The sequence below is a fragment of the Paralichthys olivaceus genome, chromosome 19 (assembly GCF_024713975.1).
Source record: "Paralichthys olivaceus isolate ysfri-2021 chromosome 19, ASM2471397v2, whole genome shotgun sequence".
Taxonomy (NCBI): Eukaryota; Metazoa; Chordata; class Actinopteri; order Pleuronectiformes; family Paralichthyidae; genus Paralichthys; species Paralichthys olivaceus.
In genome coordinates, this window is record NC_091111.1 from 921,686 (window position 1) to 989,045 (window position 67,360).

Sequence of the window (67,360 nt, forward strand, 5' to 3'; positions counted from 1 at the left end):
AGTAGGCTAAAATTAAGCAAGTCACCAGGATCTGATGGTTACACGGCTGAGTGGTACAAGGAATTTAAAAAAGAACTAATACCTGTTTTACTTCCTGCACTGAACTGGGCTTTAAAAAAGGCACAAACGCCACCCAGCTGGAAGGAGGCAATAATTTCAGCCATACCAAAAGAGGGCAAGGATAAAATGGAGTGCGGATCTTTTAGACCAATTTCTGTTCTTAACATAGACTATAAACTATTTACCTCTATCATGGCCAGACGATTGGAAGAGTTCCTACCAATGTTGATACATAATGTTTAAACAGGCTTCATACATCAACGCCAAACACAAGACAATATACGAAAGATGCTACACATAATGGACCATATGCAAAAACTATTTAGTGCTTGTATAAGGGACCATCGAACTTGAAACCAAATTCAACTTCATATATTATTATTATTATTATTATTAATTTCCCTTTGGGAATGAATAAAGTAATCTATCTATTAAAATAAAATGGGAGAAGGAAGGAGGGATAACTATATCTGAGGAAGAATGGACAACAATATGGAGGTATCAATGGAGGTGTACTAGCTCACAGAAGTGGAGAGAATTTGGCTGACATCTACTTTACTCAGTGAATTTAGCAGTGGAAAAACGAGTCAAGACGTTTCTGGTGAGTTTTCTTTTGTTTTTCTGTCGAGTTTAGATATGTTTTGTGGTGGTTTAACAAGGTAACGTTACGACATGCTCGCCGTTACACCCATATTCACACACGGATTGAAAGGAACATGCATATGAGGTGCATGAAAATACATTTTGTTGAGTAATTATATGCAGGTGTGTATTTTTTCGGCGGGGGGCGGAGACACTGATCATTATGGAGCTGAGAAGAAGAAAAGTATACAACGGAGGGCTGATCATATTTTTATTCATGTATATGTGTTTTTGTGTGTCAAGTAATGGTATATGGGTTTGTAAATAGATGTTTATATTGTATTTATGGATGTATGTGCATATTGATGATTTATTAATATTTATGTATATATGTGAACCTACCTGTTAATGGGTGTTTTTCCACACCTGCAGTGGAAATTTTTTTAATGTCTAGTCAACTAGTCTAAAAGTAAAAAAAAATAAAATCAAGCAAAATTAGCACAATTTATTTAACAGTATTTAAAACATCTGGCAAAAAAAACACATCCCTTGTAAATGCCAGACGTTTGTGCTGCTTTGGATGTACGGGAAATGGGAAAAAATGGAAGAAAAAAAAAGCGGTCAGGTGAGAAGTTGTTTCATGATATTTTACTGTTGTGAACATGTTGAATTTGATCTATATTTATTTTATTTATGTTCATCTTTTTTTGTTTAATTAAAACTTAATCTCTTTATATGTTAAATACATTTTATTACTGACTGTCCACAGCAGTACATTGCGGAGCTTCCTGCACTGGTACTCCTGCTGCTTCTCCATATGGGCCCTGCTGAACGCCATCTATTGACTATAGATAAGTACCTAGTACAACCACACTTCAGATAATCTGAATTCTCTGAGTAGTAATAAAGTGCTCTTGAAACTTGCATGCGAGTTTCATCAATGAAATTTTAAGATATGCAAACAACAAATTATTAATTGAGATGTTTATGTCAGTGCATTATACTAGCGGTTCTTACCCTGGGGGTCAGAATATCACGGGTTGTTGTGAGGGGATCACAGGAGATCATAGAAAGGGTGCTAGAACAAGTAATATGAAATGAAAGCTCAGAAAAATATTGTTTAAAGTCGAAACAGGAAATGTGAAAGAAAAAAAGGCTTAGGATTGTAATAGCGTTCATAACTGAGTGTTTTTGTTTTTTTTGTATAATCTTTTTCCATAGGTCTACATGATGACAACTGTGGCTTTCTTCTGCCCTTTGTCCCTTCTTTGTTTTTTTTAATGTTGAATGAAGTGGACTTGTAAACTTTGTACTTTCTTTTGTGGAAATCGTAAGAGAATCATTGAACATTACCAAAGTAGCCACAGACATTACGGAAGAAATTGTCCACTACCCTGCATATACAAAGAATGTGCACAGTATTTCAGATCTAAAAAATCCTTGCAGGTCCACTTGAGAGATCATGGGCTCATAGAACGGAGTAGTGGACTTGTTGGCTTTAAAGTGAAATGCTTGTTGTGTGACTTTGAAGACGCAGTCAGCCTAAAACAATATATTGCTCATCTTGGGAAGCACCCGAGGAATAGGGAGACTGTTACCTCCCCTTTTAATCACTGTCTTTTCAAATCAAATCTTTACTCTAGTTTTACGTCACATAAATCTCGTTGTCACCCACATTGTACTTCAAAAGACAGACAGAGATCACTGTCCAAGAACGTGAATTGGCAGAATGTGAAACAGCTGAATCACAGTCACATGTTGCTGACAGTGATTTTCATGTGCCACTTGAGGATAATTCTGATCATAACCAGAGTACCATGATGCCACTGAAAAAATTCAGGAAAGGCTTGCATCGTTACTTCTGCGAATGCAAGCAGTCCTGCATGTTTCCAAATTAGCCACTCAAGAAATAGTCAGTGAATTTTATGACATTGGTGTTTTGATTGGTGAACTAAATGAGTATACAGTAAAAAAGGTATTAAGGCAGCACAGTTGTAACGTTGATGAAAACACTGTAACTTTGGTAACAGACGCCTTACACAGCCTCAATCCACTCAGCTCCATTTCCCAGAGTGGGTGTCTGGGATCAGATCAAAAAAGGTCCTATTTCAAAGAAAAATTTGGTGTCATAGACCCAGTTGAGTATGTTTTAGACTTGCGGTTAAAGAAAACCTTTGTTTATGTCCCAGTTCTAAAAACGCTGCAAAGATTGTTAAATAGGGGTGATGTTATTGACAAGGTTTTAGAAGAAGCCAATACAGAATCACTACCAGGACATTACAAGACCACATTTGATGGATCATACTTTAAAGAGAACCCACTTCTGTCTAGGGAAGATCAGACAATTTCTTTAGGTCTGTATATCGACGATTTCGAGGTCTGTAACCCTTTAGGGCACATCAAGAAAAAAACACAAATTGTGTGCAATATACTGGGTAATAGCAAATTTACCTGTTAAATACAGATCATCATTGTCTAGCATATATCTTGCTCTCTTGTGTAAAAGTGTTGATGCTAAAACATTTGGATATGACAGGATTGTAGAACCACTTTTGAGAGATCTCCAACTGCTTGAAAACCAAGGGATTTACATTAGCAGGTTGAGAACCAGTGTTAGGGGTACAGTGTTGTATGTATCATCTGATAATTTGGGAGCACATTCATTTGCTGGTTTTCAGGAGTCCTTTAATGTTGACAAGTTTTGTCGTTTTTGTTTAGCCGTCGTCGTGATATTCAGACGTGTTCTGTGCAAAGTAAGTCATTTTCATTGAGAACCAAAGAGTCCTACAATGAGAACGTTTCAAGGCTGAGGGAGAATGAGTGCTTGAAAAGTGTTGACGGAGTGAAAAGAGACTGCGTATTGAACAAATTATCTTACTTTCATTGTATAACAGGTTTTCCTCCTGACTTTTTACATGACCTTCTAGAAGGTATTGTTCCTTTTGAGCTCTGTTTGTGTTTTGAAAAAATTCATTGTACAGAAGTACTTCACAGAGTTAACCGTCCACAGAAAATTCCAGAAAAAGTACTTGTGAGTGAAACTATTGGAGACAACGGCCATGAGAATTTGACTCTTTTGAGGTTGCTGCCTCTGCTCATAGGTGATGTTGTTCCTGAAGATGATGATGCATGGCCTGTAATTCTGGAACTTAAAGACATTGTGGAACTTTTGGCATCCTCCAGTTTTACAGATGAAAGCTTGTGTTACCATGATGTCAAAATAAGTGAGCACAGAAATCTGTTACTGATTGTGTTTCCAGGGCAGAAACTCAAACCTAAACACCATTTTCTTGAACACTATGCTCATTTAATCCGCTGCTTTGGACCACTGGTTGACTTTTGGACATTACGTTTTGAAGCTAAGCATAGCTTTTTCAAGAAAGTGGTTCGTGATGTCAACAATTTCAAAAACATTCTATTGACTCTGTCCCTCAGACACAAGCTTATGTTAGTGTAGCCGGAGGCTTTCTTCCTCCCGGCCATGGTGTGACACTAGGTTAATTGCTGGGCGGCGCCGGTCGACCGCTTATAACTGGGTGAGCGGCCACACCACGCCCTTTCCTTTCGACCCTTTGACCCCTTGGGTGGTGGCTGCGGTGTGGCTGTGGCGTGGCTGCAGCGTGGTGTGGTAAGCTTCTGGGCACATCCCCCATACATACAGGTACGGTAGCGCACTTCCTCTTTTATCCATGACCAGCGCAATGTACACAGTGGTGACACCAACTTCCAACTCTTGCAGCACGACAAGTGGCCGGCTATATCGGCGGATGGGCGGTCCCGCTTGAAGCTCTGTTGGGGTTTTAGTTCGTGTCCGCAGGTAGGCTGGCGTTATCTGCCTGTTTGGTTTTGTCTGTCGCTGGGTCCTCTGCTGACAGTCGTTGGTGCGCTTTCTGTCCGCAGCGTCTCCGTGTCGTGGGCGCAACACTTTTGCCCTTCGGCGCACTGAAAAAGGATGCAGGCAGGGGTGTGGCGTGTCTCGTGCCACCGCCCCCTGGAATCAGTCCTGCTGTTTTGGCTCTGGGTGTTCTGACGTGATCCTGTTTGCTCCGTCCTGTGCTGGTTCTGGCTGGCCGCCGTACTCACGGCCTCTCCACTTATGGCACTATTTTAACTTTTCCTTTTGTGTTGGACAGGTGCTGTGGGCCCCCAGCGGCAGCCCAAATTCCCTGGTGGTGGTGTTCATCACGATCCTCTTTGTAGTTGGTGTGCAGTGTCACGGGTGTCTAGGTTGTGATCCCCCTTCCCTTTTTGCTCCCCTGCCGCGGTGGTAAGCCCAGCCCTGTCCTTCTTCCTTATTTTCCCCGATAGTTAATGTTTATTGGTTATCTGTGTATTGTTCGATACTAATTTTAATTGTAATAAAAATATTTTTTTATATGGAACGCTCTCTGCCCTCTGTGCATATTTGGACATGTGCGACCTTATTTATTAATTCATTCATTTCCTAGGGGTGAAATTCCCCTAGGTGGCGTTGTTTGCGAAAAACCACAACCCAGTCTGCCACATTCGCATACTACATGGACATGCCCAGCCTGTTTAAACCAACGGTGGAAGTAAAAGGAGTATAAAATGTTTCCCTGGACATTCTGGCCTCTGTCAAGCAAGTGATTGAGAAGAAATGTAGAACTCTGAGCAGTGCATCTCTGGCCACAACTGTATACATTCATGGAACAAGGTACACCAAGGGAATGTTCGTGTCAGTTGGAAGCACAAGTGGACTTCCTGATTTTTGTAAGATTGTCCATGTGTTGCTTGTATGCAACAAGCTATTCTTTCTTCTTGAACCTTTCTCAGCTTGGTATTTGGAGCACCTCAGATGTTATGAAGTATGCAAGAGAGATCCTGCTCAACTGATGGTAGCTGAACCTGAAGACCTGAACCACTACATTCCATTGTCAGCATACACTGTGCAAGGCCGACTCGTGGTTTCACCAAAAGCATTTCTTGTACATTAAAGTATTGTTTTTGCACCCAAGTTTTGTTAAAAAAGTAATTTCTATTTTTTCACAGTTGGAGTTTGGAGCATCAGCTTACAGCTTCTGTCGTGTGTGTGTTTCAGTCAGACGTCAACGACAGAGTACAAGACGGTGCTGATTCATCCTGTGGCTCTGTGTGAGATCAACTCCATTGAGCAGAAGAACACCGGCTTTCGCCTTGAGTTCAGGATGATACTTCCATGCACAAACAAATAATATAATATAATATAATAAATATATAATATTTATTTATAATATAATATATAATAAATATAATAATTTCCTAATATGAATTCTATTTTTAATGTGACCACACTCAATCCGATTGTGAAATTATGTAACTTCTGTGGATTTTTTTTCTTTCAATTTTGAGACAGTTTCATCATGCTGCTCTGCATCATCTTGAGTGAAAATGACATCAGAAAGGTTACCATTAACAACTTGCCTGAGACTTCTGCTCAATCCTGAAGACCAAACTGGGACTGGTGGGGGACCTTGTGATTCAGTATCAAGACCCCGAATTTGATGATGAACTGTGTAATTTAAGTAGCATGTCGGAGTTTCCTAAAGATAAAGCAACTTTGAAAGTGCACACCAAGTCTTCTGAATCATACCACATAGACTCAACTCTAGACACATCAAGCCTATCATCATCTTCCCTCGAGGAGAAGCAAGGAAATGAAGCCTCCATAGAAATGGGACCTTTCTTGACATTTCAAAAGACATGAAATCGGACATCTTAGACAAGTTAGCAGAAGCCATATATTCTTACAATCCCTACCCATCACGTGATGACTATGATCAGGTGGCCCAAGCTCTCATCAACAAGCATCCTTGTCTGAAGGAACCAGGGTCTGTCAGTGGGTGGTATTGCTGGAAGTTCAGTTTGAAGTTCAAAATGGGCAACTTCCGGCAGAAGATGCGAGTGGCTGGATGCTCTGAGCTCAGAGTCAATGCACGTACCTCTGGACTAGTTCAAAAAGACTAAAGAGGGCCAGAAAGTCACAAGTGAACTTCCTGCCAGATTTTCCCGAAGGGAAAGCCCAAAGTGATCTTGAGATAGAGAGATCTGCCATGGTCAGTGAGATGAAGAAAAGAAAGGTTGACTGGAAGCAAATTGGTGAAATGATGAGTAACACATTCCCTTTACGGAGGAAAGAGATTGTTGAAGATGAACCCCTTGTGGCACAAGTCAAGGACAGGTGGCCAGCCTTGAGTGGTTTTCTCAAATCAGATTTTGCTCTTAAAGGGATAGTTTGGGTTATTTGAAGTCTGATCGTATGAAATATTTATCCTTAGTCGTTGTATTGCATACAGTACTGCAGAATTGCTGGTGTCAGAGGCTAAGCAATGTACACCTCATACAATCACGTAGGGGTGGCTGTGGCTGAAGGGGTAGAGTGGTTGTCCTCCAACCAGAAGGTCAGAAGTTCGATCGCCAGTCTTCCCATCTGCATGCCAAAGTGTCCTTGGGCAAGATACTGAACCCCAAAACTGCCCAATAGAACATCAAAAAAAAAAAAATGCTAGCTATAGAAGCACTCTATGAATGCTATAGAAGCACTCTATGAATGTGTGTGTGAATGGGTGAATGGAAAACTGTAGTGTAAAGGGCTTTGAGTGGTCTTCAAGACTAGAAAAGCGCTATATAAATACAACCATTTACCATTTCAAATAATCAAAACTATCTCTATAAACTCAAAGTGTCCAGTTTGAGTACTAATTAAAAGCATACTCTTTGACTGTTTTTGTTTTGTTTATCCACATCCATATATTGAAGCAGAATTTGCTCGCCTTACATCTGTTGACCTGAAGGGCACCTTCTTCGCCGGGCTGGACCAGTATCTGGCAAGGTTCCTTGAGTTTTACAAAGCAAAGAGTGGCATAGCAGACCTGACTAGGCTAATGAGATGTCTCGATGAAGATGTAAGTGTTAAAAATGATTTTTCTTCATCCATGCCTCCCATATTAGTTGTTGCATCTTCTACACCATATTTGTGAAACTTCCTTCCTGATATGCAGTACAGATACATAATAGTGCACACAGCTTCTTCTGTGTTGGATGGCTTTTTTTACCCTCAGACCTGTGCAATCACTGTCAAAGAAATCTTGGATAAATTCAATAGATTAATTAATTTAATTCAAATGACCTGACACTTTTAATTAAGCTAAAGTAGATTTGCATATTCAAATAAGGACCCTAACTAGTTCAATCAATTAACAAACTCAACTGAAACAAAAGGTTTACACAACTGACCATTGTAAGTGAACTGAAATAGATTTGCAAGTTCAAACAACTACCCGAAGGAGTTAAATCAATTATGAAATCTAAATCAACCAAACTAACACAGATGTTTACACAACAAGGAATATTTAATCTAGATAACAATTTTTTTTTTCACTTAATTTAGAATTTTAAGGCAGCCCTTTCACTGTTATTTTTAAGTTAAGACAAATATTATAGTTGGCAAATTTTATAAGTAATATAATTTTAGTAAGTTATTAGTAAGTTCTTTCTAACTTGAATCTTTGGATCAGTTCAATATTGTTTTTAAAAGACAAATCATGCTTCAGTTTTTCTCAAATATTCTAGTCAGGACGTTACTTGAAACAACACAGTGTGTCTCATTGAGATGTTTCATGCTTTTGAGCTTTGTGATCTGTTCCTCTTTTTGTTCTCCAGACTTAAAGGTGCAGTGTGTAGAATTATGTGTTTAAATTGCACGTTGCAGCTGAACACCCCTCACCTCACCCTCCCCTTCCAAACATGAAAAAGAAACTGTGGTAGCTTCAGTTGTCATAAAAACTCAAAAGGTGTTTAGTTTGTCCAGTCTGTACTAATGTGAAACACATGGCAGCCCCGACAGAGAGGGTCCCCTCGATGTGAATATAAAGTATTTAAATATAAAGGGTCTTTTCTGAGGTAAAGAAAACTACAATTCATACAATTTAGATGAAACAAACTATTGAAAACATCATGAGGAATATTCTACATTACATTTCTGCCAATAGTTCCTTTTCACCTAAATCTTACACCCTGGACCTTTATACTCAATATAAGTTACATTATTGCCATAGATTTTAAACCACTGATAAAATAAAATAATTATAGCATTATAGTGCAAGTTCACCTTTTCAAAGAGCAATGACCTTAATTGTAAAGAACATCCAATCTGACATTTACATTTGAATTAGAAATATTTAAAAAAAACCTTGTGGATAGAATATAAATAAAACAATATATAAAATGTACTCTCTAGCTCTGTGAACAAAAATACATACTAAACATTTGGCACAGAATATATGTTATTAGCTCAGTTAGTATTCCAGCTTTTTGTGTGTTTGTGTTTATGAATTGGCTAGCAGGTTTGATCAAACATTTTTGCCCTGCTGTAATTGAATCTTTAAAATCCAAACACTTATTTTGTATGGGACAATTACCAACTGACCCGGAGCTTTAGACCTTCACAACCTTGGGATAAGAACACTAATTAAATCAAATAGGAACACTAAAACTGATTAAAAAACAAAGACAAGCTCAAACATAAAGTCAAACTGAGATTAAATATTTGAATTGAATACAAATTATTATGTATACATAATTAATAATTCATAATAACACAAAAAAAATCTAGGGAGTTAAAGCAACAGAGGCAAACTTATTAGACTCACAATTATATTACTAGAAATCACAATTGTAACAGAAATCATGGAAGGCATTAGGGATTTGTCAGGAAAGGAGGGGGGGAGTGGGACACAGGTGCAGACCCAGGGGTGTCTCTAAGCTATCCCAGGGCGATAACCACAAAAATCGCAGTAGCGATAGACAGGAAATGGGGGAAAAACAAAACAACGAAATTGTATAGAGCCACTACAGGCTTCCTTAAAGAAACAATGCACCACAAATGATTAACAAAACCACCACTGCCAAGCAGCTGACTAAAACCTAAAATTGTCCAGGAGACCCAGAAAACCCTAAATGAACGGCAAAGGCTGGAGTCACAGCAAACTCTTTAGCACCAACTTATTCACTGGGAAAACCACAGGCAAAATTCTTGGCGTGTGTTTTCAGACACACTGACAACGGGGAGAACCTCTCACTGCCTCTGAAGGTGAGACAATGAGTCAGCACAGGGCACTGGAGACTCAGGGTATATGAAGGCTCCCAACACCTGGGCTTAATCACTGCCAATCAGTGCCACACACACCCGATTGCAGTGAGTTGATTCTCTCACCACTCTCAGAGCAAGATTGAGCGCCCTCATAGGATTAGTCTACAGATAGAAACAGACATGACTGGCCAGACCCACAGGGGTGAAGTCATGCTATCTCCATCATCTTCTCAGAGAGATTAAATTAATTTACGTTTACCTTTATCTATGAAGCATCCAATCAGTGTCAGGATTTGGGTCGGGTATCTCATCAGCCACACTGACATATGTACTTGGAGGTTTGTAATAAGCCTTACCAGGAAGGTGGACTGGTAGCTGGAGAGGTGTCAGTTCAGTTTCCTGGGCACTGCTGAGGTGCCTTTGAGCAAGGCACCGTACCCCCAAATTGCTCGCAGGGCGCTTTTCCAGGGCTGGCCATCACTCTACCATCTCTCTCCAAATTTGCATGTCTTTGAGCCCTTTGTGTGTGTGGGGGATTGTGGGTTAAACTCCATGTATAAAAATGAAAATGAGTGTAAAAAGAATTTCCCCTTGAGGGATCAATAAAGTTTCAATTATTATTATTATTATTATGAAAAATTGGATTAAACTTTATATAATGCATCAAACTCAGCATATTCATTTGATCAAGAAACTAAGCTCAGTCTCAGAGAAACACTGATCACTTCAGCTATCAGTAGTGAATTCCTCAAAAGAACACTTACATACAGGAATATCTACACATACACATTCAAACTTTACTGCCTATTTAGCACATTAATCATGTAGGCATTTGAAAAAAATTCATTGCTTATATTATCATCATGTTTTCTTTTGAAACTTTTGAACACTAATTCATCAGCATTTATCAGGAACATTGGATCCCAGATATTTGAGGATCTGGGAGCGTAAGGCTCCATCTGCTCTAGTTTCTTTAATCTCATCTGATTTTAATCAGTCATAACCTTTTTTTACTTTCTAGGGCAAGTGACCCAGCAACTGGTCATTTTCCATCAGTCCACTTATGCATGATAGCATTTAAAGACACAGTCTATCTTTTTATCTGCCCATGACTCCAGCTGGCATTCTGGAGAAAAAAATGCTTCGGACCAGGCACCTTGTTTTGCCTGTTTATCACCGGTGGACTGATTTTATTTACTTTTACTTTGTTTTCCAATTTGACTTATTTAATTTTTGAAACAAATTGTTCACAGTTTAGTTTTGTGAACCTAGGCTGTGGACTGATTGTTTACTTTATTGGCATATTCACATCAATTTGAAAAATAAAAAACATTCACGCATACATTCATTAAACCTGCTGCAGCATCAGAGCTTTCACAGTTACCTTTTGCTTTACTACATCAGCAGTGGCAAACAAACAACAGTCGACCAAAACCAGTGTCAATGAGAACACGTAAAAAGAGCTGCTGTAAGTAGCTGCCGCTAGTACTGCACCATCTTGAAAAGAAAATGTAGGCAGGTGATCCGAAAGTTCAGTTCAGGAAAATGCCTTTCTATCTAAACGACAATATTCAAGCTGATAATCTCTCAGCACTATCACAGCAAATTGAGAAGAGTTGAATTCTTGGTGTTAAAATAGACATACACTAGGAGAGTTAATTATACTCTGGATATAGTTAATCCTTTATAATTAACTCTCAGTCGATAAATAGTTGTTGTCAAAACCGAGTGTAAAAAGGAAGTGTCAGTAAATCAAACCTCTAAGTGTAAATGTGAAAATATTAACTCCGAATTTCTTACTCTTTATTGGGGATACTCTCCAACCTCCCAGACATAGTTAGCAGAAGCCATATATTCTTACAATCCCTACCCATCACGTGATGACTATGGTCAAGTGGCCCAAGCTCTCATCAACAAGCATCCTTGTCTGAAGGAACCAGGGTCTGTCAGTGGGTGGTATTGCTGGAAGTTCAGTTTGAAGTTCAAAATGGGCAACTTCCGGCAGAAGATGCGGGTGGCTGGATGCTCTGAGCTCATCAGAGCCCACCTCTAATATGTCTACCTAGATATGGCTCAATGTCTACCTAGACATATTAGAGGGTTCAACAAATGTTAATTTTCCAGTCAAATCATGCATTATCTAGACACTTTATTTTCAAAATTGCAGACAGCAGGTTTGACCTTATCTTGTGAATGACATATTCTTTAAAGTGACCCCACAATTGCAGTACAAAAAATATTGGTTAAACAAAAAAGAGAGGGAAATGGAAATGCTGGCCTGAAACAAAAGAAAAACTCAATTGGAACTCAAACAAAATTAAAATCTGACCTCAGTAATGTCATCACCTTCCTTTTCTGTAATCCAGTTTTCTCTTTTCAGTTGCCAGGATTTAGTGACTGGGAAAGGTTTCTAAAAGACAGTTGCATTAAAGAAAAATAATAGTAATTAAAAGTATCAATATGGGCTCTTTTCATGAACATGCGTCACTGGTTCCGATTCGGTACAGACCATCCATGCATCCCTTTCCATGCAGTCACACTCCACACATCATTTCATTGCATCGTGTTGGTAGCTTGGTTGTCTCAAATATCACGTTTGTGAGTTCAGAAAGACGTTTTCAACCTTGTGACTATGCGCACCTAATGCAAGGAGAGTTTGCTAAAATGTTTTATAATGTTACATACAAACAAATGCGAACAGTTACTTTACGTTATGCCCTAAAGAGTTAAGAGTCCTTAGGTGTTGATGCTAACCGTTAAAGTTAAAGTTGACTTTGAAGTAATCTAAGTGAGATTCGGTAATTTGCATTATTAATGACTTCAATAACGCTACTATTTTACGGCACCTATATTAACGAAGAACACAAGAAACTATGCATTTACTTTCTGTATATAAAAAAAATCTCCAACTCACAGCTACTCTGGGCACACTTTCACTCACTGGTCTCTCTCGAATTAAAAGGCTGGTGAAAATGTCCCTCTCAAAATGTCCTCCCCACCTCTCCACCCAAAAAAACGTCCTCACTTCCCGTCCTGACAGTGGAGGTGACCTGACAGTGGAGCCTCAGAGGTGAGAAACTTCAAGGTTGGATATCGCCAGTATCCAACAACAGGTAAGGTTATGTTGTCTTGATTTTTTTTAATCATTCACCAATCAATAAATTATTGTTTTTAATTTAAATTGATTCTTCTCTGAAATATTTTTTAGACATTGCTATTACTTTGGATAATCAGATTCATCTGTATTACTAGACCCATCACTATCTCCAGCATCATTGCCAGACCCTCCAGCATCACTAGCTTAGACGCCAGAATCCAAAGCACAATCACCGGCTTCTTCCATTACATCAGATTCTACTATTAATCCTCCCAACCACTAAGAACAGGAAGAGGGCAGAAAAGGGCATGAAAAACCTGGATCGCAATGAAGCAAGACAGGTAAACCTTGAAACCAGCTACACATGTATTAGATCATAAAATTAGTGCTAGATTAGAGGCTGCACTTCAACTATTTATATTGGTTTAATGTAATATGTGAAACTTAACTAAATTTAACCAAATGTGGTCAATTAATTTGAAGGATGAAGCTAAGGGTTAAAACATTAATGTTGTCTTTGCAGAGGGTTGAAACTGCTCTGAGCTCTAAGCCAAAGGGTGAAGAAATCTTCAAAGAGTAAGACAAAACCAAAACACTGTCAGTTGACACATTTGACACACGCAAGCAGATGGTCAACATTCTGGTTGCAGAAATGATAGAAACATACGGGTAAGAAATCATTTTTATTATAATGGCAAAGGAAAACATGACTGGACACATCTAATAAATAATTTGTTTCTAAAGGAGGATTCCACCAATGCATGTCCGGGCCAGTTATGCACTTGGAATTGTGACCCTTTTTCCATATGTCCAAGATCCTTACTCAAAACATGGATATGTAAGTTGTAATGTGTCTTTTAAGTCCAAAAATGTGTTGTGGAACTTTATTAGGCCATGTTTCTGCTTTATATAAGAGATGCACAATATTATTGGCACAACCTTTATCAGCTGATAAATGACTTTAAAATGAAATATCACCATCAGCCCAAAACTAGCATCTCTGCTGATATGACAAACCAATAAAATTATGCTTTATATTATGCCCCACAGCCCCACAAAATGATTAAAGCCATAGTCTAAGTTGAAGTAGTTTCCTTACGTTGTCCAGTGAGTGTTTTGTAAAGCCTTTCATTTATGTCTGTATCTACCAGTGGGCCATCATGGTATGAGTAGGCATAAACAATATTTTTTTTCACTACAGGAAAGACTTGAGATTATCTGAAATTAGGTCAAAAAATAAATGCCCACAATATCAGAATCAGTATCTGCAATCACTACTACTTTATACTTGATGTGTGTGCATGCAGGAACACTACTATGATCCTCAGGCCAATACTGGCTATCTTGCATGGAGACTCAAGACAGTACAACGCAACACCCATGATGGCTTCCGTGAGTGTTCCAGGCCTGATTTCCAGGACAGTCCGACAACCCAACGAGAATCTCTGTTAACTGGTGATCAGCTCTTTGGTGAAGAGTGCAGGCAGGCTCTCTCCATAATGAGACACTCAACGGACAAATCTGTGGTTAAAGAGAAGATGAGAGTCACCTTTGACTACAGACAGAAGCTGGTTCATGACCAGGATGCAACAGCTTCACTGTTGGATGTCTTCCCTCGTTTTCTTGATACAGCCGGACTGGTAGGAATATGTAGAGATTATTATTTTTATTGTAAATTATTTGAAAACTGACTCCTTCTAATGCAAAGTACATTTTAGTAAACTGTATATGGACATTGGGCCTCTGTTTAAAGATTGAACAGGATTTTTCCATTATGTTCGGGGAGCATGTATCTGGAAGGTTTCTTGCGAGGTGGTCTTCAGATTTCAAGCAGAGTCATCACAGAATGCCAGTCTTCCCTCAAGTCCTTATGTTGACGAGCTGCTAATATGCAACAGTGATCCAAAGCTCAATTTGTGGTCCTGAAATAAATTAATTGATCTCTATTGTCATTTTAATAACGATGAATATGAAGTTGAGTTTTGTTATTCAACAAAAACAATCATTTTAGTTAAATGGTAAATGGTATCTGTAGTAAGCAAGAAATAATGTTTCACAATGCTTTTGTTGTCTGTCTCAAATACTTGTCTTCAAGGCTGGGATAGTGATATGTCTGCTCTCATGTTGCTGTTGCATCTCCTGCCCCCTACATCAAAAGGCCAGAAAAAACTCCCAAGATGAGCTCAGCACAGGCAGCCAATCATGTTGTCAGATTCATTACGATCAGCTTTTTGTCCTACTGTGTAAGAAGTTTGAGGTGCAGATTGGACTGTAAGAATAATTCTGGCTGTGTATCTAGTATGTTATGCTAAGTATATGCATAATGTGTCATTCAAACTACAGGAAGGAGCCAGCCTCACTACATTTTCTGGATACAGATGATGCAAGGCAGCCTTTCCTCCTTTGCATCGGAGAGCAAAAAAGAAAATCGCAAGGTTCTTCATGTTGTGGACCAGAAAGCTATCCCATGCAACGCTCAGACATCGGTGGCTGCTTTTGATGTGCTGTTCAAGACTCACTATGTCTTCAGCCTCTCCTATGATGAAGCACTTTCCGCATTCTACACTTTCATCCAAACAACGATATACAACATCGATGTTGGAACCACAAAGGAAACCCCGGAACTGGGAACTGAGGGCCAAACTACTGACAGACCATTAAAATGTCGCCAGTTCACAAAGGTCAGAGCACAGTTGAAAAAACTGTCTAATTATGTTCACATGTTTTGTTTGTAAAAAGCACCACAAATATTGTTCAGTTCTTTGTCAACATTTAAAATTTCAGCATGGACCATATCCAGCTAAAAACTTATGTTTGAAATGTGGAGAGCAAGGATGTCCTTCATCTTTTTGTACATACAGTGGCTTCAGAAAGCACCTAAAGACTGTTCATAAGAATCATGATGAGCTGGTCGATACTAACCAGGAAGTGGCCACACAAAGACATTTTGAGTTTGAATCTGTGAACAGACAACTTCTGCTGCATCCATGTTACAGGTTCCCCCTGTAATTACACACTATCCAAACGATAATTTGTTTGATGGAGGAAGTTATTAGTGATGTTCAAGGTCGAGCACAAGAAGCAGTTCTCCAAACATTTTCCTCTGAAACTAAGGAGTCGGAAATTTATGAGAAAGTAGAGCACAGTGTTTAAATCAATTAGACAATCCCTTTTCAAAATGTAACACACATATGAAGAGACAAAAATATCATGATGAAAAATGGGAAATAGTTGAGCTTAAAGAATTTGTTCTTGGTGTGAGAATGGATACACATAGAAACAGAACTGCCGTTGTTGTCAGGGCGGCCGCCTTAACTATAAAGCGCTGCGGGAAACCCTGTAGTCAGATTCCTGTGACAGACAAGTACATGTACAGTATGTACCCATTTTAGGTACACTGAAATCCATTTTCAAAAATAGTGAGATAAGAGAGTGCTTCTTGCAAGAGAAACACTGTAAAAAGGGGACATACAAAGACATTAATGATGGGTTTTATTTCCAAAACCGAGACATGCTCTACAAATTTTACTTTATTATTACGATTTTGAAATGGCAAATCCGTGTTTATTTTGCTTTAAAAAACCTCCCACCCAAAGTGAACTCTGTACTAATGAACATCTTGCAGCTCTTTTCTACACCCAAGATTTAAAGACGTACGGTTTTGAAGAAATATTAAAGCCTCTAATTGACGATTTGAAAATTTTTGAAACTGAAGGTATCCATTTATTGATGAACCAGTGTTTAGCTCTGTAATTCAAGTCACAGGAGATAATCTTGCTTTAAATAGTTTGCTCGGTTTTGTTGAATCTTTCAGTGCAACATACTTTTGTAGGTTCTGTCTGACAAATTAGGAAGAAATTCAGTCTGTTTTTTTCTGAGGATAATCCAGGACTTACTCTACGCTCCAGAGAGCTTCATATTGAACATTGTAATGCACTAAGTGAAGATCCTGCTGTACCTACTGTTTATGGTTGTTGTTAAAAAAAGTTGTGTGCTTGATTCATTACAGTATTTTCAGTGTACTGATAATTTTGTGGTTGATATTATGCATGATTTGTTGGAGGGTGTTGTACAGTATGATCTTAAGTTGTTTTTTCAGTACCTGCTTAAAAATGGTTACATCTCTATCAACACGTTGTCAGATAGGATACAGACTTTTAATTATGGAAACATGGAACGTAAAAACAAACCGAGTCACTTAAAAATTGAGGACAACAGCAAGCACTTAGGTTTAAATGCAATTCAGTCATGATGTATTCTACGCAATACCCCACTTATTTTTGGTGATGTGGTTGAAAGGGACAATAATCACTGGAACTTATTGCTCCTCTTGATACAGATTGTATAGTATTCTCCCCTATCCTTACTGAAGGTATGATATGTTACCTAAAACATTTGATCTGTGACCATCATAACATGTTCAAAACTTAATGACATTATCCAAGGATTATAAAAAAAATGGCTCTCTTATACATATGTGGTGTATGCAATTTAAAGCAAAACACAATTTTTTAAAGAAGTTTGTAAAAATTTTTAAAAACCTTACTAAATCTCTAGTAAAGCAACACCAGCGTCAACTGGCATTTTACTATAAAAATTATTATTTTAAGCGGTTTGAGATTGGTCCTTTAAAAATAAAAAGCATTGATAGCTTGGAAGGTGGAGAATTACTCTGTCATACATTACAATTAGATCCATGTTCAGATGTTTCAACTACATGTTGGGTCAGAAATTATGGCACAGAATACCAGATTGACTTGTTGGTATGCAGTGGAACATCCCATGATGACCTACCTGTATTTAAGAGAATCTGTAATATCATAATACATGAACAACGTGCTTTCATAATAGGCTCTGCTGTTGACACACTGTACTTCGATGAACATTTTCATGCATACTGTATAGAAGAGCAAAATAATGAACATGTTGTGATTTTCATTGACCAGTTGACGTATTTTAGACCTTTTGATAAGCAATACTTTATGAGAGTGAGAGGACATACATCGTGCCTTACTGTTGCATGTTCTAATATTTGTGGTGCAAGTTTGAAAATAAATGTTTTTAAACTGCCAAACATGACTACGTTTTTATTTCAGGAAAGTTTATTTTCCAAGTATTTTTTTTAGGAATATATATAAGAATCATAGTGACACCTTTTAAGTGTTATGGGGGTAACACTTGTGTAGTTAAGAAATAGTCCTCTGAGAGAGTTAATTGCTAACACTACATAGAAGTGTTCAAAAAAACTAACACTGGTTGGTGTTAAGCAGTGTTAAATTTTAACTCCAAAAAGAGTCAAATTTACACTAACTTAGTGTAAAGGTACCAACACTCGAAAAAGTGTGAAATTAACACTTTGAGATGTGGACCCATATAGACACTTTAAAAGTGTTAAGATCAACTCTTACAGTGTGTCACGGTTATGGTTTTATTTGGTCATGGTTATGGTGTTTTCTGTCACTGGTATCGTATTCTGTCACGTTATGGTGTATTTTGTCACGGTTATGTATTTTTCTACGTTCCTCTCATGTTCCCTCCTGTGTTCCTCTCATGTTCCCTTCTGCCTTCCTCTGTGCTCCACCCTATGCTTCTCCTGTGTTGTTCTCTGTGTCCCTCTCCTGTGTTCCCCTCCTTGTCCCTAGCTATGTTTCACCCTGTGCCTCTCCCGTGTTCATCCCTGTCTTGGTTATTGTATTTTGTTCTTGTTGTTAAGTTTGTTCAGTGTTTCCTATTTTATTTTGTAGTCCTTGCTCCCAGTGTGTTTTCCTCCTTTGACTTCCTGCCCTCATCATGTTCACCTTGTTTGTCTTGTGCCACCTGTCCCCAGTTACTCATTAGTTCAAGTGTGTATTTAAGTCTTTGTGTTCCCCCCATGTGATTGTTGGTACGTCGTCAATTCTTGTCATGTCCTGTTCGTCATCATCTATTCTAGTCATGTTCATGTGTCCCGTAAGCTCTCGTCACGTTTCCCGTCCTTACTTGTTCCACTCCTGTTTTTTGAGTGCCACTTTTGTTTAGTGAAGATTTATTTTGTTTATTTATTTTACCTTTTTAAATAAAAGACACTTTTTGTTAAACAATATTTAGTTTCTGCCTTTGGTCCTTCCCTTCCTTTTTCACCTATCACATTCGTTCCCTCCCCACACCTCCAAGCCTGACACAGTGTTAATTTGGGTATAGCAGTTCATGTCATGTCCCTCAACTGTGTCAATCAGTGTATAAATGTAATATAAATATTAACACTGTTTACAACAGTGGCGTGGAGATTACAATCATAACTAAACTGTCATGTAATTGCTGACCTGTGTAATTTAGTGTAATTCCTTAATAGGCTAAACAATGCTGTGGTAATAGCAATGAAGGTTATAGGAGCACATAGCAAAACGTTTTTGAAGCACTAAATACCTACTATCAGTTATATCTTATACATGCGGCTTATTACCATACACTAAAATCATGTGACAACCAAAATCACTAAACTTGCACACATTGTAAATTATCAAAAGTATAATCATGTTATACTGTCACTGTTGAGGCTGACGTGCTGGGGTATTGCGGTGAGCGTATTGTGTCACTTCCGGTGTCCGTGTATTGAACTACGTGTGTTGAACTCCTCTCTTTCGTCTCTCTATTCTGCTACTCTCTGTCTCACTGAAGCTAACTTTGAGTAGGGTGACCATACGTCCGTATTTCCTGGGACATGTCTGTATTTCACGTCCTGTCCCGGGTGTCCCGGGTTATTTTTAGAAAGTGAGGAGGTTTTTAAAATTACTTAATTTCTTTGGACCATTACATTTACATGCACTAGGGCACTGCCCACGGCGCTGCGTGTGACGTAGCCTAATCCCCGCCCCTATGCTGTCAGCCCTATTAATCAGAACGTAGACAACGTGACTGTCAGTCACAGTCACGCAAGCAACATGCAACATGCAACATGCCGAAGCGCAAGTGCTCGTTTACCGACGAATTACAAAAGAGTTTCCCGGCTTTCAGACCGGGTCGAGACAAATGGGAAGCCTTGTGCACAGTGTGCAAAGCAGGCACATATGTCTCGGTGTCCAATGGAGGTGCAAGAGATCTGAAAATCCACCTGGACACCGAGAAGCACAAAACAGCTGTCCGAGGCGAGGGTAGTGCTAGCTCGATCACACAGTACTTTCTCAGACCAGGGAACGAGGATGCAGTGAATGCAGCGGAGGCTGCATGGTCATTTCACACAGTGAAACACCACAACAGTTACAGATCCATGGACTGCACTAGTGCATTGCTCAAAAAGACCCTCCCCAATTCAGACACTGCTAAAAAGTTTAGTTGTGCCCGAACTAAGACCGAGGCTATTGTTGATAGTGTACTGGCACCGCATTCTGTAGAAGTGGCGCACGAAGCACTAAAAGACATCCCTTATTGTGGTGTAAGTACTGATGGGAGCAATCATGGTGCGGTGAAAATCTTCCCCATCATTATTCAGTATTTTGATTGGAAGGCGGGTGGTGTTCAGAGTAAACTAATTGAAGTGCAAGATACACCCAACGAGACTGCAACGACCATCGCCAATTACTTAATGCAAACATTGACGAAAAACAATTTGGCCTCCAAATGCGTCGCATTTACCGGCGACAATTGCAACACCAATTTTGGTGGAACTCGGCGTGACGAAGGGGGAAATAATGTGTTCGCAAATTTGAAGAGACTGCTACAAAACAAAACATTGATTGGCGTGGGATGCCCAGCACATATCCTTAACAACTGTGTCCATCACGGGGCAGATAGGCTTAATGTGGACATTGAAAATATCATTTTCAAAATCTACCAGTACTTCCACATATACACTGTGCGCACAGAGTCCCTCAAAGAGTACTGCGATTTTGTGGATGTGGAATACAGGAGGATGCTGTCACACAGCAAGACCAGGTGGCTCTCTCTATTCCCAGGAATAGAGAAGATGCTGCAGATGTTCCCTGCTCTAAAAGCATTCTTTTTATCCCAAGAAAAGCCACCTGTGATGATCAAGGGTTTTTTTGAAAACTCTTTTAGTGAGGTGTATTTGTGGCACATGCACTCCCTCATGTCCATCTTCCACTGCCACATTCAGGAGATGGAAAGGGAGGACAACTCCATCATGGAGATCAAGAAAATATTGAGCAGCATCCACAACGTTGTTATTGAATGGAAGACCAATAATTTCATGTCCCTGAAAGTCAAGGGACTGCTTGCCGCACACCGCAGAGAAGGACTTGGAGAGGGATGTGACAAGTTCATGGCGGATGTGCTAGGCATGTATAGCTCATGCTTGGAGTACCATGGAAGAATTCACACCTTTCATGTGGATGGACATGAGCGAGGCACCTAAGTGGGATGATGTGGAGGCCTGCATCAAGTACCTTGAGGAGAAAGGGGTGGCAATTGACGATGTGAAATGCTTTGACCAAGTGTCCAATTTAAAGAAATTTGTGGAAAGCTGCAGTGAGGATGAAGCATTCATGGGCCTGCAGGTGCACCAGAGGAGGGTCAAGTACTTCGAGAAGGCCAAAAGCATCGGATGCTACTTGGAGCTGCTGAGGATGGCACAGTTTGTCTTCGCACTTTCTCCACATAATGCAAATGTGGAGAGAGTGTTTTCACTGATGCAGAGCCAGTGGACAAAGGAGAGGAACCAGCTCTCAGTTCAATCTTTGAAAGGGATCCTATTTGTGCAATACAATCTCAAAGATATGTCATGCAAGGACTTTCACACGTACATGTTGGGCCACAAGACACTGCTGAAGAACATCAGCTCTACAGCAAAATACAAATGGGCAAAGAAGGACGAGGAAGCCGGTGCGAGCCAAGTAGCTGTAGCTTCTCCAGCCCCCCCAGCAGCTCCCCATCAGCCGGGAAACTAGGTCGGCTGGGTGACTCTACGAAATAAGAAGCGTAGCCCTAAACTGAAGCTCTCACAAACCTGTTCACATCTCTAATAAATTTTCCTCACTCAGCGACACACCCGCTGAGCAACAAACTCTGGTTATTGGCGACTCTATTCTGAGAAACGTGAAGTTAGCGACACCAGCGTCCACAGTTAAATGTTTTCCTGGGGCCAGAGCGGGCGACATCGAGTCCTATTTAAAACTGCTGGCTAAGGGTAAGCGTAAGTACAGTAAGATTTTTATTCATGTCTGCAGTAATGACCTCAGACTGACAAAAAATAATATTGATTCGGTGTGTACGTATGCAAGGACAATGTCGGACTCGGTAATTTTCTCTGGACCCCTGCCTAATCTTTCCAGTGATGACATGTACAGCGTCATCCTTTCACCGCTGGCTGTCGAGGTGGTGTCCAAATAACAACGTGGGCTTCGTTAACAATTGGATAATTATTTGGGGGAAACCTGGTCTGATTAGGAGAGATTGTATTCATCCCACTTGGGATGGAGCAGCTTGGGGGAACGCCCCCAAGCTATATTAATGCTCATACTCCTCGTAGCACAGGCAGAGGTGAAGGGGTTGCAGCAATCTCTAAATCTAACCTATCTGTCAACCCTTGACCAAAAGAAAGTTATAACTACTTTGAAAATCTTATAATCAGCCTCATTCATCCGAGCCTGAAATCACATAAACCAATTCATCTAGTATATATATATCGTCCGCCTGCCCCTTACTCAGAATTTCTGAATTCTCTGAATTTCTATCAGAACTAGTTCTTAGGACAGATAAAATCATTATAGTAGATGATTTCAACATCCATGTAGATGTTGCCAACGACAGCCTTAGTTCAGCTTTCAAATCAATAATAGACGCGATTGTATTCATTCAACATGTGAATAAACCCACCCACTGTCTGAATCACACTCTTGATCTTGTTCTGACATATGGCATAGACATTGAAAATGTAATAATATTTCAACAGAACCCTCTTCTGTCCGACCATTTTTTAATAACATTTGAATTTACAATTACTAATTACACCGATTCTGGACAGAAATTCTATTATAGTCGGTGTTTATCTGATAAAACTGTGAACAAATTTAAAGAACTGTTTCCCTCTACACTTACCTCTCAGCCATGTGTCAGTACAATACAGGAAAGTTATCAAAACTTTACCCCCACATTAGTTGATAACTTAGTTAATAGTACAGCAGCTTCATTAAAAACAATCTTTGACACTGTCGCCCCTTTAAAAAAAAAAAAAGAAGAAGGCAAATTAGAGGAGATCGGCTCTGTGGTATAATTCTCAAACACTTGTTCTAAAACAGACATCGCGGAAACTAGAGAGGAAGTGGCATTCCACCAATAATAATGACTTTCACCTAGCCTGGAAGGATAGCTTGATATGTTACAAGAAAGCACTTAGAAATGCCAGAACTTCTTATTATTCATTATTAATAGAAGAAAATAAGAACAACCCCAGGTTCCTCTTCAGCACTGTAGCCAGGCTGACAGAAAGTCACACCTCTACTGACCCATCTATTCCTCTAACCCTGAGAAACAATGATTTCATGAGCTTCTGTACAAATAAAATTATAACCATCAGGGATAAAATCCACCATCTCCTTCCAATGAATATCACATACGTAGAAACATTGCCTGGTCCTGAAACCATAGAACCAGATTTATGTTTGAACCAATTTTATTCTATTGACCTTCCTGAACTAACCTCATTAGTTTCATCATGTAAACCAACAACTTGTCAATTACTCGGTCCCAACTGGACTTTTTAAGGAAATTGTCCCCCTGATTGACAGTTCCATATTAAATCAGATTAACATGTCTTTGTTAACCGGCTATGTACCACAAGCTTTTAAGGTAGCTGTTATTAAACCTCTGCTGAAAAAGCCTACACTTGATCCAGAGGTTTTAGCTAATTGTAGACCCATATCAAACCTGCCCTTCATTTCAAAAATCTTAGAAAAAGCTGTTGCTAACCAGCTGTGTGATTCCTTAGATAGTAATGGTTTGCTGGACAAATTCCAGTCAGGATTTAGAATCCATCACAGCACAGAAACAGCACTATTGAAAGTCACTAATGACCTTTTTCTGGCTTCAGATGATGGACTTGTCTCTGTACTCATCCTGTTGGATCTTAGTGCAGCATTTGACACCAGAGATCACAAGATCCTGTTACAGAGACTAGAACAACATATAGGGATCAGAGGAACTGCACTAGACTGGTTTAAATCATATTTATCAGATAGATTTCAATTTGTTAACGTCAACAATGACCCCTCCATGCACATGCAAGTTAGTCATGGAGCTGCACAAGGTTCTGTCCTTGGACCGATACTCTTCACCTTATACATGCTCCTCTTAGGCAACATCATGAGAAAGCACCACATACACTTCCATTGTTATGCAGATGACACCCAGCTGTACATTTCTATGAAGCCTGATGAATCTAATCACTTAGTTCAACTTCAGGAATGTTTCAAGAACATCAAGGCCTGGATGACACAAAACTTCTTACTTCTAAATTCAGACAAAACTGAGGTCGTTGTAATCGGCCCTAAACATCTTAGAGAATCACTGTCTGAACAGATAGTTACATTGGATGGTGTCAGCTTGGCCTCTAGCTCAACTGTGAGGAACCTTGGAGTTATGTTTGACCAGGACATGTCATTTAACAAACACATAAAACAAGTCTCTAGGACAGCTTTCTTCCACCTGCGCAATATTAACAAAATTAGAAACATCCTGTCTAAGATGGATGCTGAAAAACTAGTCCACGCATTCATTAGCTCTAGATTAGATTACTGTAATTCCTTATTATCAGGATTCCCCAGGAAATCGGTAAAAAGTCTACAGTTGGTCCAAAATGCCGCAGCATGAGTGCTGACAGGAACTAGAAGGAGAGATCATATTACTCCTGTCTTAGCTTCTCTACATTGGCTCCCTGTAAAATTCTGAATAGATTTCAAAATCCTGTTTCTCACATATAAAGCCCTTAACAATTAAGCCCCTTCATATATCAAAGACCTAGTAACACCGTATTATCCAAATAGATCACTTCGTTCACAAAACACAGGCTCTCTTGTGGTTCCAAGAGTCTGTAAGATTAGAACAGGAGGTAGAGCATTCAGCTACCAGGCTTCTCTGCTGTGGAACCAACTCCCACTCTGGGTTCGGGAGGCAGACACCATCTCAGCATTTAAAGTTAAACTTAAAACGTTCCTTTTTGATAAAGCCTAGAGTTAGTTCTGGATCAGGTGAGTCCTGAACAATCACTTAGTTATACTGCTATAGGTCTAGACTGCTGGGGGAACTCCCATCATCCACTGAGCACCTCTCCACTTCTCTCTGTCCCCCCACATTCACTCATTTATTTATTTCAATACATGTCAATGACTATTTCACTTTGTACTCCCATAGTCTCTCTCTCTCTTTTTTCTCTTTCATTTCAGATATCTCTGACCCCAGAACCTCAGGACAACAACTTCTCCTATTACTAATTACAATATCACAGTAATTCATTATCTAATGTGTCTGTTATCCACAGTAATTAATAGTCTTTACACTGTTGTTCCATTTTTAACTAGTCAGATCTGATACCTGATGGTGCTCAAGTGTCCCTGGTCTTTCTCTCACCTACTTCCCCCTCTCCACTATCCCTCTGTCTTCTCTCCACTCTTTTCCACCCATCTCTCATCTCCTTCCCCCGTTTTCTTTGCTCGCCCCAACCGGTCGAGGCAGATGACCGCCCACATTGAGTCTGGTTCTAGAGGTTTCTCCCTGTTAATGAGGGAGTTTTTCCTCTCCACAGTCGCCAAAGTGCTTGCTCATTGTGGGAACTGTTGGGTTTGTTTATATTTTGATTTTAAGATCCTCTCACTCTCTTCTCTCTCCCTCTACATCAGAATAGTCCTTAACTCTATGTAAAGTGCATTGAGATAATGTATATTATGATTTGGCGTTATACAAATAAAATTGAATTGAAAATTGAAATTGAATTAACAGATAAATCAATATTTTAGGTTTGTTCCATTATTTTCTTAAGATAAGCTTACCTTAAGTTAAGTTTGTTTGGACAAGTCAGACAGCCCATCTGGCTGTGTCCCCTGTTCCTCCGACTGTGAAGCTGTCTGTGGTCCCTGCCTTCGATATCAGGTGAAATCTTTTAACAAAACCATGTTGTTGGAAGGAAAATAATACTTCTCATTTTTTCAGTGTCTGCATAGACCACTTACTATATGTTAGCATGAAAACTAAAGCATAAAAACTTTAACACTGTATACTTAAGCATTTGTTTATTTGTTGCAAGCCATTGCAATATTCAACAACCTTATTGCATGTTTTCCTACCATAGTGGGTTCAAGCACATTCCTCCTACCTGTCAGGTTGCTTATGTTCAGCTCCAGCAGCTGACAGAGGTATATCATTTCCTCCAATGAAAATTGTTATCTTTCATAAAGATAGTAACCAGAGTAAACAAAAGTGAAAAAGTCAAATTGTGATTTATTCAGGATTTGGTCATTAATTTAATAAAACCCTTGAATTATAAATTACAAAATGAATTTATTAAATCATTGTTAATATTCATTGTCTCTCATAATGTGTTTTCAAAGTCAAACAAACATTTGATGTTTTCTATTAGATGTATATATACACAGACATCTTTATATGTTTTGAGGTTATTTCAACTGACAATGAGTCAGCAGCAGCAGATCATTAATATCACATTCTTTTCTGATAATGTGTGAAGCTCATTATGTGTTTGTGTATGCATGTGTGTGTGCGTGTGTGTGTGTGTGTACTGATGTGAGTCTATGGCTCTGCATATACAGTATCTGCCAATGAATACCCCTTTGTACAAATGATGTAGTATCCCATGGGTGCCAAGTGTCTGCCCTATGTTTCAAAAGCCTGGTCTGAGGGCCTTCAGTCCTCATTATGTGCCTGACTGCCATTATGCTCTAGGGACACACAATGCACGCAAACACATGCACTCACACACAGGCACACACCCCCTCTCACTCTCTTCTCTCTCCCTCTATATCAGAATAGTCCTTAACTCGTCTTAAATCTAATATTTCAAATTTACCCTATAACTAAACTTGCACACTAACAGGACTTAGGTGCTATAATACCCATTGATCCAAGCAGCACCCAGCCAAGAGAGGCCTGGTCAGGGTGCCAGTGTCCAGAACATCTCCAGGGACATGGCACCCAAATAACCCAACACAAACACTGCATTTCTTCAGCAGTGAAACCTCGAGCTTAGCAACAGCTTTGTCTCTGTCCTATTGGCCAAACTCAAATAGCACTAACATACAAATGCACTGATACGCTGGGAATACATACACATTTACACATTATCCATACTCTCAATGATAGCCTTTTCATTATAAAACTGAAGACATCTGGACGTTGGGGATGTTATAACCATTTAAGAAAGCTAAATGTCTGCAGCAGGGAAACCACAACTCATTCCACTTTACTTTTCAAATCAATGCCTCTGAAGTTACCACTTTCCTTATTTTAGGGTCAGCATAGGGCGAGGGGATGTGGAAAAAAATCATATCAGGATAAATGTTTTCATATCAGTCGATATCGATATATATCAAATAACCAGAAAATATATTTTTGCACATTTGTGTTTATGTACAATGTTCTTGTCCAAATGTACAAATGTTTTTCTCATGCACAAAACAGATTTTACTTGCTCGTACAATTATCCTGTGCCACTGCACTTTACCTGTGACATTTCATATGTTGCAGGTACTTGGCTGTGGCACCCATAAACAGCTACAAAGGTTGTATTCTGAAATACAGGAGAGAATAATGAGACACGGAAACGTGGCTTGCCTTCTCTGAGTTCCCCACAGCTATATCTTTATTAACATTTTGTTCACTCTTAACTGTATGCATTGTCCCTCGGTTATTTTACCAGCAGTTACTACTGCACACCTTTTGTCTCTTCAGACACATTTTCCATGTTCATTGAAAATAATACAATTCAAACATTTAACAACATCCATCTTGTCTGTCATTTTGTTATCTCTACATTCACTTTTCGAATAATGTTTTAATCAAATTTGTGTCATAAATTCACACTCATAGATACTGTGTAGTATAGGACCACATAGTGGCAAAATTGGTACACTTCACATTTTTTACAAACAATGCAAAAATATTCAACATGAACAATAACACACAAAGCCAGCCTTTTCATAAAAATATCAAAATAATTGGTATGAGCGGCCCAAGATAACATTCTAGCACTAGCATGTTTACTAACAGCGTGCATGAGGGCGCATCGCCATTCCGGCTATTCTCAGTGAGCACCACGATTATGTCAGAGATAAAACAAACTCCTCCACCGCTCATCTCACTCATAAACACAAACTAAAGTGATCTCTTAATAACAACTGACACACAGCAGCAAGTTCACTTTGGTTTTTGACATATCACCAACCTGAAATACAGGACATAATAATGAGAGAGACGTGGCTTGCCTTTGCTTTGGTCCTCACAGCTATGAGGAAGCACGTGTTTTTTCTAAATTCACTCAAGCATATCCAACCTTCTACCAGAAAGCTAGCATCACATTGCTGATCCGGACAGAAAAATGGGTTCACATTTATGGAGTCCTTAAAGGGGAAGTTCGGTTTTTTTCACCCTGGTCCTTATTTCCAGCATATGGTATGTAGATCTACTCACCCATAAAGGTTTGGAGTAACTTGGAGTCCTTCGGACGCTTTTAGATCAACACGCGATCGGCGTATATCCATACAACGCAAGGGTTCGGGGCATACACAATACAGCCTCTAAATAACGCATTATCTGCCTCGAAACTCTTTATTTACTATGAATCTCCAGCACTTGTCCCCTGTGAGTCTCGCTAGCCTCGCAGCTAGAATAAAGCATGGCTTTTCTCAGTCTGTACTTTGCAGCTTTGTTCTCAGTCTCATAGCCTGATCTGAATGCAATGGACTGAGCACGCAGCATATGACATACAGAAGAGTCCTCCATTGTGGCTGCAGCTTTGAACACATCCCAATCTGTTTGAGATGTGAGCGGAGCAAGCAATTGGTCTGCCACGGGGGGCGCCATATTGATTAGATGAGTGCTTAAGTGTATGTATGTGTATGTGTATGTAACTGTAAGATGGCGCCGAGGATGGCTGCCGTGTCTCGAGCTCCTCACCAACTTCTCATTTCTAGTGTCGTTCTGTTGTACTTTTTCTGTTTATTTTAACTTTTTTTGCAACATACAAACCGCCTAAGCGAGCCCTATCATTCAGTATGATAGAGAACAACTTTTACTCATCAGGTCGCTGGCAAGCAGCAAAAAACCACCACGACCAGCAGACAACAACCATGGTTACCTGTTGGCGCTTTACCTGGGGGATGCAGGAGACAAAGACGGCGAGGATCCCGGGCCGGGGTCCTAGTCAGGCTGAGGAAACGCGAAAACAGGCCTCCTCTACCGAGCTTACTTCTGGCAAATGTCCAATCCCTGGATAATAAGCTGGATAACCTCCGAAGCAGGATGGCATTTCAACAAGACATTAAGAACTGTAACATTATGGTTTTCACAGAGACTTGGCTTGACCCCTCAATTGAGGACGCCGTCGTTGTCCCTCATGGATTCTCCATTCATCACCAGGACCGGACAATAAACTCAGGGAAGAGTAAGGGAGGGGGTGTCTGCTTTATGATCAACAAAAACTGTTGCTCAGATGTGGAGATAATTTCGTCGGACTGTTCTCCCAGCTTAGAGCACATCATGATCAGATGCCGGCCTTTTTACCTGCCGAGGGAGTTTACATCTGTAGTTATAACAGCAGTGTATGTGCCGCCGCACACTGACAACAACACAGCGCTGGAGGAGCTGTACAGAGTTATCGACAGGACAGAGACTTCAAGGCCGGAGGCTGTATTTATTGTGGCCGGGGATTTTAACAGCGCCAACATGAAGAAAGTCCTGCCGAAATACTATCAGCATGTCAGCTGCCCCACGCGCGGTGGAAATACACTGGACCATGTTTACGATCCTTTCCGCAATGGCCCCCTTTGGCAAGTCAGACCACGTATCTCTTCTCCTGCTCCCCGTTTACTGCTCCAGTCTATAGTCCCCACTCGTTTCAAAGAGTCCACCATCATTCCTGTCCCTAAAAAGACAAAAACCATCTGCCTCAACGACTACCGCCCAGTTGCACTCACCCCCATCATCATGAAGTGCTTTGAGCGGTTAGTCAAACAGTTCCTCAACTCCTCCCTCCCCGACTCACTGGACCCCCTGCAGTTTGCTTACAGGGAGAACAGGTCCACAGCCGATGCCATCACCCTCACCCTCCACACTCCCCTCTCCCACCTGGACAACAACACGTATGTGAGGATGCTGTTCATTGACTACAGTTCAGCATTCAACACTATTGTGCCCTCCAAGCTCGTCATCAAACTCAGGGACCTCGGGCTCAACAGTGCCCTCTGTGACTGGATCCTGAACTTCCTGACAGGCAGACGTCAGGCAATGCGGATGGGGAACATCACATCCTCCAGCCGGACCCTCAACACCGGAGCCCCCTAGGCTGCGGAGGTTCAACATGGACTCCAGGATACTCTGCAACTTCTACAGGTGCACCATCGAGAGTATCCTGACCGGCTGCATCACGGCCTGGTAAGGCAGTTGCACCACCCTCAACCGTAAGACTCGACAGAGGGTGGTGAAAACTGGTCAGCACATCACCAGGACGGAGCTACCATCCATTGAGGACCTCTACACCCAGCGTTGTAGGAAGGGGGCTCACAGGATATTAAAAGACCCATCACCCCAGCAACAAACTGTTCTGTCTGCTGCCGTCTGGCAGACGGTACCGCAGCATCCGGACCAGGACCACCACCTCTCTGAAGGCCGTCTCGTCGCTGTCTGTGATCAGGCCGATCTGTAAAAAGGGGTCAGTCCGGTGAGGTCTATGTCCTCAGATTGTAAAATGAAAAGATGTTTGTCATACCCCAGACGACCAGCTCTCTTCAGCAGCAGACGAGCCACATCACACCATCTTGGTGGTGTCAGTGCTGTAAATCTGTGCCAGAGAGTCGAGGCGACCAAGCTACCGGCAACCAAAGCTCTTCCCCTATATGACAGCTGGGGTAGCAAACATTTTCTTTCACTCCCTCACAGTTTTTTTTCAAACCCTTCATTTCCCTAAAAGACATCCAGAACTTTTAGCCCCACTTTCCCCCACTTAAGACCTCCAGGCAGGACTGGTATAGCCTGACCTCTCCACTGTCCCACCACCAAAGCCTCAGTCTTGTCCCAATTGACCAGAGGAAGCCTTTACATATAGTGACAGTGTTTCTTGTCAAATCTGTACATCATTCTGATTGGAGACAAAAACATTGACATCATCTGCATATGCTGAAACAGTAAGGGAATAATCAGGGTCTGAGAACCCAGGCAGTGAAAGACCACTGAGTCTACCCCTTAACCTGCACAGCAAGGGCTTGATGGCCAGACTATTTAGCCGACCACAAGTGGGAGAGACTTGTCTTATCCCTCACTGAACAGGGATTGGTCCACTCAGCCCTGCCCCCATCTTAACCATGCATTGAGCATTGTTGGACAATAGACTAAGCAACTCCTGAACAGCATCACTCAAACCAAAATCTCTTAATGTATAAAATAAAAAGGAGTGATCTACCTGATCAAAGGCTTTCTCCTGATCTATTGATACAATCCCACAATCAAAATTATAATGTTTACATATATCGATAGTGTCACGAATAAGAAAGATGTTGTCCATGATTGTCCGATCTGGAACGCAGTAAGTTTGGTCTCTGTGAACAATATTTTCCAAAATGTTTTGGAGTCTGTTTGCTAAGGCCTTTAAAAGCATGTTGTAGTCCGTACATAGGAGAGCAACCAGCCTCCAGTTTTTAAGCAGGGCCAAGTCTCCTGTCTTTGGTAACAGGGAAATGACCGCTCGCTGGCAGAAACCAAGAAGTGATCCTGTTCTTAGGCACTCCAGAACGACACCATGCAACTCAATGCCAATGATATTCCAGAAGCTTTGTAGGAAGTCGTTGGAAAGACCATCTATGCCTGGTGCTCGCCCTTTTCTCCTCGATGTAGAGTTGGGAAGTCCCTGCAGCAGCTCCTCACGACGTTCCATGCTGCATGTTTCTTCCCCAAAGAGTTCAATATAGTAATCTGATGCATGGCTCCATGTCTTTTATGTGGAGGAAACGAGACCTGACCAGAGCTCCCTTAACCCTCTCCTGCAGGTAGGAGCTCAATTTCAACTTTTTCTCGTGCAGTAGACTTTGACCTCTGGTGGTATCAGCAGATAGGCCTTCCTCGATGTTTTTAATGCTGGCCTCTAGATCTTGAATGCCTGAGTTCTGGCAGTGGACAAGGAGGTGTATTGTTGGCAAAAAATGCAAATTTGTGCCTTGCCTCCCACCAGAGCTTTAAGGAACTGAAATCAGTTTTTTTATTTTTCCATTGCTGCCAAAATAGCTCGAACGACTGCCGGAAAAAAGTGTCCTGTAACAGTTTGTCGTTGAAACACCAGTAGGACTTAACCCTTTCTCATGGCGAATAACTATGTCTATACTGACTAGATGATGATCGGTAAATCCAATAGGGCTTATGTTACTGTAAAATAAGTTTGGCTCTATGATTTTGTGAGATAAAAATTATGTCCAGTCTGGCTGCAGTCACCCTGTTATTTCTGACCCTCACCAATGAGTACTGTCTGGATTGTGGGTTTTTTATCCTCCATGTGTCAATCAGATCGTGTTGTGCAATGAGACTGTTTAGGATCTGTGGATGACTGAAGTTTCATCCAGGAAGCTATTTATTTCTTCAAGGGTGTAAAGGGGAGTGTTTCTGGCTGGTGTTCCAATAGTAGATTCTGACTCTGACCTTCTGAGTCCTTTTCTCTAGGTTGTATACCAGCGACTTTACTTAGAGCCTCATTCATAGCATCACCATCTGTCAGAGCCGGCCCAAGCCTCCATGGGTCCCTAAGCAAAATTGGATTTTTGGGCCCTCTATTTCTGCCAATAATATTGTTGTTGATCATAATAATACAAATAATACCAATGAATGAATGATGTCCAGGGTGCCACATATGGTTTTTAATCGCAAAATTCGGCTACAACAGTGCCCTGGGGTTGATTTACACATATTTACTGTAAAAGTGTCATCTGGTTTATTATTTTTGGTTTCAGAAAACTGCAGCAGCAATGTGCAAAAATAATTTGTAGTGCAAGAACAACAATAAAGTGCAACAACAAATAAAATCACTTAGATATGTAAAAATAATAACAAATTCAATTGTACAAAAACAGACAGAATTAAATAAAATATCAAGCAAATACTTCTACTACTACTTCTCTGCCCCTGAAGGATATGTCCTTTTTTGCGACATTGTTTTGCCTTCCCCTGCGCTTTGGATGCGCAGTGCGCAGTGCGCACTGCACGGCAGGAGGCACTGTACGGCAGGAGGCACACATTACCGGTGCAGCAGAGCTTTGACATTTAAAGATGCAGTAAGAATCACTAGGCCGCAGCACTCTGTTGACATAAAATTGTGTTTTTGTACAATAATATATCTTTGATCATATAGAAATCATCACTCATACATGCAAAAAATAAAAAAATATATATATATTTTTTGTAAATTGCTCTTGGGGGCGCCCTAGTGACTGCGGGGCCCTAAGCAGGCGCTTAGTTCACTTATGCCTTGGGCCATCTCTGCCTCAGCCAGCCTCTCGAGAAGCGGCGGCACCAGAAAGTTATTATTGGGGGAGCAATGGGGGGACATGATTGTTTATAGGAGGTGCTAGTGAATTCTGACCCAACAAACACCAACAAATAATAGTATAATAGATATAGATTTACTTTTCCCAGGCCAATACACTACATATTGTGAAATGCACGTTACTAAATGTTTATCATAGAACAACACAAGCATTTTAACAACTTGTATTTAATGAACGAACAAATGCCAAACAACAAGCACAAACACACCATAAAACTCATAACCACCACAGAGAACATCTGTGGATTTACAAAATAGTGTAACTGTGAGAACTGTACTCTCCACACCTGTTTTCCTCTCTCCTCCACTCTACACACCTGTCTTCCTATCTCCTCCACTCTCCAATCCTGTCTTTTCCTCTCCTCTCCTGTCTTCCTCTCTACTCCTCCTCTCCTATTCTTCTCCTCTCCACTCCTGTCTTCCTCTCTACTCCTGTCTTCCTCTCTCCTTCACTCTCTCCTCCACTCTCCACTCCTGTCTTCTCCTCTCCACTCCTGTCTTCCTCTCTTCTTCACCCACCACTCCTGTCTTCCTCTTTCCTTCATTCTCCACTCCTGTCTTCTTCTCTTCCTCTCTCCTCCACTTTCGACTCCTGTCTTCCTCTTTCCTTCATTCTCCACTCCTGTCTCCTTCTCTTCCTCTCTCCTCCACTTTCCACTCCTGTCTTCTCCTCTCCACTCCTGTCTTCCTCTCTTCTTCTCCTCTGGGCTCCGTTGAAACTAACATACACACTCTCCAGGTTTGTCGTCATCACTCTCACCTCCTCTGCCCTAACGCTAAAAGGTCCGTGCGTCCAATCATTGGTGCCACCGCCGTTGTCCACTCTCACTTGTTTCTTTGGTATGAGAAAATGGTCCATTACTCTCTACATACTCGCTAACTAGCGGCTATGGCGCTATGCACGTACCAACCACTGCTAACGTGAACATCAAATCTAACGCGCCGTCTGCGTGCAAACCAGCCAATCAAATCGCACGACACAGGACAAGAGAAGCAAAAGTTCAAGGGTCATCACCATAGGAATGTTATAAACAATATAATTTCTTGTCAGATAATTTTTAATGTTGTCTAAGTCAGACAAGTTCCTCTCTTCATTTTTTGTATAGGCTATTTATTCATGTTATAGTTTTTAATCCATAAATATTTTGAGGGGAGGGGGGGCAAAGAGGGCAGGAGGGGCTTAAGACCGTGTTTGGCCCCCCCACCCCCCGCCATCGCTGCTCTCGAGTGACGTCCTTGTAAGTAATTTTGATTGCTCACATACTGTACAGTGGCGGTTTTAGGCACGGGCGAACCGGGCAGTCGCCCGGGGCTGCATTTTTTCATGTCATGTGGGGGGCGGCACGAGCATTTAAAAGAAAAAAAAATCATCTGTGCCGCAAAACGGATTTCTATTATCTATGATGTCACAGTGTTTGGGAAATTGGCAAATTGGCGCCCCCTGCAGCTGCTGCAGGTGCCACTGCTTGCTGAGAAGGTGCCGCACGGTGCACAGAAGCTGTGTGAGAAGGGGAGGGGTGGACGGGGGACAGTTCACCTCTGGGTCTCCCAGATAGAAACGGACAAGTGGGGGGCGGGGATCGTAAAGTGCAATACACTAATGAATCTTCCAAATAACGCACATCTCATTAATGTTATAAATACAGGCCTATAATTCCCAACTTTGGACTGCTCTCAGGATTGCACTTACTCTGCCAGTCACTATGGCTCAAGCAGAAAGGAGCTTTTCAAAACTAAAGTTGATAAAGACGTACCTGAGGTCAACCATGCCTCAGGAACGGCTCACTGGCCTTGCTGTCATCAGTATCAATCACTCAATACGGGAGCAGATTTCGTATGATGACATTATTGATGATTTTGGCAAGAAAGGTCAGGTTTTAGTTTGTGTTTGTGTTTTCTGTTCTTAGTGCAATAGTGTAATAATTAGATTTTCTTTAGTATGTTTTCAAATTTGTGTGATGAAGGATTTGTGCTCGGAGGGGGTCTCACCCAGCGAGTAACTCAATGTAGAACCGCCACTGAAACTGTATGTCTTCTTTCTGCAGATGTGATCACGTTTGCCTGAATCGAATGTTTGGCAACTTTCAAACAGGTAATGACACAGTTTGATTTGACATATTGGCTTTTAAACAAACTGTCAATGATGATTTCTGTTTAAAACAATGGGAATCTCTCTGAGAGAGTAATTTTTCTGATGCAGTGGTGATTTAGTAAAACTTGCATGTTTGCAGTTTTGTGTTTTCTCTGAACTTCTGGTCTTTGTCTTGCAGATGATCTCACGTTGTTGCAACTTGTCTGAATGTTCCAGCATAAGCTAAAGGTGAGTTCAAGATTTTATCTGTTTGAATTTTTGAAACTCATGATGCAATGATGATCCCATAGTTCAGCAGATTAAACAGTGAAGAAGAACATTTGCCTTGCTCCTTTCTGATGTGTCGGCTTCCATGACCTTGCACGTCTCATCAGATGTGAATTTGTTTTTAATTGAATTTCTGGTTTATTTTCAGAAACCTGTCAATCTGCAGAAGACAGAGGTGAGTGAGACTGAAGTGTTATCTGTTAATGAAGTTTGACACAATGATGATCCCATAGTTCAGCAGATTTAACAGTGGAGAAGATCTATTGTCTTTCGCTCCTATCTGATGTGTCGGCTGTAATTTTCCTCTAGTCCTAATGGTTTTTAATGCATTACTAACGCCCCGCTCCTGCTGACTACATTTCCAGCCTTGTTGGTGAGTATCATGTTGAGATCAAAACGGTTGCAAACGTTCAGGTGTGATGAATGTGAATCAGGTCGCTGATCCAGTTGAGGAAATTTGTCATGATTTCTGATCTGACTTGTTCCAGGAGATAAATTTTGACATTATCTCAGGAGAAGCTGTTCTCACTTTACAGATCTAATGGGATCTTGGGCAGTTGGGTGCAGACGATGTTGCACAAACATTGTGAGTATGAAAATATTTCTACCACCTCAGTCCCAGATGACAAGTGGAGTTGGGGAAAAAAGCATGCCATTTAGATATCATATCAGCAGGTGGTTGTGTTGCTGTCGCTGTTGGATAAACGTTTGTTTCTGTTAAGACTGAACTAGTTGTAGTGTGACTTTTTCTAACTTGTCTTTAATTGACTTAATTAAAATAAAATGTATGTAGTTGGGGATATTCACTCACATTGTAAACTTCTGTGAAGTGTAGATCAAACCTAAAGTAAAATTGGAAATTGCATGAATTGGAGAATTGAATTTAAAACTGACACAGGCCGGTTGAACTCCACCTCATCTGGGTCTGAGGGAGCTGCTCTGGTTAATTGGATCTTGGTTGGATGTAGTAAACCTCCTGATCCCTGTAGACTGACCTTGTGATGACTCGACAAGACTAACTTAAATCCATTTAGTCTTGTTATATTAGCTCTATCTGATTTGGTCAATGTAGTAATCTTCAGCCCCATGTTTCATGTGCATACTCAATTTATGCTTTTCGGTCGTCTGAAGGTTCTAATACCTCTGAGGTTCGACTGATCGGCAGAGACGAGGTTGAAGGAGGTGAGAATGCAAAGACACAATACAAAATGTTTTTTGCTGGTTCAGTGATGTCTTAAACAAATGTCTGACCTGAACTTTTAATGTGGACAACATTGTTGCTGAGTAACCTGTAAACTTTAAACTTAACAGACCAATCACTGACTTGTAATAAACTTTCTGTCTCTTCTCCAGGACATGGTCACCTGGCCTGACCCCTGACCTTGGTAAGCAATTTAAAGTCAACTAAAATGCCAATGTCTGTAACAGAAGATGGACGCTTGAGTATCTGATTATATTGACCACTACCTGTGATGACAAGATTCTGCCAAAGAATGGGGGTTTGTTATGTCCTCTGGCCCTGAGACAGCATGATGTTTTACTCATAAGGTGAGTACAGGCCTGATAAAGTTATTATATCTGAGTTGTGGTGATATCAAATAATTTGTTTTTCTGGATATTAAAACAAAGTTGCTTCCAATCTTTTTCAGATTCTGTGGGTTTATGGTGAGCTGAGCCTGTGGACATTTGAATTTAAATTGGCTGATGTGTTTCCAAAATGATTGCAGTAAAATACTTAAATGAAATATTTGTTTGTGGGTTTTTGTAAAATAATAGAAAAATACTTTAAAATGTCAAGAAGTGTACTTGACCAATGGAGCTGGTCAGTGAATCATGAAGAAGTAAGAAGTCCAGCCACCCCAGTTTAAGTTGTAGAGTCAAAGGAGGAGGATCACCTGGGCTTCCTGCAATTTTTTTTTTAAACCTGATTAAAAACACTACTTTAATAATGAAACCATACATCTGCATAGATTTGTTCAATGGTTTTGTTGGATTATTTGGAGGAATAAGGTCTGGTTTGATTTCTTATGATTATATGGAAATAATAAGGTGCTTAATAGCATGCTGAGATTTAAGTCCCTTCAATGTAATACTGGCCTTGTAGATAGACTCCAGTCACATGTATGTCTCCAACTGGGGAAAGGACTGTTGAAGGTTATTTTTTATTCATATGTCACAAATGCATTAGCACCTTTAATGTTCTGTATATTTGCTTGTTTCTTAGTTTTTAGACGGACAGTTTAATCTTTTGTCTAAAGCTCATCTATTGAATAGGCTGTGTTTCCATGTAGGGATTTTCTGCTGTATCAAAGGAAATATCAGTGTTGTAGAAAAGTTTGGAAGTATTTGTTGTTTATCTATTATTTGTCAACATATTTTGTGACAATTTCTCATAACTCTACCCCAGCAGCAGTGGAGATAAAAGGGAACCAAACAAGAAGGTACATTTATCAGCAGGCCTCTAAATAGTTTTGTGTTCCCTTTAGAATTACAAGTTTAATCAGGAATTTTCAGACAAATGCTTTATGTCATATGTTCTAATTCACTATCAAACTGTTTGGAAAACGTTGTTAAGGCAACGTTTCAAAATGAATACATCAATTAAAAAGAATACATCAATAAAACACAAATCAAGTATTTGTCTGTCTCCTCACTATGGATATCACTATGGAGTTCTCTACAGCCACGTTTTACCCTCTTTCTCTTCCCTGGGCAGGTTTTGTCCAACACTGGCACCTCCTCTTCATCCCTATTCCTTTTCTTGAGGCAATGAACCTGGGCTGAGTCGGAGGGGGCAGCCTCTGACTTGTTGCCACTGACAAGGTCTGTCATCTCTTTTTTGAGGCTCACGTTTCTCTTCTTTGTTGAGGGGTTTCCATTGGAAGTGGGATCATGCCTCTTTCTCTTCCTCTGGCACTTTAGTGGGCCCGTTTGGCCACTTGTGCCTTTTCCAGTGGCTGCCAGTCGTTCACTCCTGATCTTGGCTTGGGAGTCGTCTGGTCTGCAATGTGGATAAGAAAACAGTTTAGCTCTTGATCTTAAAGCAGTGGTTTGACATTTTTAAAAATTCACTTGGCTGCAGCTCCACAGTTAATGACAGTTTTATCATTCGCCCCATTGAACTCTGAGCAAAATAAAAAGTTGAAGTAAATGTTGAACTATTCTAGTGCAATATCAAATGATCCAGACAGGGAGATATTTCAAACACCCACCTGTTGCCACATCCTGCATTTATTTTTCTTTTTTTCGCCCTGGTGATGGTGGTGGTCTGCGAGAAGGAATGATTCTCATCTCTCATCCCAGCGGGGCTGCCCTCCTCGGCTGGGCCTACAGTTCTGCTGGAGGAGTCCTCGTTCAGGGACATTTGCAGGATCACCTGGTCTCCATGTCCTCCATCATCAGTGCTCTGATCCTGGCAGATGTCCATCAGATCCTTACACGATTTTGCACTGGAGGACAAATGAAACTGCTGAGCCAAACACCTTAATCTCCTTATATCTCTTATATTTTACTGTCAGCACAGACTTACACAGACCATCTAAGCAGACACTTACTAGAGGCTAGATGAACCCTGAAGGTGGCTCATGGTGATGAACGGATGCTGCAGAATTCCGCTGGGGGTAATTCTTTCATACTGACTAATCATCAGCATCTGTGACAGCAGGTCCATTAACCACTCCATGTCACAGTATTCAGCCATGGCTTCGTCTCCCCAGAACGGATGAGTCGCCTTTAACAAGACGAGGGAAAAAAACATTATTACATGTCCTCATGTTTGGATTACGAAACCAAATGTTTTAAAAGATATGTGCTACTATAAATTCATCCAGGTAGTTGATCACAAACAAGAATTGAAACTATTGACTCAAATGAAGAATTGTTTCATTGAGATAGTTTGCTCCAAAGGCACAGGGTAAAGAAACACAGACTGAAGAACTAGTGAGCTAGTGGAACCGGCTAAGTGGTGGTAAACTACTTTCTTACCACAAATCTGCTTTCTATCAAGTGTCTTGGCCAGAACGCATGTGGTCGGGAATATCCTTCATGCAGTGGATCTCTAACGGCATTCCCAATTTGACTCATCTGTGGAGAAAACACAACATTGTGAGAGTTAGTTAACTTCAAGTTAACAAACTCATTGTTGATCAGGTGCACTTATATAACTGAGACATATGGAGTGTCTCTAGTTTGTCTCAAGTTAGTGTGTTTCTGTTTGCTTGTTTGTTTGTTTGTTTGTTTGCTTGTCCTCTCTTTGGAGTTAAATCTTGTGCTACTGCTGTAACATGTGAATTTCCCCACTGAGGGACAATAAAGGAAATCTAATCTAATCTAATCTAATCATTAGTAAAAAATCAGTGAACTTTTACTGGAAGCTCTCACTATTAGAAGCAAGTGTGTGGATTCAAAAATACTAAAACAACAAGTCAGAAATGTGTTTGTTGTGTTTAAAGTGCAGATACTGACCAAATCAGCCTCATTAGAGGCGGGGAACAGCGGTATGCCCATAAACAGCTCGGCAGCAAGGCAGCCTAGGGACCATATGTCGATGGCCTCGCTGAAAGGATTTCTATACAGAATCTCAGGAGCTCTTAGGAGAAGACAAGAAACACAAAGATATAACTGAGGTTTTAAAATCTACTAAACTCCTTGTTTCTGTCAATATGTTACTGTCAGTTTCTGGGACATAAGCCTGACATGCCAGCGTACAGGACTTGTATAATCGATTACAGCAAACACAGCTGTCTCAGGTACACAGATGTGCTGTCAGTTACTTACCTGTACCACAAGCACTGGATGATTTCACCGATCATTTCCTCAGGATCATTGCAGGCTAAGCCAAAGTCAATGACTTTAACTTTGAGTGGCTGCCTGACGTGATCCACCAACATGATGTTGTTTGGCTTCAAATCTGTATGAATGATCCCTGCACTTTTCAGAAAGTCCAAGGATGTAGCCAGCTGAAATCATGAAAAACACAATAATAATCATGAGCTACAGAGTTTATTTCATCAACAAAAAATTTGACAACACATGTTCATTGATGGCAGCAAAAGCCGAAACAGCTGAGAGTTAGACAGATATTCCAAACTCGTACAGTTGACTATAGGAACAGGTTAATAAGATGGTTTAGACCAACATAATTGGTTATAATTGGGAGTTTCTATTGTACATTTTGCCTGGAAGGGAATTTCAACAACTTTTATTTTGGTGAGGGCTTAATCTACAGAACTTAATTTGCCATACTCATCCTAATGATCATGCCAGTATTTTTACCTGAGCAGTAGTTACTTTAGCTCAGTACTGGACACACGCTACTGCGATTTGAAGGTTTGCTGAAGGTGCTCTCAAGCTCATTGACTCTGCATGTAGTAAGAAGAGAATTTATTGTGCATCACTTGAAGCTGTGCCAAGACCTGAACAAACAAATGTGACAAAGCAAATCGGAAAAAATATTGAGGTTGTAACAATTCACCTTATTTAAAACAGTTCTAAGGGAAAGTACAATACACTAAATTTCAAGGTGCGGGTGGATCTGACTCTGGTTGCATCAAAATCATATATCTGGTAACAGAAAATGATCACTAAAGCCTGATGAACGCAGAAAACATCCGCGTTTGCCACACATTATCATTAAGAGGAATTCATTAACAACAAACACAGTTTAAGTGGAAAACACTGTATGTAAGGCTCAAACAAGTTAAATATCACACCCGACCCGGTCGGCAATTTCCATGGATGTGGTTTCCCTTTTAAACCTGGGGCAACCAACAAACAAAAGATTGCCTCTTCCCCGTCCTGATGTGCTCAATTCCCGGCTCGCAAAAAACAATAAAACCTAGAATATGATAATTGTAACATTTAGTGTACATTAGAAAAGGCAGGTGATCATTACAAGGTCAAACCGAATTGAACACACTTACAATAAGTTATCATATATAAAGATGAACTTAGAGTTAACCCAGCACCATAAACTAATTTTGATTCTACAAATACATGTTTAAACTTTTGAGGAATGAGTGGAATGAGACATAAAGAAGCAGGTCCGAAACTTTGATTTTGCTTGCATAGTGTAGGATAGGCTTCATCTAATTTCTTAAATCTTGCAAAAGTGCTTAAAAATTAGGGCTTGGCAATTAACTTGAAAATGTATTGAAACTGACATTTATAACCTCTAACCGACAAGTTTAGGAGTAAAGTACACTAATCCCAATCTGAATTTTTCTGGACGCCAGAGTACCTGTATGTAGGCAGCATGCAAACCTAGCCAAGTGCTAGCCGTTATTCCACACACTACTTTTCTAATTGTTTCCTCCCCCCCATATTGCTCCCTTCATCTCTGTCTGACATTTTCCCATTTACAAATACAAGGATTTTTCTCTCTCTCTCTCTCGCAGAGTGTAGAGTAGAGTTCTACAAAGAGTTCTGGAGATGGACGAAGATCTTTTAAATGTTTTTAACAAGAGTTTTAAAGACATGTTGCTGCCAATAAGCTGCAGGGGAGCAGTAATAACTCTCCTGCCCAAAAAAGGAGACCCACAGGAGATAAAAAAACTGGCATCCTGTATCTCTTACCGCCTGTGAGAGGTGATGCACCAAGTGATTCACCATGACCAGACGTACTGTGCCTGGTAGGTCTATCCTGGAACGTCTGTCCTTAATTTGGACATTTCTAGTTCATTGGGCGTAAAAACTGGTCTAATTTTTCTAGAACAGGAAAAGGCTTTTGACCTGGTTGAGCACCTTAACCTCTGGAAGAATCTGGAGAGTTTTGGCCTTAGCCCAGGTTTCATAGCTATGATCACGGTTTTGTACCAGGACATTGAGAGTGTACTAAAGGTTATTGGAGGTCTGAGTGCACCTTTTAAAGTGCACAGGGATGAGACAGGGCTGCTCTCTCTCAGGGATGTTATATGCACTTTATATTGAACCCATGCTAAACTAAATAAGAGCTAACATTGAGGGGGTGATTTTAAATGGCTGCAGTGGAGCATTTTACATGGAGCAATCACAGTTTACACTATCACTGTTTTTATTATTGTAAAAGACTCTGTTACCTTTTTAAAACACTAGAGGATGTTTTTAAACTTTATGATGAACCATGGTCTAAAGGTGCCTTCATCCTAGGAGTTGGATATACAAAATCCAACTCCTGTAAGTGGCAACTATTAAACTGGATAGTAGGAGAGGACAAACTGTCCATCTACAGCAGCGGATAGAATAGAGTAGAAGACAGGACAGGGCAGGAAGCACTTCCTGTTTTTATCTCGTCGGTGAAAGCCAGAGCCTGGGTAAATTTGAGATATTTTAAAGTAATGAGCTACTTGGATGGGTTCATCAGACAGTGGTGCTATGATGTAATGATGATTTAATATTTAACACTATTTTTAGGTAGGTGTTGATGTTGCTCTGGTCTGAACTGTACTGTATGTAGTAGATTGGATTGAACACTTGGTGCTCGACTTTGTTGAACTGTCACTACTGCTGTGATCAGTGATCGACTATGCATGTATGTTAGTGGTATGACTTGAGCGCCAGAAAAGATCAGCTGGTACTGCATCCTTGCCTTCATCTGTATTATATGATTAAGTAACCCACGAGTAATAGTACTACAATAATTGACATTACATAAAGCCCCAACACTGTACAGATTGATTTATTGTCATGGAAAAACTTTATTGTTTGAGTTTTTAAAATAAAGGTTTTTAAAAATCTAAAGAACCTCTTTCTTTCTCTCTGTCCTTCTTTCTGTGGTTGTGTGTGCTCAGGGGTTAAATGCATCAAGTGAAATCTACAAGGGATTTGTTGTTTTTATTGAAGTTCTCTGCTGACTATTATGCTTTAAGGCACAGGAAATTAAAATTCTGTTACAAGGGTAGTGATTCTAAGCAGTTCAAAGACTTTTGGAATCCAGAGTCTGAGGGATGATTTTCTACCGGTATACATGTTTTGAAGTTTAAAGTATGTTTAGAAATGAAAACTTTTGACTTGAATGTAATATGTGAAAAATTTTAACATTAAGTAATTCCTACATTATTGGTTTTTTGTTCTGTTTGTTTTTAAGTTTTGTAGTAGACCAGGGACCTTGAGCAGCAACATAGTTTACTAATATGCTTAAAGCTCATGGTTGGGCTGGATGTCTCTTGAATAGGCTTCTGAGAGTGAAAATCCAAGTGGATGTTGGACCAAACCAGACCAGAAAAAAAGCTGTGCTAGCAACTCTTCTGCAGAGCAACACACAGTCAGGAGACACTTATACAAAAAATGTGGCTCAATTTTGATTTTGAGTAAAACAGTCAATGCATAACCTTGCACTGGATTAACCTGTGGCACACTCGCATGTGGTGTCTTTTACACATAGGTATACATGGCCCCAGGGTTTACATGGCAGCATGGGGTAGTGGTGTTGTCCATTGTAGCATCCCTAGCTGAATGATGGTCTGACTCTCTTTACTGATGGTTCACAATGCTTTATTGACATCTCCAAACATGCTGTGAACAGTGGGAACACACCGTAAGAGGTAGGAGGGAAACAAAACAAATATTACTTCCCTAAATATCCTTATAGAGGTTATATCCCTTTAAATGTGTGATAATATTAAACTACAGTCTTTCAGATCTTCATTTATAAAGCTTGGCTTTAACATGTATTCCCTTGATACAAACATAAAATCTCTATCACTTTGATATAGCTATTTATCTTAACAAAATAAAAAACTCTTAATAGAGGTCTGCATGCAAACATATTCAACTTAAATTAATGTATTTGTCACTTTATAAACTATAGCATATTATGAATGATACACAGTTTTAATATGAGCATTCTTGCCCCACATATTGTAAAGTTAAACACATACATGTGATAATGAGCAACCATTTTTACCCATGTGTAACAAAGCCAAGGCAAGCTAATTGACATCTGTTCATAGAAAATGAACCCAGACTTCAGAAGATATCTATAAAATCATGAAAGCAATATATTATTTAGGTAATTTATACCCTTAGGTTTTGTAAATGCAACTATTATGAAACACCACAGAGATGTTAAATTAATTAATCAATTAAATTATTAAAATGTGTATAGGACCAGTGCATCTGAGTGCAGAGGTTGAGAGCCTTTTGTATTTACAGTTATCTCGAACAATTCAGAGCAGTAGTGCAAGGACATCTTGAAGTCTTTATAGAACTCTGGTCCGAACCCATCTGTGTTAACAGTGGCTCTGTAGAATGGGACTCAGTAACAAGTCAGACAACATACATTCAGAGCAAAGTCATTTACTCAGAGAATAGGGTCTGTACACAAAAAGCAGTCCAAAAGCAGGCAAAGGTATCCAAAAGGGGTAAACTAAGGCTCAACAGGTATCTGAAAATCGTTTGGTATACAAAAGGCTGACACTAGGAAATAATCACTGAAAGTAGATTGTGCTACGTTCTGGCAACTACTTGAGGGAAGCACACAGAAATAGCCACAGGTGAGAAATATGTCATCTAGCAGAAATATGTAAACATAACTTAAGCAGCCAGTTGATTGTGACAACCTGGCCCAGCTGTCTTTCTGATGGTAAATGTTCTGATGGTTTCCTATTGCTTATCTGGGTCCAAATTCTCCTTGAAAGCCGCATCTAGCTGTGGAATGTGAAGCAAGTCAAAAAACTGTGTCCCTTTGTGTGGCTTTTGATTGGGAAGTGTACATTTCTGAGTATAACTCACTAACTTGTTTATCAATGTCCTGAACATGACCATTGACCCTGCTGTAACATGACCAGGACAGCTTCTTTCCTCTGGTAGTCATTTTGATGAACACTCAGTCATATGGTGTCAGGAACAATCCCTATGCAATAATCCCGTACCTATATATTCTAAATTATATATATGCACTCTGCATCATTGCACTACTTCTCCAGTTCATTGTCATTTTTTGTGTTTTATGTTCATATAGACATAATTTTGCATATATATTTATATTCATACTTGTACATAGTATTTACATGTTTGCTTAACTTTGTTATGCTTTGTTGCCCTTGTTTTTATTTTCTATTTCTGTATGTATTCCATGTATGTGTACGCATACATGGCCAATAAAGCAGATTCTGATGAAGTCCATAAGCATTTGGCCAGATCTGGATTTTATTTTGTAAATTGCTTGTTTTGTTTATTCTAATTTTAACTGCCTTGGAATCCACCTACATGTTTTGTCACCAAACTCAAAGTGCCTCTGTTCAAAGTGTTATAACATGTTGCCAATTTTTTACCCCAAAATGAAGTTGTATTCATACTTTAATTTAATAATTGTATCTGCTATGTGATTCGAATGAAACATTTCTGTTAGCCTGTTCTGGAGCTGGCAATTCCTTTTCAGTCACCTTTAATCTACCTTGTTTATCCTTTTTCAGTGTTGCTTCATGAGAAACAATCTGCCTCTGATTTGACTGTTTCTAGCAGTATTCAGTTGTTTACCTCATTGTCATTGGTCTCAAGGAACTGTGAGATGTGTTTTATAATGTGTTCTTTAAATGCCTGGTCAGCAAACAAAAAGGGGATAAAACACAAGCTATAGGCTTTGTAGGGGACATTCCTGGCTTTCAGGCCTCACTGAGCCAGGATGTGAAAAAACAGATACTATTACCTGCAAGTTGACCTCTTCCCAAACTCTATCCCATAAAACAGCCAATTCAGGACACAAAAAGGGTTGAGTTCTTCCAAAAACAGACTGCTTTTAACCTGACAAAGTAGATATATTACTGATACTGATTATTTGAACAGAGTGGGTAAACATACAACCAGAACCCATTGAATGAATTAACAAGACTTCCCAAGACTGTGCTTAGCTTCAGGTGATATCACAGACTAGGGTACTAAAACCCATAATCCATTCTGAGCTGAAGACAAACACAATTTAATGAATTTCAAAAACAAAGTGAGAATAACTTTGTTGAATATATTTTTTATGACAATTGAAGTCTGACAGTTTCTTTTTCATGTTTGGAAGGAGGGGGTGCGGTGAGGGACTGTCAGCTGCAATGTGTAATTTCAACATGAGATATCACAAAATTCTACACACTGTACCTTTAAACATTTTGTTTGTTTGTTTTACAACAAATATCAAGAAACAAACTCAGCAGGAAATAAAAGCAACACAATCCTGGATTCAACATCAATGAAAATAGAAAAATATATCAACTTTTACTTGAATACACTTTTCTATAATGCAACTTTTTTGTTAAGAACAGTGTAATAGGGGAATTAAGCCTTTTGAAATGCACTGGAAACAAATGGTAATCTTAACAGCTATGTAGCTGGTGAAAAATAAATGCCTAGCAATCCCCCAGTAACCAAAACTATGAGGCAATAAACTTATTGGAAAACATTTTGCCACCAGAATGTACAACCAATATGCAAATTAAAACAATAGTCATTTAAAAGTAACGTCTAATTTGTAACAGAGTGACTTGCAGCATTAAGAGGCCATTCACAACCAAAGAAAACTACAGTGTTCTCCTAATATTCAACATGATATCCATACAGTCATAAAGAAGCCAATTTACAAAGACATGTCTGCCCTTCGGCATCTAGCAATATTGATTACAATTGTTCAAAAATACCCATTCACCAGTTTGATTCTGATGCCCAGCTCTGTAGCTGGTTAAAAATAAATGCAGAGCAATCCCCCAGTGCCAAAAACAATGAGGCATTAAAGCTGATACCTGATGGTGCTCAAGTGTTCCTGGTCTCTCTTGACCTTCTATGTAAAGTGCCTTGAGATAATGTATATTATGATTTGACACTATGCAAATAAACTGAATTGGATTGCCAGGATGTCTTTGATCCTTCGCCCCTTTGCTCTTCCTTTTTTCTTGAAGCTCTGTCTCTGTCTCAACTTGTCTGAGAAGTGGTCCAGCTGAGACATGAACTTTGATTGCAGTGGCTTGATGGTAATACCATAGACTGTATATAAAGAGGGTAATACGCAAGAACTCTGCATTCACCTGAAAAATATTGACAGAAAAACTGCACTGGATTACTAAATTAATTAGAAATTGCCAAAATACTGGTAATTTCCACAATGAGTGGATTAAAATTAGTTTTGTTCTTAAATGTGATCATTTACTAATTTTCTTGGTCTTATAATATAATGTTAATATTGTGTTGTTTTGGAATGTTGGAAAGAAAACACCAGAAAACATGACTTCACCCCACGCTTTAGGAAATATTTATGGCAATATTGTGAAATTGATAATGAAAATAATAATTTGTTGCATCACTACGCATTAACTTATGTCACTGAGCTGGAATAAGGCAGACCAATTGTTTTTGAACTCTTCTACCATGGGCCTCTGCTCCACGATCTCTAGTCATCTGTGGGAAAAGGTTTTTTCCATTTTTGCTTTAATCACCACTTCATTGTCATGCTTTTTCAGTTCTGACAGTTAAGCAAATCTCTCAATCTTCAAGCTTTCTGTGGTTTTGCCTTTTGGATGAAGAGATATTAACTTCAGCCTTTCTTGGTTTCTTTATGTAGCTTTGCCCTGCCCTTCTCGTTTGTGCTGCAAGGAGTTCACACGGATTTCAGGATGTCTGAGTCACCTGAGCTTTTTTCGAAATTTTGCATTTTAATATTAAAGGTACAGTGCGAAGAATTTTGTGATATCTAGTGTTGAAATTGCATGTTGCAGCTGAACACCCCTCAGCTCACCCTCTCCTTCCAAACATAAAAAAGGGTTAGCCTTTAATTGTCATAAAAACTAAAAAGGTGTTTAGTTTGTCCAGTCTGGACAAATGTAAAAAACATGGCAGCCTCCGTAGAGAGGATCCCCTTGATGTAAATATAAAGTATTTGAATATAAAGAGCCTTTTCTGGGGAAAAGAAAACTACAATTCATAGAATTTAGATGAAATGAACTAGTGAAAACATCATGAGAATTATTCTACATTAAATTTCTGCCAATAGTTTCCTGTGTCCCGCTCTTTGTCCCTCTTCTGTGTTCCACCCTGTGCTTCTCCTTTGTGTCTCACTGTGTTCATCTCTGTGTTCCACCCTGTGTTCCTCTCGTGTTCCCTTCTGTGTTCCCTTCTGTGTTCCTCTTTGCTCCACCCTGTGATTCACCCCGTGAACCTCTCAGTGTTCCTCTGTTTCCATTTTTATTTTGTAGTCCCTGCTCCTGGTGTGTTTTCCCCCTAGACTTCCTGCCCTCATCAGGTTTACCTGTTCAACCTGTGCCACCTGTCTCTAGTTACTCATCAGTTCAGTGTGAAATTCTTTTTACACTCATTTTACATTTTTTATACATGCAGTTTAAACCCACAATCCCACACACACAGAGGGCTCAAAGACATGCACATTTTAGGAGAGAGATTGCAGAGTGATGGGCAGCCCCAGGAGAAGTGCCCTGTGTATACACTGCACATCAGCACATCAATTTTTTAAAAGATCTGATGTGTGATTTAAGTGTTCCCTTCATTTTCTTGAGCAGTGTATGTTGTCATAATATATGAAACATTTATTTTAACTATAAAAACATAGGTCTTATATTTAGAAAAAATGCTTTCATTAACTCTCGCCAAAATGTGGTAAATGGAATGTTTGTGCAATCTTTGCCCTCAGCAGCCAATGAACCAAATGTACAGACAAAAAGGGAAAAATATAATTCTATGTGTCTGTTGGAATGATTGAAGAACTCCAACTCACACTTCCCTCCCCCACACCAGAAGTGTTTAACTTCCCGAAACCAAAACTCAAACAAACTTTCAGAGAGCAGACATCCATTGAACCCAGACTGGACCCATTCATGTAAGACAGCTGCATCTCACTGAGATGCTAGTTTGTAGTGCAGCTCCATTATCTTTATTGAGCACAGATTACATTTAATTACATCAAGTAAGTGGCTGATAAAAGTTCAATTTCAGTCTCTAAGTCTACCCATATGCACATGCCCACTCTCTTGAGTGGGCACTCGCCCCCACAGGATTTCTATTTATTTCTCTTTCTTTCTCCGAAGCCAGATCCTTGTTCAGCAGGAAGGTCGGAAGACACATGATTGAAGATATTATTTATCATGTGCACAACAATTACATACAGCAGTCGTTGGCAATAAAATGCTTGGGTCACAAGCTCCCTTCTAGCAATGTTAAAAAATATTGCACAAGCAAAAATACAAATACAAATAAAAAATAGAATATAAAAACAAAATAAAATATATAATAAAGTGCAAATTAAAATAAAATAAATTAAATATGCAGCTAAATATACATTTTAAAATAAAGTATATTCTTATTGAGTAGGCATGTTGACCTATCTAGATAGACTTCAGATGTGGTTTTAACCCATGTCAGGGGATTTGTTACTTTTGTTCACTCTAAAACATTTAAAATTGTATATTACTAATAATATATCTGTTGACTTGAGAGGTATGAAGGCCATTTAAAACTGAAATGCTTCTATTGTATCTAAGTATTTTGGTTTGACTGTCGGCATGTACTTGAGACCAAGAATCTTCTCAAATCAGAGTTTATTACAACTTGGATCTGAGAAGATTCACAACTCAGCAAAAGTAAGGACAACTCAGCCTCATCAGGTTAAAGTCAAAGTCAGCTTTATTGTCAATTTCTGCAATACATACACAGACATAATGAGGAATTGAAATTTCACAGACTCTCTGTTTCCCCATCAACACAGATTTAAGTAAAAAACTGGAAACACTGAATTAAAAAAAACAAGTCTTAATATAAGAAAATATTAGAAAAATATTAAAAGGAGAAAAGGTATAAAATAGAAAATATATTCACCACTGTCAACATAAAATATCAATTCAACTATCTTCATCAGACATCTGTGCAGAAGATTTCTCTTCATTAACCCATGTCACTATGTCAGTCTGACTAAGGTATCAGACTACTGAGCCAACTTCATAGTGCCTGGCCAAGTGATTATGGACAGTCAGGACTAACTAGTCCCAGCAAGTGTCCTTTTTAGTCTGGTACAACACACAAGTGCTTTGGAGGAAAGACCACTGTTTTGCTTATTTAAATTTGTCTGGCTAATCTCTATGACCCCTTAGACCTGATATTAACATCTTGAGTGATCGGCTAACAAGTAAAGGTGTGAACACTCCCAAATGCGTTTCCGTTTTTTTGCTGTGTGAATGAAAATGTGTCCTGTGACGAACCACATACTCAGCTTACATATTTTTTACAAATCTCAGTACCCATACATTGATTTGATTGTGGTCACAATATCAACCATGTTTCCAGTGATGACATGTACAGCCGTACGTCATCCTTTCACCGCTGGCTGTCGAGGTGGTGTCCAAATAACAACGTGGGCTTCGTAGATAATTGGCGAACTTTTTGGGGAAAACCTGGTCTGATTAGGAGAGATTGTATTCAACCCACTTGGGATGGAGCAGCTCTCATATCTAGAAACATGACAAGGCTTGTTAGACAGTCCACACCGTGACAATCCAGAGTTGAGACCAGGAGGCAGAGTCGCAGTCTTACACGCTTCTCTGCGCTTCTATTCAAACAGTCACCCACACAATATCCTGTAGAAACTGTGTCTGCCCCCCAACCACCTAAACTCACTAAATCAAAAGCAAACAGGGCAGGAGTAATATATTCAAACCTAATAAAAGTTTACACAGCCAATACACCGGTAGCAAAACACAGAATTATAAAATGCGGTTTATTAAATATCAGGTCGCTCAATCAAAAATCACTACTTATTAATGACCTGATTACCGATCACCAAATTGATCTATTATGTTTAACAGACACCTGGCTGCAAGATGGAGAAAATGTAGGCTTAAATGAAGCGACGCCCCCAAGCTATATTAATACTCATACTCCTCGTGGCACAGGCAGAGGTGGAGGGGTTTGCTGCAATCTCTAAATCTAATCTGTCAACCCTCGACCAAAAGAAAGTTATAACTACTTTGAAAATCTTATGATCAGCCTCATTCATCCGAGCCTGAAATCACATAAACCAATTCACCTAATTATCATATATCGTCCGCCTGCCCCTTACTCAGAATTTCTATCTGAATTCTCTGAATTTCTATCAGAACTAGTTCTTAGGACAGATAAAATCATTATAGTAGATGATTTCAACATCCATGTAGATGTTGCTGACGACAGCCTTAGTTCAGCTTTCAAATCAGTAATAGACGCGATTGGTTTCATTCAACATGTGAATAAACCCACCCACTGTCTGAATCACACTCTTGATCTTGTTCTGACATATGGCATAGACATTGAAAATGTAATAATATTTCAGCAGAACCCTCTTCTGTCCGAACATTTTTTAATTACATTTGAATTTACAATTACTAATTACACCAATTCTGGACAGAAATTCTATTATAGTCGGTGTTTATATGATAAAACTGTGAACAAATTTAAAGAACTGTTTCCCTCTACACTTACCTCTCAGCCATGTGTCAGTACAATACAGGAAAGTTATCAAAACTTTACCCCCACATTAGTTGATAACTTAGTTAATAGTAAAGCAGCTTCATTAAAAACAATCCTTGACGCTGTCGCCCCTTTAAAAAAGAAAAAGGCAGATCAGAGGAGATCGGCTCTGTGGTATAATTCTCAAACACGTGTCCGCACTGACTCTACCCCACCACACCCCACCACCTGCACATAATTTATAATTTATTACTACTCTGTTACTGCATATATGTATATACTTTACTTTACTTTATTTTATTTTATTTTATTTTATTTTATTCTATTTTATTTTATTCAATTTCTTATATATTGTTGTTTTTCTACATTGTTGTTTTATGTACATAAGTAGTGCACCAATTACACCAAGGCAATTTCCTGTATGTGCAAACATACCTGGCAAATAAAAGAATTCTGATTCTGATTCTGATTCTAAAACAGACATCGCGGAAAATAGAGAGGAAGTGGCATTCCACCAATAATCATGACTTTCACCTAGCCTGGAAGGATAGCTTGATATGTTACAAGAAAGCACTTAGAAATGCCAGAACTTCTTATTATTCATTATTAATAGAAGAAAATAAGAACAACCCCAGGTTCCTCTTCAGCACTGTAACAACTTGTCAATTAGACTCTGTCCCAACTGGACTTTTTAAGGAAATTTTCCCCCTGATTGACAGTTCCATATTAAATCAGATTAACATGTCTTTGTTAACCGGCTGTGTACCACAAGCTTTTAAGGTAGCTGTTATTAGACCTCTGCTGAAAAAGCCTACACTTGATCCAGAGGTTTTAGCTAATTGTAGACCCATATCAAACCTGCCCTTCATTTCAAAAATCTTAGAAAAAGCTGTTGCTAACCAGCTGTGTGATTACTTAGATAGTAACGGTTTGCTGGACAAATTCCAGTCAGGATTTAGAATCCATCACAGCACAGAAACAGCACTATTGAAAGTCACTAATGACCTTTTCATGGCATCAGATGATGAACTTGTCTCTGTACTCGTCCTGTTGGATCTTAGTGCAGCATTTGACACCATAGATCATAAGATTCTGTTACAAAGACTAGAACAACATATAGGGATCAAGGGAACTGCACTAGACTGGTTTAAATCATATTTATCAGATAGATTTCAATTTGTTAACGTCAACAATGACCCCTCCATGCACATGCAAGTTAATCATGGAGTTTCACAAGGTTCTGTCCTCGGACCGATACTCTTCACCTTATACATGCTCCTCTTAGGCAACATCATGAGAAAGCACCACATACACTTCCATTGTTACGCAGATGACACCCAGCTGTACATTTCTATGAAGCATGATGAATCTAATCACTTAGTTCAACTTCAGGAATGTCTCAAGAACATCAAGGCCTGGATGACCCAAAACTTCTTACTTTTACTGAGGTTGTAATTGTAATTGTAATTGTCCCTAAACATCTTAGAGAATCACTGTCTGAACAGATAGTTGTATTGGATGGTGTCAGTTTGGCCTCCAGCTCAACTGTGAGGAACCTTGGAGTTATGTTTGACCAGGACATGTCATTTAACAAACACATAAAACAAGTCTCTAGGACAGCTTTCTTCCACCTGCGCAGTATTAACAAAATTAGAAACATCCTGTCTAAGAAGGATGCTGCAAAACTAGTCCACGCATTCATTACCTCTAGATTAGATTACTGTAATTCCTTATTATCAGGATGCCCCAGGAAATCGGTAAAAAGTCTACAGTTGGTCCAAAATGCCGCAGCATGAGTGCTGACAGGAACTAGAGGGAGAGATCATATTACTCCTGTCTTAGCTTCTCTACATTGGCTCCCTGTAAAATTCAGAATAGATTTCAAAATCCTGCTCCTCACATATAAAGCCCTTAATAATCAAGCCCCTTCATATATCAAAGAGCTGATAACACCATATTATCCAAATAGAACACTTTGTTCGCAAAACACAGGCTCTCTTGTGGTTCCAAGAGTCAGTAAGATTAGAACAGGAGGTAGAGCATTCAGCTACCAGGCTCCTCTCCTGTGGAACCAACTCCCACTCTGGGTTCAGGAGGCAGACACCATCTCTTAAAGTTAAACTTAAAACGTTCCTTTTTGATAAAGCCTATAGTTAGTTCTGGATCAGGTGAGTCCTGAACAATCACTAAGTTATGCTGCTATAGGTCTAGACTGCTGGGGGAACTCCCATCATCCACTGAGCACCTCTCCACTTCTCTCTGTCCCCCCACATTCACTCATTTATTTATTTTAATACATGTCAATGACTGTTTCACTTTGTACTCCCATAGTCTCTCTTTTTTCTCTCTCATTTCAGATATCTCTGACCCCGGAACCTCAGGACAACAACTTCTCCTATTACTAATTACAATATTGCAGTAATTCATTATGATATAAAATGTGTCTGTTATCCACAGTAATTAATAGTCTTTACACTGTTGTTCCATTTTTAACTAGTCAGATCTGATACCTGATGGCGCTCAAGTGTCCCCGGTCTTTCTCTCACCTACTTCCCCCTCTCCACTATCCCTCTCTCTTCTCTCCACTCTTTTCCACCCATCTCTCATCTCCTTCCCCCGTTTTCTTTGCTCACCCCAACCGGTCGAGGCAGATGACCGCCCACATTGAGTCTGGTTCTAGAGGTTTCTCCCTGTTAATGAGGGAGTTTTTCCTCTCCACAGTCACCAAAGTGCTGCTCATTGTGGGAACTGTTAGGTTTCTTCATATTTAGATTTTAAGGTCCTGACCTTCTATGTAAAGTGCCTTGACATAATGTATATTATGATTTGGCGCTATACAAATAAAATTGAATTGAATTGAATTGAACACTGACCACCATATAACAATTTACATTTTTCTAATAGGTAACATCTTTCCATAGTTGAGCTGAACGTAGTCCATTTACAATTTTTTAATACATTTTCAACTTGTGAATACATCTTAAGTGTACCTCACTTTTGAGTTACCCAAACCAGCTCTGTTTGCTGAAATTCTCTTTATACCCAGTTTTTACTTTATATAAAGTAGCTGATGTGAAACATTTAGAGTTCCAGTATTTTTATCATTAAGTTATTATGGTGGTGTAATTAACATGATAGTCCCAAAAAAAAAATCTTGCTCTTGCATTTTTATTTACTTCAGGGGCCAGATGCTTGTACTATGAAAAAGGATTTAAAATGATTGGGTTAACTTCAGGATTAACCTTTTTTTTTTTTAGAATATGGGACTAGATACTGAATACCCCTTGTACGTTTGAAGCTCTTATGCACATTTGAAGTTACCAACTACCATCAGATGTTAGCAGGTGTTTGTGGCCACCTGTAGATGTAAGGGATATAATTTCAGTTGTGCGCCTTATTGTCAAGTGTTTTGGCCTTGTAATCATCGATACAGGCCATATTTGAGAGTACACTAAGGCTAAAGGTAAATCTGACTGGCAACTGGCTTGTATGGCAGTACTATGAAAGCCATGAGGTGGCTCAGTAGATCAGACATTACCTCTATGCCTTTTTTAAACTAAACACTGTCCCCTTTTAGAACATAGGACGGAGAATATCCTTTGTATCATCTACCGCACTAATTAATGCCTACCACCAGTTGATGTTAGCAGATGTTACTGACCATCAGCAGATGTTAGGGACATATCTTCAGTTGTGTACCTTAGATGGTTCACTTCTTACCAAGGTAAATCGCCATGGTAACTTATGCTGAACAGCTAACCTACTGCACTGCAGGTTAAGTTCAATAAGAGATCAAAAAGTACAAAAAGTAGCAGCAGATATCTTTACAGATGATTGGAATCACACATTAATTTTTTTTTTCTTTTTTTGCAGGTGTGGGCGGGAGTGGACATAAACATTGCTGGAGCGGGCAGGAGTGTAACACACATGTTGTGGTTGCGGGCGGTAATGGTCAGAAATTCAGCGGGAGCGGGATGAAGAAAAGAGTCCCGCGCAGGGCTCTAGTACAGTGTGTAGAATTTTGTGTGAATCCAGTGTTGAAATTGCACGTTGCAGCTGAACACCCCTGACCTCACCCTCTCCTTCAAAACATGAAAAAGAACCTGTGGTATGTTCAGTTGTCATAAAAACTCAAAAGGTGTTGAGTTTGTCCAGTCTGGGCTACTGTAAAAAACATGGCGGCCTCCGTAGAGAGGGTCCCCTCAATGTAAATATAAAGTATTTAAATATAAAGGGCCTTTTCTGGGGTAAAGAAAACTACAATTCATACAATTTAGATGAAATGAACTAGTGAAAACATCATGAAGATTATTCTACATTTAATATCTGCCAATAGTTCCCTTTCAGTCTTACACACTGGACGTTTAAACCTGAAGTTACCCTGACAACAATAAATCCTGCTGCATAGTGCAGGCCCCAAGTGTTTAATGCAGTGACGTTTTCTTGCTTGTTACTCTTACAAATTTTGACATTGCTGCTGTCTTTGCTTTATTTAAAAAGACAAAAATATAACATGCAAGCAAGTAAATACTAGACAGGCCACTGTGCAATTCTCACATATGGAGGCAGAAAAGCAAGCTCTGCTTTCAACAAATTTTAACTAAAGCTGCAGCTTTGAGGTGTATGAGGTTTCCTTGTCCCCAGAGCACAAAATTACCCTCTGAATCTGTAAGGTTGTGTGAGAAGCTTAATTAACATTCCCGGAGTGTTTACAGTAAATTATTTAACACAGTAGCTTTCTGTGGGAGCTACTCATTACTCTAGCGCAGTCATAGAGAGAACAAATCCTCTTTTTAAAGAAATAGAAATCCAAGAATAAATAAATAATAAATACTTTTTTCTCAAAAGGAAAATATTATGTTTAAAAGTATGTCAGTTTACTCTATGATATATACTTAAACATGAAAAACTATCTAAGCAAAGCAGAAAGAGAAAGTGAACCCATTTAATGTTGATAAAGTTCAGTGTCCACAGAAAGACATGTTGAGCAGCTTAGCATTAAAACCCATGTAAATATACAAAAATCATGAGCCCTTAGCAGTGCACTGATCCCCAGAGTGCCGAGTATATATAACTTTTCCTGGAAAACAGTGCATACATGTTACAGGGTCATTGTATATATCCGCTAGTTTTATATAAAACAAATTAACTATCTTCCTGCCCATACACATGAATATACTACATACAGACACTCACAAGGCCAATACTTTATGGGTACACAGATATTTACATACATTTAAACACTCCCACCACTAAACAGGCATGTAGCTCTTCCACTGGCAATCAAACATGCAATTACACCTCATTTTCAGATGCTCCTACTTCCTTTTTACACATTTTCTCTTCTTTTTCCATCCTGTTGGTTTCTCTGCATGACCGCAGGATGTGTCACATGTGGCTGAGGAGATGCCATGGGGGAGGATATACATTGAGATATTAACATTCCTGACGGTTTGCTCTGGTTACTGTGAAGAGTTCCTATTGTAGAGCAAAAAATCCAAACTACCAAAAACCAAACATGTTAAAACACTTACAAATGAAAACATTTTGTTATTCATTTATAAATCTGACACCAAAAAAACAAATAACGCTTTGTTTAGTCGTAGCTTGGAAGAACAGGTCACAGACCAAACTTGATTTTCATATTTAGATACAGTATTTAGAGTATCAGCTTGGATAACTCATCTAGCGTGCCAGTAACACACCCCACCTGCTTTTCCTTCCATCCTCATTTACCGATCCAATCACGTGGAGATTCCCAGGCTGGATTCAAACCCATGACCTAAGACTGTGACTTCCCCCCCCCCACCCACCCACGCTTTGTCACCCTATTTTGTTTTTTCTCCACTCACGCCAACCGGTCCTGGCAGAGGCCGTCCACACCGAGCCCGGTTCTGTCGGAGGTTTCTTCCACCTGGGAGTTTTTTTTTTAGTCCCCGCTGTTCCATCATGCTTGCTCGGTGTGGAACAAGTTGGATTTTGTCTTTTTTAAGATCTTGGACTTTTGTGCAGCACCCTGAAACTGTTTGTTGTGATACCGTGCTATAAAAATACATTTGATTTGATTTGATTACAGCCTGCTCCAGGTATATGTCCTATACATGTCTTTTTCGCTTAACACAGAATCTTCTAACACTCATTTCAGAGCATTGTCTGGACGGTGTTGTACTGGTTCACACTTCAACTAGCTCAAAGTGAGACCCAGTTCCCACAATGAGCAAGCATTTTCTGACTAGAGAAAAAAATACTGCTTAACTGGAAGAAGCCTCTAGCAGAACCAGACTCTGTTATGATCTGTTTCATGCAGACCCAAAGTGCAGAACACACACACACACAGCAGATTGAGGGTGGTAAAACAGAAAGGTTTATTGCTCGATAGCTGGGTGGCTGGCAGTAGAGATCCAAAGGGGCTGAGGCCAGAGTAGATGCAGGTGAACAAAGGGGTGAATGCTGTGCGGCTGGTTCTATGACAACAAAAGGAGTATGGGGTAAATAAGCAAGACGCAAAAAAACTCACAAGAAAATGGAAGTCAATCACTAAGCCAGGATACTACACTGGTGAATGGGACAATCTGTTGAAGACAGGAGAGATGAGCTGGGGTCTTGTAGACTGAGGAGAGGTGGAGTTGATGAGGAGATGAAGCTCAGCTGCGCAGGCAGACAATAGCAGGCCCCGCCCAGCTCCAGGTAGACATGCACAGGAAAGAAAAAAGGGGGGTAGAAAATCTGGTCCTAACTGACTCAGTGTAGGAGGCTATCTGCCTCCTAGTGTGAGCGAAGTAAAAATCGGAAAGAATGGAGAGGTGGGCTAAAAACAGGCAAGAGAGGGGGAGTGGGCAGGAGCAGTTTTATAACCATCATATTTAGGCTCTGTCAGACTGGTATAATGAAAATGTTAAGAGTGATACTGGTTTGATGAAATTATGTGATTTCAGTCAGGAAACCTTTGTCATGATTGAACCATTTATTGCACAAATGGGAATACAGTTATGCTTGGCGCTCCGTGGTTTTTATGCTCTCTGGATTAGCACCACAGCATGCTAAGATAAAACAGGGAACATGCAAAACCCCCCGGTGATACATTTGTTCAGGATGAATACCATTTACAACAACTATGTTTGGACTCAGTTCTAAAAGGTGGAGGCTGGGGTTATGGAGGCAAATTACCGGCAGCAGAGCATGAGTGGCAGTGTAGCTAAGCATGAATCAGTGAGGAGGTGGTCGTATTTAAAGGGACCACTTTGTTGAGAGAATGGGCTGTGATTGGTGAGTGACTGAGCACCCATTAACCTATCAGTCGCTGACAGCTAATGACAGCTGAGCACATGACTCCGTGTCCTGCATGAACTAACGCAATGCTTCATTTCAGACAGAGATACACTTCATCTTGATTTAACCATTTATTGCACAATGGGAATACAGTTATGCTTGGTTTGGATAGCTCCATTGTTTGTATGCTCTTGTAACAGAGTTTATTTGGTGATATTCCACTTGCTCTCTCTATATATATGTACCCCAGAGTGCCTCCACTGGGTGGCGCTGTAGTGATGTTCAAGGTGTTGTTTTGTACATCTGTGGTTTTGTGTGTGAGAGACTTCCGGTATTAGAGGTGTGACGGTGTGGTTCCAGGCAGGTAACCAGGCTGGCTACGAACACTACAAAGAAGAATAAAATTCCTCGGAACTGGGAACGTGTTTCACTCATCATTTTACAAAGAAATTACACAACGCAGAGTAAACACTAGACCAGTCTATCCAGAGTGTCACCGATCATTGGTTACACTCTCTGGATTAGCCATGCAGCATGCTAAGATAAAACAGGGAACACATGTAAAATCCCCAAAACAATGGAAACCTATGACAAGCTAGAATAATATCTATATGTAGCAGCAAGCATGCTGCAGACCTCTAAATTATTGACTGAAGAATGCAAGCATGCATCCTTCAAGAGGACATACTGCTGTTGTGAGAGATATCTATGTGTAGCAGCAAGCATCCTGCAAACCTGAAATTGTTGATTAAGAATGCAAACATGCATCCTGTACGTGTTCATACTACTATTATGTGAAAACTCTGTGTAGCAGCAGGCATGCTGTTGACCTCTTAAATTATCTAAAGAATGCAAGCGTTCTGCATGAGATCATACTAGAGTTATATGAAATCTCTATGGGCGGCTGTGGCTGAGGGGTAGAACGGTTGTCCTCCTACAGGCATTAGCACACATGGTCTATAGAGCTAAAATGATGTTGTCTAAGCCCGTGCGAACTCGATGCTCAAAGGGTGCTGAAAACCAACAACCCATAGCTTTCACAGTGGACTCAGGGACCAGGGCAGCAGTGTTGGTAGCAGCACAGATGCCAAAGGATGGGAGTCCACATCATTTGCATAGTAGGTAGGTGAAGGTGAGACATGAACCAAGATCTTGACATGGCCTTACCTTTGTCAGTTGGGAGTGTTTGGAGATATTGGGTTGTAGAAGATAACGGACAGAAAGCAGTGTTAGTTTGTGATATGACAACAGTTGAACCATTTCCCTCTCTATCAGATTTTGAGTGCTTAAGGTAGATTGATAACATAAAAGTGCGGAAGGTGATATCGCATAAGGTAGGATCATGCAAGGGATCAAAAAGAGTCACAACTGGTTTTGAATGCGTTGCACCTGTGGAACTCCTCAGCCAGGAATATGGCTTCTTATAAAGCATCTATATACAGACCAAAACCCCAAGGGGGGAAGGCGCTTATCATTGCTTGCTGGATGCTCTTTTTAAGGCTGTTGAAGAGCAGACGAATTGAGGGATTACCGAGCAGGCTACAAACTGAAGTATCTTTGCATCTTAAATTAACTGAATACCTGCTACAGAAGCTTTGATGAGTGGTTGCATATTTCGAGATTTAAAACAAAGAACAGTAAAAGAAGAAGAAGATCTACTTTTATTGTCACGTTAACACTTTTACATGCATACATGAAATTGTTCTCCGCATTTAACCCATCCAGTTGGCACCTGTCGAAACACGCATAGAAACACACTGAAGCAGCATGGGCCTCACACTGCTGAAGTTTGGGCACTGACATTAGCAGGTGCATGCACCTCTGCTAGCTGTGTGACCAGTCTGTCTAGAAAACTCACCAAACTCTTCATGCAGTCATTATGAAAAAAACAAATAAAAATCGAATTTATCAAAAATGTATATGTCAAGGGCATGTGTACGGACTTGTAACTTCCAATGGAGACAAAATGCAACCTAAATTTGTTGCCTTCCAAATAAGAAATACCCATGTTAAAATAGTTCCAGATAAACCAACTATGTTTTAAGTCTATGTAAAAGTATATTCTGATCCACAAAGTCAACAACTGCACTAGATATAGAAGCACTAAAATGTATGTTTTGTCTGAAACAAACAAACAAAATGAGATTTCTTCTGTAGGTGGCTGTGCTTGCAGAGGAGTTTGGACATCTGGATGGAACTTGGAGTATAGCCATTGTTTCCCCACCTCATACATAGAAATTTGAAATGGTTCGTGCATCTTATCAGCATGCCTTCTACTGCAAGGCATTCCCTGTGATAAGCCCCTGGGAAGGCCCAGATCCACTGGAAGTAATACATCTCCCATCTGGCCTGGAAATCCCCATGGATCCCTAAGGAGGAGTTGAAATGGAAATTTTGTAATTTGTGTGTGTGATACAGAATGAGCAGATGTGTGTGAAAGGTAGAATGTTTAAAATGCAACTTTGGGCTTACAATTATTGCTAAGAGGCTTTAACTTCATACCTGGGGTCTTCTACAGAAACGTGAAGGCGGGACGTATCCCACACTGATAAGAAACCAGGAGGGCAATAAATACCTTTACGTGTCCAATGGGAGGGGGGCTGTGGGTATAAAGACAGATTTCTCCTCTGTTCTTGGCTCATTCGTACATGTCATTAAACTTACAGAAAGACAATTGTTTGATTTTCTGCTTGATTCACAGAAATTGCCAACACAAATCAAAGATCAGAAAAACTGAGAAAAACTGAGAGAAGGGCATTTGTCAGAGAGGCACTCGCAGAATTTATTGACATATTAAATCAATATTCAATTTCAGTGTTATATTTAATCTGCAACTTTAACATTCAGTATGTAGTCTCAACTAACTGACCGATGTACTCAAAATTGGTTGTTTCACATTAAATCAAAAAGAATATCAAACTTTATTATTGTGATTATTATTATTGTTATTTTTATTATTATTTTGTAATATTACAACAAGTCTGACAGATTGCCACAAGGGCGCAGAGGAACCAGGAACAGATGGGCACCGCCAAACGGATGCCATGTAACCAGGAACAGATGGTGGTGAGACCGACGCCTGCAGCAGCCTGCTCCCGGTACATGGCAATGTACTTCTCCGCAACTCGTATCATCGCTATCTCCACCTGCAGGTCCACATCTCTAGCTGCGTCAGGCCCCACGTTGGGCACCATTGTGTCAATTGACAATACCACACATAGGTCTCCCACACATAGCCAGAGAAGAAACAATTGCTTTTCAGCATCTTTATTTTTAACATAAATGTACAATTAGGATCATTGCCTTAGTTATGACTGATTTATATCCTTATTATTAATCTTGTCAGAATCAATGTCAATGACCTTGTCATGCAATTCCAAGGGGGAACTGATTGACATTTGCCCCGCCTCTTTCTGTTATATCACCCCCATTAAGTCATGTGACTTCAGTTACATGTTTTCCATGCTAAACTTGTTAGAATAGGAAATACATTTTAAATACAGGAAATGTATTTATTTTTTGTTTTATTTCCCTGAGGGAGTCTTCCAGAAGGATCAATAAAGTTCTATCTAATCTAATCTAATCTACAAAGACGGGAGTTTAGGTGCTCCAAATTACCCAATGTCACATATTACCTAAATTCACCCTACCCTAAACCAAAGCTGTTTTCCTCCCTAGTGAAAGACATAGCCAGCATACATCCCCAAGCTCCGCCAAACCAAGTCAAATCAGAAGCTGTGCAGCAACAGTTAGAAAAGAACACCTTGTGTGTATCTATATCTGTAGACTCTCGGTCATTAAGACTATGGTGTGTTTTGATGTAAAACAGGAGTTTTTAATTCAATGGATGCAAGATAATTTAATGAGGCCCACGTATCCCTGACTTAGGGCATGGCAATAAAAACGATATTGATGATTTTCGTGATAACATTCCCTCGATAGAATTTGAAGACATGTCGATATAACGTCTATAGAACTCGTCCCTTTCATGTTTTGACAGACAGCATGAACAGCCAATGATAATGAGAATAGCGCTGCACAGAATAAATCATGTGGCTGAAATAGAGTTACACCAACATCAGGTTAGGTTGATGGACACAGCATAGAGTGTAGGAGGAGCAGCAGCACAGGTGCTAAGATGTGGATGACTCTGCCTTGATGCAGTGAGATAATCGATTCATGTTTTCCGTTACGTTAATTGTTTCAGTGGGTTTCCACCGCTGAATAATTATAACCAGCATGCTGAAGGATCTGGACAGGCGCACATTTGTTCGTCCTCTGTCCCTATCACTGATCAAAAGTTATTAGGACACGTATGGACCTGATTACTTCTTTGTGTTTAATTCGCTCGAGAGTTTATGAGACACAACACAAGATGTAACATGACACGCAGGACATCAGAGTTTAAGTGACTGGAACGATCCGGAGTTATGATTCGACATCATCGATTAATAACTAAAAACATGTGATTATCAGTTTGTGTGTGAAGAGGGACAGAGATGAGCACACACTCAGTCATGCAGACAGAAGTTCCCCCCGCAGATTACAACGCAGCACAGTGTCTTAACTTCTTTGTTGCAGAAGAGGCAACGCCCTGTTTACCATTAACATAAATATGAATTCAGCATGTTTTTATAAAGATCAGTGTTAGAGATTAGAAGACATCACAGGAGCAGAGTCACTTGTTGACCTGCGGAGTAATGTGCCTCAGTGCGCTGATTTAAGTTAAGATAAGATATTGATCCACACACTGGAGAAATTCAGTTGTTACAGCAGCAGGCAGGTCAGAATGAGGTAGACAAGAGAATAAAGAAATATACAAAGGCAATAGAATACAAATATAAAATTTAATTATGCACATGACAATCTATACATCTTTTCACTGTAGTGGTTTTTTATGAAATGTTATAAGTAAAGTGCAGTGGCACAGGATGATTGTACGAGCAATTAAAAATCTGTTTATACATTAGAAGAACATTGTACATAAACAAAACTGTGGAAAAAAAGTTATTTTCTGGTTATTTGATTTATGTTGCTATATATATATCGATTGACAGCCCTACCCTCACTATACACCATTACTTCAGTTCTAGTAGTCATGTTTGGTCAGCAGTAACAGGGATAACACCAGATTAATGCAGCTGAAAGCAGATCAGTCATAATATGCAGTAACTTTATACTATTAGTGCTAGATCCCAATGTGACATTCTCAGTGGTATTTGCTGCACTAATTGGACAAGCACTTCAACACTTATGCTGCCAATAAACAGAGAGCTAAATTGGGTGAAATTATGTTCACTTAAAAATAGAAACAATGATGGTGTGAAACTAAAGTGTGATTAACCAGTCCCCATGAAGTTCTTGCTTCATTTATTGATGCAGTTTTAGCCACATTAAGTGTGTATTGCAGTTTAAGATTTGGTTTTAAGACTGCCAAACCTGTAAATCTGAATTTATTTGCCTCAGTCTTGCTGAGAATGGAACATTTGTGCAACAAAAACTAAACAATGCTGTTCCAAGATGTTTAAGTGTTACTTCAAAGTTTTCACATAAATAAATTTCACTTCATCACTGGTTGTTATATTGTAATAGTGGGTCACTCCAGTCTATGGAAGCTGTTCCATCAACTATTCAAAAAACCCAGTGAAAACCAGGGAAACTCTGGTCGACAGGAATTTATGATTCTAATTTCTTTTGAAATAACAGGGATAGTATTTTCAAACAAATCTTTGTTTGTTTAATAGACTTAATGCAAAGTGGACATTCAGGGCAAGGCAATTTTTCTATCTTCTAATTTTACAAAAATCTCTTTATGTCTGTGGAACACATATCTCAAGAACTGTATATGTGTATTGTTGAGGGCCCAAGTAAGTACAGTGTCGAATTTGGAGATTTGGACATGCAATACATTCATTATTATATGTATAAAAATATATACTTTATGTATAATATATATTTTGTGTAGCTGTAGTGCCAGGAGTTTTCAGCTTTTGACAGCATCTTGATTAGCTTAGCTGAGCTGAGCTTTTGCAGCTAACTACACTAGCCGGGTTGTATGTTGACAAGAGGTGCCGCAGTTCACTGGTATTCTCCTTGTTGATGGACTTGACGTTCTATTTAATGATGTGATATTCAAAGTGTTGAAGCTCAAGTCATTTGAAGCTGAATTTATTAATTTTTGTACTTTTATGTGTTGTATTTGCAGTGTGACTCCTCTGTAAGCAGTCAGTGTTAATTATAATATGTTGCCTATGCAGTATAATTCTATATTTGCAGTTAATGAGATAAGGATGTGATGCATGTAAGATGCTGTATGCATGTATGTTGTTGATTTTCACTCATGATTCAAAGTGAGTCACTTATGTCCATTTCATGGTTAAAATGCTGACAATCATAATTAATTGTTAAGACAGTAAAATATGTCATGCATTTGAATAAAAAGATAAAAATGGTTCAAAAAATGGAAAATGTGCAGCTGAAAATAATAATTCATAATTCATTCAATTACTAGTGTTACAGTAGCATTTTGAGAACTCTGATGTGATTTTCATTATGGCCATAGAGGATTAGAATTTCATTGCCTATCTGACCAACTTCACACTTCTAGAGCAGCCTCTCTCTCCTCTGTGGTCATCCTTCTGGAACTTTCTACTGCATTTAACACAGTGAACCACCAGATCCTTTTTTCCTCCCTTCAGGATCTGGGTGTCTCAGGCTCTGCTCTCTCCCTGCTCTCATCCTACCTTAATGACCACACTTATTGGGCAACTTGGAGAGGATCTGTGTTAGAACTTTGTCCTCTCACTACTGGGGTGCGACAAGGTTCTGTCCTGGGTCCTCTCCTCTTCTCCATGTACACCAACTCTCTCGGTGATGTAACCGCGCAGGTTCTGGTCCAGGCTCTTGTCAACTCTCCCTCGACTATTATCACCTTCTGGCTGGTCTACCTGCTATTGCCATCTGACCTCTGCAGCTCATCCAGAATGCAGCAACTCAGCTGGTCTTCAACCTACCTAAATTCACTCACACTATTCCATTCCTCCACTCCCTTCACTGGTAACCAGTGGCTTCCCGCATCCATTTCAAAATACTAGTACTTGTGTACCATGCTATAAACAGATCGGTCCCAGTCTACATCCAGGACATGGTTAAACCTTACAACCCAGCCCGTCCACTCCGCTCTGCATCTGCTAGTCGGCTTGCTGCTCCCTCACTGCGAGCTAGCCACTCAACAAAATCATGACTGTTTGCTGTTCTGGCTCCTAAATGGTGGAACGCGCGCCCTATTGACAGCAGGGCAGTAGAAAGTCATCTTCCACCGCATACACTTCGGCCAAACATTTCGGCCTGTAGTGAAAGAGAAAGGTTTCATGGATGTCAAAAAATTATATTCTTTTCAATTATGTTTAAGTCTCATTATATTCTGATTCTGGTTGCTCTGGAAATTACTTTTAGAGTTAAATGTCTTTTGTTATATTTTCCAGTCTTGATTACTTTACAGTAGATTTTCCCATTCCACCATTCAAAAACACCTCCATACAGTGCATCTATGTACATCCCTTTCTTTTCTGAGCATTTGTTGTTTTTAAATAGAACTACTAGAAGAGGTCAAGGTCATGGAATTTGAGTCAATGAATAACAGAAGCAAATGGTTGTAAAAAATGTAAAGATTTGGATACAGCATTTGATAACATTATACAAGATTCAAAAGACCCCAAAGACTAGAAAGTAAATGTAAAGGGACAATAATTTATGTAC

At 39.7% G+C, this 67,360-nt stretch overlaps 2 long non-coding RNA genes and 3 other non-coding genes across 5 annotated transcripts; all 5 read left to right on the forward strand.

Annotated features, from left to right (window-relative positions):
* The first annotated feature begins 12,349 nt into the window (after positions 1 to 12,349).
* Positions 12,350 to 15,041, forward strand: LOC109628505 (uncharacterized). The gene is made up of 5 exons (XR_011239356.1): positions 12,350 to 13,168; positions 13,351 to 13,496; positions 13,572 to 13,665; positions 14,135 to 14,467; positions 14,581 to 15,041. It is a non-coding gene; the product is annotated as an uncharacterized lncRNA (long non-coding RNA).
* Positions 15,042 to 35,702: 20,661 nt separating this feature from the next.
* On the forward strand, positions 35,703 to 35,772 carry LOC138405677 (small nucleolar RNA SNORD79). Its single transcript, XR_011239478.1, has one exon. It is a non-coding gene; the product is annotated as a small nucleolar RNA SNORD79 (small nucleolar RNA).
* A 224-nt stretch (positions 35,773 to 35,996) lies between these two features.
* On the forward strand, positions 35,997 to 38,042 carry LOC138405636 (uncharacterized). Its single transcript, XR_011239433.1, has 3 exons — positions 35,997 to 36,515; positions 37,061 to 37,111; positions 37,283 to 38,042. It is a non-coding gene; the product is annotated as an uncharacterized lncRNA (long non-coding RNA).
* Positions 36,140 to 36,221, forward strand: LOC138405680 (small nucleolar RNA snR60/Z15/Z230/Z193/J17). Its single transcript, XR_011239481.1, has one exon. It is a non-coding gene; the product is annotated as a small nucleolar RNA snR60/Z15/Z230/Z193/J17 (small nucleolar RNA).
* Positions 37,151 to 37,217, forward strand: LOC138405682 (small nucleolar RNA SNORD78). Its single transcript, XR_011239483.1, has one exon. It is a non-coding gene; the product is annotated as a small nucleolar RNA SNORD78 (small nucleolar RNA).
* Positions 38,043 to 67,360: the final 29,318 nt, after the last annotated feature.